The sequence below is a fragment of the Ctenocephalides felis genome, unplaced genomic scaffold, assembly GCF_003426905.1.
Source record: "Ctenocephalides felis isolate EL2017-DRISC unplaced genomic scaffold, ASM342690v1 CF-g0.4_SCAFFOLD_01886, whole genome shotgun sequence".
Lineage (NCBI taxonomy): Eukaryota > Metazoa > Arthropoda > Insecta > Siphonaptera > Pulicidae > Ctenocephalides > Ctenocephalides felis.
Genome location: NW_020538040.1, coordinates 16,060,655 through 16,132,743, shown reverse-complemented (window position 1 = coordinate 16,132,743; position 72,089 = coordinate 16,060,655).

Below are 72,089 nucleotides of genomic sequence, written 5' to 3'. Positions count from 1 at the left end.
TTTTTAAATTTCAATACTTCAAAGATCCTAAAGAAGGTTACATTCCATATTTCCGAAATAAAAATAGTTATAAATAAATAATAAATATTCCAGAAAAACTTGAACCATCAAAACTTCAAATCTAATATTGAAATTATCTTATAAATTATTGATAATAATTTGATAGAAAATTTTAGTTAATAATATTAAGACAACCTATGAAGAACGTATTTGATTATTTCATATATTTATTAATTTATTAATTAACATTATAAAAAAAAAGTGTGAAATACAATTTTGGCCATATTAGTTTATTATTTTATTTTTATTATTTATTTATGATAAACTGCAAAATATAAACCCTAAAATAATCGTCTTATTTTACAAAACATAAAAAATAAGTAGTCTTTTTATATCAAGGTACCTCCAACAAAGGTGTTTATTTTTTGCTATTTAACACAACATAATAATTCTTTTTCGTAATCTTACAAGGGTTAAGCTTGTCCGACATCGATGCAAGAGATAATATTCAACACTTGAACGTTTCTTGAAAACCAAGAACTCAGAATATTGTTAATTGTTTCTTTTATGAATTTTATGATATGTCACAATATCTCCGAAAGATAACAGATCTAATAAAACGAATGGTTTTGTGCTTCTGTTTTAACTTTTTAACTTTAACTGTTTGTTAGTGACCCAGTCAGTCAGTGGCTTCTGAAAAATATTTAGATACAGATCGTGACGGTCGTATTTTTTAACTATTTTTATTCGGAACTTGTTACGCTTTTTGATACAATGCGTGTGTTCTTTATTGCTTCATGTAGTTTCATAAGAATTGAAAATTATTTTAGATCAGACACTTACTTGGAATTGTTATAAGAACGTATTAAAATTATATTGTCTTGAGAAAATAGATTTTATGTCCATTTCTCTTTTTTTCAGTATAATTATTACAATGAGAACTGTGTTCAAAGAAAATAAGTAAACTGACTATGAAATAATTTTTAACTATTTAGAAAAATGGATCACATTGGCTGCCAAATAGCTTTAGTGATATATTTGTGATTAATATGCAACCCTGATCCTTTCCTTTATGATGTTTGATGATTCTTATTCTGGGTCGAATACAGATAAGAATAATAGCAGCAATGTTCCCGAAAGCTTATTTTTCTTATTATCTGTTTTAGATCTATAATTTCAGGTAAAAAATTGATGTAACTACTGCTTGATATCAAATTGGCCGAAATCAAGTTGGGTATCGAACTCAGTTGCTAAGATAGTTCTTACTTGATCAGTTCAATATATAATTAAATATTAAATTTGCAAGTTTTTTTTTAGAAAGTTCAATGTAAAAAACTTTATTCCACATAAAATTATCCATATTGATAAAATAATATTTTGAGCTTTTCTTTGCTTTTTATGCTCGTTTACAAATCAATATAATCAATATAATATAAATCAACCTGAAAGGTAGTTATAGTATATTTGAAAAAAAAAAACTATTTGTTTGTCAGAAGTTTCCTTAGTCTTGTATGTGGCTGTTATTCTTTAACTCAAAATTATTAGCAAGCAACCCAGAGGTTTTTTTATGTGATTACAAATTTTACAATATTTGGTGGCAGCGGTGGGATCAAATTTTGATTAATTATTAGTGATAGTGATATTTGCAGCGAAATCACTCATATTGTAGATGCAAATTTTCCAGTGACAACCGATTATACCAATGTCCGAGGTGATAATAAAACCTGGGACTTTGCTATCTATTTTCTATGTGATTAAAATTTGACAATACTTGGAGGTAGCGATGGAATGAAATTACAATTAATTAGGTAGTTCGAATAGTGATATTTGCAGCAAAATCATATTGTAGATCAATATTGTTCAGTGAAGACCGGTAATACTACTATTTGATATAAAGCTATCCATAGTGGTAATAGAAATTAAGGCTTTGTCTGGTATCTCTTTTCTATGTGATTACAAATTTTACAACATATGGTGGCAGCGGTGGGATGAGATTATAATTAATTAGGTAGTTCCAATAATGATATTCGCAGCAGAATTATAGTTTAGACAAATTTAGTCAAATTTAGTTTAGATAAATTTAGATCATCATCGACAATACTACTGTTTGATACTATGCTGACCGAGATGGGAATAGAACCGGGGACTTCTGTTATCCCTTTTATATGTGATTACAAAATTTAATACGTTTGGTGGCAGCGGTAAATTAGAACATATTTTATTTATTTATTTTATTATATTTTCCAATGACGACCAACGATGCAACTGTTTGGTATCATGCTGTCCGAGGTGGTAATAGATCCTGGGATTTTGTAGTTGCCAAGCGAATTAGCATTAAAATCAATTTGAATCACATTGCTCATAAATTTCATATAATTTTATCTGTGATATTAAACATTAAATATTTTCCTTTATCCTTCATTACGAAGGTTTTTCAATTGGATTATCTATATCTTTCGCATAAATTTATGAATAATTTGTTTTGCGACTGACTGTAAGTGTTTATTAAACGCGTGAAATTTAATAACTCCGAAGCCGCGCTGCTACCGAATACTACGAAACGGAAAAAAAGGTAAAAACAGTAAAAAACAAGACCCGTGACCGCTGAAAAAAAGTAAAAAAATAATAATTCTCGCGCAAGTATCACATAAAATTCATATTCTCACAATATTTCTCCGCCGAAGTTCTTCAAGTACGGCGAACGCCGCACACGTTGATTTTCAGTGACGAAATATAACGAAAGAATAACCGCGGGTCAAACCGCGGTCCAATAGTGGGGTGGCTGGTGGAAATTTTGGGAGAAAAGATTGCTTAACAATTTAAAGGGGTGTTCTGGTCTAGAAGCATAAACATTTTGCCCTTTCAGAAAGGCTGCAAAAGAGGTTAGACAATGTTTTACTAATATTTTTTACAAGTTAATATTAAGAATATATAAAAATATAAAAATGGTACAACGGGTATATGAAATATAAAAAATAGTACAACGGGTTTAATTCTAGGAAGTCTCAAAAAATTGGCACAGACCATACCCATGATTTTCAGCCCTGCAAATAATCCGAAAAAATTTGAAGAATAATGTATGTATGTGTAGATACAATTTTTTGTCGACGTTTTCGGAAGCCGATTGAATAATTCAGAAAACATTTGATTCCTACTTATAGTGTTGATTAGTTTATGGTAAATCTCGGTCCGGATACGAAGAAAAGAGTGTAGACAATGAAAATTAAGTTTCTGAGAGAACAGTGTATCCGATGTGAATGATTCAGAGAACATTCAATTCGTAATGATGAGTGGTGATTAGTTTTTGGCAAATACAGGTCCAGCTGTTACAGAGTTAATAAGCCAAAAGTGTAAAAAATTGCAGTTTTTAGGAGAACAAAGCATCCGATTCGAATGTATCAAAAAACATTAACTTGTAAAGATACCAGTAGTAAATTTTTTTTTTCAAGAATTTTTTTTGTTTATCGAAAATATTTCAGATTTTATTTTTAACTTTAACTATAGTTGTAATATACTTTAAACAAATAATTTCAACTTTGCAATTCAGTTTATAGATATTAGAGACATATTCAGTCTTACAAATATTAGACAATGTTGCAATATTTATTTTACTATATTGTCAAAAATTTATCTATAGAAAAATTGATGGCTTTGGAAATTTATTAGTAGTACACGTTTTAGTTGTAGTAGTATAAGTTAGTAGTAGTAGTAGTAGTGGTGGCGGTAAAAAAATGATGCACTGTCATTTTGCATTAAAATGAGCATATCTAGGTTTAGTTGTCTTGCAAATCGATTCAATACATTATATGAAAGTAACGCCAGTTTTTTTATTTATTTAACTAGCTCTCTTACTATGTGGCCTTTCGTCGTGTTGTTTCAATGTTTTACAAGCTTGGTTACGAGTTACTAATAGTTATTTGAGTTTTTATTGCTTCTAGACTTGTCATCGCATGCTGCGGCTGACTGAAAAATACTTTACGATTGTGCCGATGTGTTGACGTGTAATAGACAAAAAAAAAAACGGCGGTGGATGAAAATATAAATGATCCAATGGGATACAAGGAGGATATTATTCAGTACTACACTATTTAATGCCAAATCAAAATAAACAAAATAAATATAAATAAATTGCGAGCCGATCAATTTTGAGTCGCTCCGTACATTAGTGATTACTGCTACAAGAATTTAGTAAGAAGTTCCAAGTTTGATCCATGCCTCATCATGCAAAAATGTTGCAGTATTTTAGAAATTGTAAATAGAGATAGGCTAACCGTTTGGGTTGCCTTCTGAAAAACCAAATAACCACAAGAAGTAATTAATCCAAATCATCACAACTGCTAAAAATCCTTCAGTTTTGACCACTGTTCAAATGTTTTTTTAATTAAATATTATACAACAATCGGAATAGTAATAACATTCTATGAGCTCAACTGTTCAAATAAAATAGAAAAAAATTAGAAATATCATTTTGATACCGCAATTTAGAATTTGAATTGGTTTTGAAATTTTTGCAATAAAAATAGACGCTTCAGAAGAAACATTGGCTAATTGGTGTTGAGATACTCCCAAAACCAAATACTACTCCCAATTTTTATATCCAATACTTTTTTATATTAATATAATAAAAATTTAACTTATATTAAGAATTAGTTGCAATATCGCCTATCTGATTAAATTTTATTATAGATCGTTATGCAAAAAAACTTAGATTCCTAAAATATTAGGATAATTTTTAAATAATTAAATTATTTCAAATTTTGTCTAACGTAATTATGTGAACACTAAATTATCATAAATCAGTAATAATTTTAAATCAGAAATATTTTTAGATACAATAAATATTGATTGTTGTTCACACTTACATACATTTGGAATTATAATTTATTACATAGCTTAGATAGATAATATATTAAGATGATTTTGAGATAAATTATCTTAAATTTTGTCTAACAAAATAGTGTTGTAAAATAATTTCTTATTAATCAAAATGAATCTTGAATTCGATCAAATTTTAGATACCCCAAACACTGATGATTACGCACACTTATATACATTTTTAATTATAGAATATTATATAACAATGTTAGCTATATAATATACTAATATGATTTTTAGATAATTGAATCATCTTAAACTTTCTCTAACATAATAGTGTTGTGTAAAATAAAATCTTTAATTAAAATCGATTCTAAACTCAATACAAATTTTCAGCCCATAAAAATATTGCTTGATTATTATAGAAACTACATTTCTAACATAATTATTCCTCTGAATACTAATATTTTTATATTTTTATTTCAACAATTATATTAGAAGAATTTTATTGGCAAATGTTAGAAAATCAATGCACGAAGATGGAACAATTGGAATTTCAACTTAGTTTCTTCTATTTGTGAAGATAGGCCACTAATTCAACCTTATGGATCGTTCATTATAATATCTTTTTATTGAATTAAAATAAATACATAAATTGGCTTATTTGCCTCATTTCAAAGCTTTTCACTTTTTATTTGAAATGCTGCGATTATTTTATGCAAATTGCAAGTTTATAATTTATTTAAGTAAGAAGTCCAAAGCCTTCCAAGATGGTAAGTAATAACAACCTACCACAACAAAATGTTAACTATTTTTTAAATGTATTCACCAAAACTTGATCCTTATATGATAAATATATATCATTTATACATTTTTAAAAGTTATAGTAAAAATTTATGAAATATAAAAATTTCAAACTCTGGGATTGCCATGTATACACCATGCCAAAAAAATGTGTTGAACAACTTAAAGGACTAGTTAAGAACTAATTTGTTAATAGTAATAAAGTAAATTAAAAAAAAAAAACTCTTTAAAATATTATATTTCAATCTAAGTATTTATATTGCAGGTTGAGGAAATTGATATATAGATTTCTTATTGATTTTTTATTATTTTGTCAAATGCACACTTTAGATTGAATTTCAATGTTACTGAAAATGTGCTAATTTATTAGTAATGACTAGTTTGAAGTAGATTACATATATGTAAATTATTTTTATTGTTGAAAAACGTTTTACACTACTGAATTTACCATCTAAAATCGTCTAAGCTGACACCATCATTTGCATGACAAAAATGCTGACTTTTTGATAATCTTCTAAATCCTTTCACCACAATCCCCAGATGGTGAGAAATTGTGGACGTGTGAACTAAATTTTATTATTCACACATTTTCTAATATTTCAAATAATAATATCAAATAAAAATCCCTATGAAAACTTTATATTACCTGTGGAGGAAGAAAATTAACGCCTCGGCTATTGAAAAAATGCTTTGGTACCTAGAAGAAGGAGGTAATGAAATTTGATCGCGAGTGTAAATAATGTAGGTAAGCCCAACGTTCAAGAAACTGGAAGAAACATAAAATATTTAGTATTTACTCTTTGCGCATGGCATTTAAACAAACAGGTTTTTTTATTTTGTGTTTAATCATTCGAGGAACTTAAAAAGTGCCTAAGTATTTTATAAACTCAATTCGAAGAAAATGGATTGTGTGCGCCAGAGGTTGGTGGCTACTAGTCTTGTTATGAAATATGGCCATCTCGGTGAAGGAGTAGAAGACTTTGAAGTTTTATTGTTATCACTAAATATTTTACTTTTGCTCATTGTAATTGATTTTACACTATTGCAGTAATTGTAATAATAATAAATTCAACTCATAGTTTGTAACATATTAATCAAAACAGCTCAGCAACAGGGTTCTATACCCAGAAGTTCTTCAAAAAAAAAAAATATTTGGAAAATGCCAAAGCTAGGTACTATCTAAATAAAATGAATTATAAAATATTGTTTATTGATGAACGATTAATAAATAGAGATTTTGATCGATTATCCTAAAGAAGAATAGAGCAATATTGAACTGATTGAGAAGACGACAGTGCTTTCTGAAGATTGTGTTGAGGCAAGAAGTAACCATGGAAAAATCTATATTTCCAAAAATGTTATTATTGTCAATACTCTCAAAGAAAATATAAAAAAATGAAGATGTAAGTATTGAAATAAAGATGAATGCAAATAATTGATAGGCCGCGCCACAAAAGAAAACTATAAAAAATCTGTTCACATACACACACACACACACATACTTTTTCCAAATTTGGTCTCATTCGATTCAGATTGGCTTGAAACGTCGAGAAAATATAAAATTAGCGAATCGGATTTTTTGATGAAAACATAAACTTCTCCTTCGGGAAGTTAAAAAATAGTATTGGAGAAATCAATCAATACAAAACAAGGGAAAAAAATTATATGATACATACTTTTAGTATTTATATAAAGTAAATTGATTTTGTTTTAAAAATGAAATTAACTTCGTAAAAATGTCCGATAGTAAAGAATTGCAATGCATATTTAAAATTTCCAAATACTAAACATTTTTTAATAAATATGCATAATCAATTTCCAGAAAACACATAGCGATATTTAATAAGTTACAAAGTTTTCTAAATAATTTTATTTAATCAAATAAGTTTTAAACTATAAACAACAATATGATATTCGATATGCGCTCATCAATCAGTTTCTCAAATATCTAATGTTCTATTTTTAAATATATGAATTTTTTTTTATCAATTGTGTGCAGTACCCGTTTTGATAGTTTTGTTTTAAATATTTAAAAAAATTGTGAAAAATGTGATAATGAATGTACCACAAATTTGTCAATGGCTAGAATGCCTTAACTTTCAAATCCTTTCTTTTGAATTAATTATATAAAAATTGAATTTGATTGAAAAATATGAATCAATTCATTGTTAGCTGCCTACTTTCGACAAGTATGAAGAATTAGACAATCAAAACCCACAAAATTATATTCATTTATTACTTCAAAAATGCAGAAAATTAGAATTGGAATGTATCATTCATTAAGAAGGTGACTTTTTTATTTTGGAAAATACACAAGAAAAAACAAGAAAATCTTTACTCTTGTCATAAAAATCGATTTAGCGCCGGCGGTCTAACTAATTTCAACAAAACCAAAGATCTGTCACAACCAGAATCCAAATATTGCAATTTCGAAGTCGTACTATCAAATACTCTCCTTCATGCCAAAAATTAAGAACTAGAGAGTCTCCTCATTTTGCCAATATCCAGGAAGTTAAAAAATAATATCAATAAATGCGATTATAAAAAGATTCCAAGTTGATACCTACTCTAAATGTCACGTAAAAAATGAGACAAATTGAAAAACATTACACGTGCCATAAATTTAGTTCATGCAAATTTAATATTATTTTTCTGATTGCTAAAATAAAGTATACTATAAAAGAAAATCTCATCATAAAGATTCATTTATCGACCGCTGGACTAACTAATTTTAATAAAACCAAAGATCTGTCACGACCAAAATCCAAACTAGTGAATGTTTTTTGAATCATTCAAATCGGATGCTTTGTTCTCTCGAAAATCACAATTGTTGCACATTTAGCTCCATATCTCCAAAACGGCTAGACCTGACAAAAACTAATCATCACTTCTCTCCATCCAGTGTTTTTCGAATCATGGAAACCATGGTTTGGAATCATGAAACCATCAACTCGGATGGTTTGTTGTCTCAAAAACTTAATTTTTATTTTCTGCACTTTTTGCTCTGTGTTTTTGCTTGTCTTTGCTAACTAATCAGCACGTCTCCTTATCCATAGAAATCCAATGTTTATGAATTATTCAAATCGGTTCAGATCGGTGATTAAGTCCAAAATCGTGGGCGAAAAATTGTATCCAATAAACCCAACGAAACACACACACATACATCCATTTTGCCTAAGGTATTTCAAAATGTTCAGAAACCTCTAGAACGTAAAAAACCTCTAAAACGTAAAAAACCTCTAAAAATAATTTTTGGACGATTACTATAACTGACCCTACGCGAAGTTAATATTGCATTGTCGAAGTAGTGCCTTCTTAAATAATTTCCTTCGCAATATCCAAGAAGCTACAAAATAGCATCTATTACTTATCATCGATGGATGTCTATGTCTAATTTTCGAAAACCTAAAGGTGCTCGACCTCTAGCAGACCCTTCCCCATATAGTTCCGGACAGCCGTGTTGCGGTCACAGTACGAGTAATAGCGGACAAAAGTTCATCAAGACAGAAGTGATCTTCTCTCCTGGCGGTTTCATTTCTTCCGCGTCGATTTTTGTTTCATCACGTTTTGCGATGCGATAATATTTTGATGCGAACAGTCGTAAAATTTGCACGCACATACCGTATTACTCTGCCTGGATGACTCGCTGGCTGGTGGCTGGACTTTGGTTGCGGACTCTATATATCTCATAACGTTCAGTGACCATTTTCACACGAGGACGAGGGGAAATGTAATAGAAATAGAATCGATATATTTGTTTGTTATTAGGAAATTGATTTTCAGAAAATATCATTGGAACATCCAGAACCCAATGCTTTGCAACTACTGATATTTGAACAATTTTAGCTAGCTCAACAATTTTAGAACCTGGTCAGTTATTTACATACAACTAACCAGATTGATCAACCAATCCCAGTACAGACGTTTTGTGAATGCATCTTCTTTTACTTTTATGGAGTTAGTAACCAGAGTAACCCATACTATCCCAAATATACCTGAACGTCATTAAACCAATTTTTTTTTATTTTTTGAAATGTTTTCATGTTATCACCAATTAGTTTACATGCTATTTATTTGTACATTATTTTCTTCAATTTTTTTATCATATAAATAAAATAGAAGCCCCACAGTCCACTCTAGGTTTTTGTAAAACGTGAAACAACAACTTTAGAAGCCAGGGCAAATTTTTTGCTGCCATTTAACCACAGATATGAATATTAGGTTTATTCCAGCTTGGCAACATTTACTACTCAAAAAAATTCATCATATCCTTACTGTATCATAGATTGTCACAGATTTGATTTGCAGAATGGTCAACTCAAATTATAAATTCCTCGTTTATTGCTTGCTATCCAATTTACATGGGCTTTCAATAATTAAAAGAGCATTTAATGATATAAGTGATAAGATTGTGTATTTGTTTTGTGGCTCAGGTAAAGTTTTTAGGTGATAATTTTAATAAAATGTTTTCCAGGAGACTAAAGTCTTCTAACGCAGCAGTTCGTAATCGTCTATGACTAGTAATTTTTGTTGGTCAAATAGGATCAATACATATAATTCATACTGATTTATATACAAATGGAGTTGTTGGTAGGCACGTAAGCAGGTAGACAGGTAGACAGATAGACAAATAGGATAAAAAGGTAGATAAATAAGAAAATAGACGGATGAACAAGTAGCTACCCGGATCTCGTATGCAAGTAAACAACACGTTCTTTAAGGTACCTGGTATGCAAGTAAACAATAATATAGATGAGTAGATAAATAAAAGATAGATGGATCGATAAGTAGCTACCTGTATGTCCAATCACCGTATTGGCGTACTACCTAAAACGTACTACCTAAATTTAAATGATGTTCTGTCTGTATTAGATGCAGAATGAAAGTAGACAAGTAGCCAAGTTAAAAGGTAAATAAGCAGAAAAGTAAAACATATACAAATCAAATTATTAATGATCATTTAAGTATATTAGAAAGTTTATACAACTTTCCTTAAAGCAAGTTCATACAACTTGCCTTAAAGCAAACTCCAACTTGTAACTAGGTATTTATTTATTCATTGTACTACGATATAATTAATATTCTATTTTGATTTTCCTTTTAATAGTTATTTTAACATATCTAACAAGTCGATGGTTGGCTTCAATTAATGTCATCCACAAAGTGTTCCAACTTTGACACAAAAATTCAAGTATTTCCTTAAAATATTATGCAAACTGTCGATACGTATTTCTCATATTTATCAAATGTTTTTCAATTGAATTGATAAATATCATCATGCAGGTTAAAACAACACCATTTATTATGCAGTTATTTTGTGTCTCGTACATAGTTCTCACTGTCTTTCAAAAGATCATCCAGAACATGGTCCAAACTGACATAAAAATTGGAGTATTTCCTTTAAATATTTTGAAATTTGTCAACGCCTATTATTATGTATTTAATAGAAAAACATTATCATGCAGGTTAAAACAACACCGACTATCAATCAAGTTTCTGGCAATGGTTGGAGCAATTTAATGTCTTTTAAAAGATCTTCCAGAATAGGGTCCAACCATGACATAAAATTGAAGTAGACCAATACATATTAATCGCATATTTTTCAATTCAATAGGAAAATATCATCAAGCAGGTTACAAGAGTACCAACCAAAAACTTCTTCGAAGTATCAATTAGAGTTATTTGCACATCAGACTTGCTGTCAGCTCTGGATATACAAAATGTGATAAAGTAGCTGCAAAAAATCCAATTGAATCCTCTGTCTTTTATCAAATATCCTTTATATCCTTTTCCTGCACCATGTGTTCATAAAAACTGTCCGACCTGGCAAATGCGTGCAAAACGCCTTACCCGGCGTTACGTGGTAGCTCTTGAAGTCAATTCAACCCGTCAAATCGTCCTTCTGCACATTCAGCTCGGAGTGTTATTCTTTTGGCGTAAAACCGCGGTCGCTTTTATTACGACCGTTTTGCCGCGGGGGGACATCGTGCACGCGTTCACATTCAACATTTTCCTTCTTGAAAGGCAAAAAACAATGAACGGAGCAGCAAAGCGGCGTTATGACGATTCCGCATTTTGCCGCCGGATTTTTAAAGCAACGGACACCTTCTTCAGGTGTCGGGTTCAGGTGGGACGATGGAGCGCGATACTGGTAGAGGTGAAGTTGGAGATTATGTTGTGATGGATTGTGGACAGAAATTATATTTGAACTACCGGATAAAGTAGCATGCTTTCCCTGAAAAACATTTTATTTAACAAAATTCCGAACACCGAATATTTGGCATGATACAAAGACCTAATACCGAATATTTGGCATGCTACAAAGACCGAATACTAAATATTCGGCAACTATTCGGCAGGTTTTTGGTGCCTATGCTCTTTTGTATTAATGTAATTACTATCAGTAATTGTTATATTACTAATGCGCTACATGATTATTCAAGTTTTATGCCTAAACTTGCAACCACTAATCGGCTACTCTTCATTATTTGGAATATTTGGCACCATTTATACTATTCGGCCGAATACCGAATACTTGAATAACACATGTGATAGGTCAATAAATGATAAAATCATGAAAGAGCGATTTTTTACATATAAGTAATTGTGTTTATAATTATATCTTTCATAAACATTTAATATTTTCTTAACTCAATAAACTCAATATTATTTCTTATATATTAGGTATGCTAATCATAACAAAATAAAATATGATCAAAAATATTGTTTGTATATTTTGCGATAAAGAACCAATAGCAATTCTTTATCTTAAAATGCTTACATTGAAAATGATTAATGACTTTATTGTATTCATAGAATATTATTTCTCATATATTAGGAATGCTAATCATAACAAAATAAAAAATGATCAAAAATATTGTTTGTATATTTTGCGATAAAGAACTAATAATAATTTTTTATCTAGAAATGCTTACATTGAACATAATTTTTATTTATTGTATTTATACAATATTATTTCTCATATATTAAGAATGCTAATCATAACAAAATAAAAAATGATCAAACATATTGTTTGTATATTTTGCGACAAAGAACCAATAATAATTATTTATCTGGAAATGCTTTTATTGAATATAATTAATGACTATTGTATTTATAAAACACATGCGTGAAATCATTGAATGATTCATATTAAATAATATAAACATGTGACAATAAAGTAGCATGCGAATATTCAGAAAAAAGTTTTTTGCGTGTTCATTGATAATGTCAAAATTCGATAAAATTCAATTATATATACAATAACGAAATCATTTCTTCATATCATATTATGTAAACTAAACACTCCCAAATACAGATTCATCGCGAGCTCTTTATCGCATAAATGATTAAACATAAAGCTGTGGCTGAGCGGCGGCGGCGCCTTTTATTTTAACTATTCGGTATTCGGCCGAATATTAAAAAAGTTGCCGAATATACCGAATTCCGAATACCGAATAGTCACCGAATATTCAGTGCAAGCCTAAATTTACACCTCTTATCGATCGAAATTAAATTCCCTATTTTAACTTTATTTTAGAGAGTCGTTATTTATACAGATATATGAATTATTCGAAGATAGAGATAAATTGTCTGGATTATGTCCAATATCTTTCTTCTCAAAAAAACCTTTTTCCCAGCAAGGAAAACCTTTTTCTTTCCTAGCAGGCAAACCTTTTTTCCTTCTTAAACTGACAATTTTAGTTTTATATGGTGTTGCTGATTGTATTGCAGAATTGTTATCACATGTTACAATGTGATGATTTTTGAATATTGAATAGCTACTAAAATCAACTCAGTAAAAATTATGGTCAGTTTTTTATTGTTTTATATTCATAAGCACAAATGAATGCCACTGTTGCTGATAGATTAAGAAAATACTATCACATCACCAAATAGTGTTATAGAATTATGTTATCATATAATTACTTTTGATACATTTGGTGCTTTTTCTTCAGAAGCTCGGTAATTTATTCATTTCAACTTCATTTTTTATATTTCAATAATTTTTCTTTATTATTTTATATCAAAATTAGTACCTATACTCTTCTTAATTTAGCATATTGCTTTTGTTACATACAATTTCATTACCATTCAAACAATATCTTTATATTTCCTTGATGCATGATTCTATGTCAGAATCTAACTTGTCAGTTTAGGCGACTACTGTATGAATGCTTCCAATTATTTTCATATATTATTAAGCACTTTAATGTTTTACATATATGCTATACTATAAATTGTAAATGATATTTTATAGTATTTGATACCACATCAACCGGATCATTCTCGGAAGACAAAATACACCTCGGGATCTCGTTGTATTCTCCTGTTCCTTATTTACTGCGTCTTCTACTGAAAGGGTCACAGGTTCGTGTCCTATGGTAGACCTACCTAGTATACGTTCATCTTCTGGATATATATATATATATATATATATATATATATATGATGTGTGAGTGTGTAAGATGCAAGAGTTATATTTCTACCCGTTAGAAGATTTATGCATCTAAAGAAACGATCGGAAGCTTCGAGCGTGCTCACACGATTCCAAAGGACTTGTGAGTTACGTGTGGCCGATCATGGAAGAAGGACAACCAATTTGTCTTTTGTTGGATCTTCTCGTTTCTGTCTATTGTTTTATTGGAGAAATGATTTAAATAATTTTAAGCATTAATATTGGTACCAGTTTAAGTTACGCCTGAAACTAAATTTAACTAGTGGGGTGTATGACATCGTGCCTTATGAAGAATTGCTGCTGGTACCTCCCGCAGGGTAATGCAATATTCGAAAAAGTTTACCTATTTTAGGCATAGATAATTCTATATATTTAGAATAAAATTGAGATCTATTTTTTGAAATTCTGATTTTTTTTGCCTTTTAAAAAAACTAATCATTTTTACAATATCAACACAAGCAAAATGTTTTTTTGAATTAGATGATCTCTGCTCTTAGAAACAGCTACTTTTTTCTCTTCTCATCAGCACTTCTCCCTATTATCAGGAGTCGAATATTTTTTTAATCATTCGAAACGGTTGATCATCGCTTCCGAAAACTTAGACGAAAAATTGAATAGTACTCATACATACATTTCTGAAGTATTCCAAAATGTTCAGAAACTAAAAAAACGTAGATATATGCAAAAAAAATGAATTGTAGATAGTTGTGAATTGCGTGTGCAAGACAATGTATGTCGGGTAAGCTAGTATATATATACATTATGACGGTATATATATATATATATATATATATATATATATATATTTAATTTGAGTTTAATATTCGGGCGTAACATCAATAATTATATATATATAATATATATATATATATATATATATACCGTCACCAATAATCCTTAAAATATAATTTTCTTTTTTCATCCATCCTCGAATTCATTCTACGTCACCTGTATAAATTTATTTATTCATCGAGCAGATCGTATTTTCAAATTTCGGTTAGCCCATGATTTATCATATACCAAAGTTATAAAAATATCGAACAACATATTTACAAATTTTTCTCATACCTTTTGTTTCTTATATAAATTCTTTGAGAGATAATCTTGTTGTTAGAGTAAAAAATAACCGATAAACAGGTGATAGTGTTTTATTGGATTTTTGATGTTGTTTGTTCACGAACAATTAAAATTGTATTGCAAGCTTAATGTGTTTGTAATTGATGGCTTGTGTTATATATTGAGGACTTTGATGCAAAATGGGAAAAAACTTTGTTTTTGGTAGCAAAGGCGAAATTACGTGGAAAAATAATGAGGAAGTACCTAATACTAGATACTGTGGTTTACAACCTGAAATTATTGTTATAAAATTTTTATATTACTTGTCTGTTTTTCTTTGAATGATTGAGATCAGTTGATCTGTGTTCTCGACGTAATCGTCGACGAAAATTTGTATCTGAATACACATATCCATTTTTTGTAAGGTATTACAAACTGTTCAGATGACCTTAAAACGTAAAGGTATGCAAAAATTTTCATTTTCGATTTTTTGCGATTGCTGTAACTTATCCTTCAGAAAGTTAATAACGCTACTAATTTTTGGAATTTGGAACTACAAATTTGCAATCTAGTGGTTTTAAGGCCTACCTTTTATTTCTTTACATACAATGCATTTAAATAAAAGCCAACAGTGTGATCAATGATAGTTCTACTGGCTTTTAAATTTCTGATGAAACCAGAGTCCATAATACTACTTGACTTGCTCACTCTAAGGACATATCCAAATTTATAGAGAAAATGCAAAAATCGCATAAAAAACATCCAAAACCAATAAAAAATTTCTTTCCCATTTCTCCAGATGGAGGTTAACGTTCGAATTTCTTCTCATGAGATCTGTTACCTCGAAATATAGTTTTTATACAACTTTAGTACCATGTATCGACATTTCTCATTCTGTCTTATCGGAGTATCGAAATCTCTGTTCTACCTCTTGCTGCGGTCGCTTCCATCGGTAAACAGTATATCAAAACATCAGGGACAAAAAAAAACATGGACAAACACGAGACAAATTTTTTACACCCGGGATAGAAGAAGAAGATTCTTCTTATAGGTTCCGGAATTTTTAGCTAAAACACTTTTGATAGAATAAAAAAATATTGCAAATTATTAAGACTAGATAAATATTGTTGTAAAAAAATGATCTTTGCATAGAATTTCATTTTTTAGCTTTTGTTAACCTAATTGAACGAATTGGTCAATGAAGCAACTCTCACTAACATTTATTTTTATTAAATGACTTCTACTTTTAATTATATTGTTTCATTTATAATGATTGGAGAGACTGGGTACGGTTGTGCCAGGTTACAGTAGTGAAATTCGTTACAAAAGCTGAACTTTACTGGTTTTGAGATAGAGTCCAAAGCGAGAAAGATAAAGTATGTTTGTTCAAACAAGTTTCCATTTTTGCATTGAGTCAGCGCCCTACATTAACATGATCTGTAGACCGAGTTACTTTTAAAGGGCCGTTCAAGTGTTACGTAAGCACTAAAGGGGGGCGGGGGGGTAATTGATTTCTTGTTTTTGGTGACAGCTTTGCTTACTTTTGCTGACAAAGGGGGATGGGGGGTAAATAATTGTAGTAAATATGCTTACGTAATACTTGAACGATACCTAAAGAGCAAAATTAAGTTTTTTTTATCGATTTATATTACTTGTTACTTGTATACAGATAGATCATTTTTTTGCTATTTTTCTGTAGGTTAAACATTATTAATAAATTACCAGCAATGAGTTTTGCTTTGTGTGACATGTATATGTTGTGACATCTATTTTTTTATATTCGTCTTTTTTTGGATAAAGTTTAAACAAATACAGAAAAATCTAACTTAACTAAGACAAAATACAAAAGAAAAGAGAAAAATTGATATATAATGTTATTATATTCATTGGCTTTGTTTAAATGATTATGTTGTGTTGTGTTAAATATTTCTGATAATAAAAGTCGTTAGAAACCATTTCGGTATTTATAGCTATTATTTTTTATTTTTATGCCATTCAAGGACAGTATTTTAATATTTCCTCGTAGACAAATATTCACATTACGATTAAAATTACTTTTCTCCCAGCTAACTGATAAATTAACAAAATTATTGCTGATCAAAAAAAGTGGCACAACCGTACCCAATCTCCGTTTCTATATATTTGGTCATCGACAAGCACAGAATTAGAAGGATCAGAAAAAGGTGCTTTGTAAAGGCTTTGAGGATTTATTGAAATGAAAAACACATTTCCAAAATTTAGGATGATGAATAAGATAGATTCGGGGTTATTTGCGCCGATAAAAAATGTACTTGATGAAACAGATTTTTCAAACTCATGAAATTTAGGAAAATCTCATCGAGTTCTGAGTACTCTTCATATGTCTGGTTCTCTTTTCCATAATAATGAACATAAAATGTTATTTCTTAATTATCTAAAATATGCAGTAAACTAAAAAATCCAAAATTAGACGGCATTACAATTTTGTACAAAAAAATCAAGGAGTTACTGCTCAAGTTTATAGTCATGAAAAGCATAATTTGCGTTGCAATAATAATTTTTACTCCATTGCATATTGCCATTTATTGACCAATAATAGATTAAAATTCGATTTCATTTTAAATCATAGTTGTTACTCGGTGAATCTACTTGTAACTGTAAACTCAAAAAAATGAATAAATTTTCACAGTATTACATTCTTCATAAATGGTCAAACAAAAAAAAAACAATCATCATAGTTATTTTTTTGGAATGAGATCATCAATTATTTTGTCGCCAACATTTTCTATTTTACTCAATCACAAATCATTCATTATTATAAGTTCGTACGACTAATGATCATCTAAAATTTCATCTTTTTCTATGTATACGTCAACTTTAAAATTAAATTTACTTTTACAAAGTAGCAAACGTTTACTACATATAAAATAATTCAATTTTCAATTCAATAAAGTGTAAGTGTGTATTATAATATTTTCTCATACAACTCTGATCTAACAATTCCATGTGACACCTCCTGACTTTTTCACCAAAAGTCAATCACATTCATTTCTTTATTCGCCTTTTTTGCTCCAAAATTGGACAAAAACCATGTCGAATTGTGATCACCTGTTAGCACTTTCACACATAACATGCAGAGCATTCTGCCTTTAAGAAAATACAAAGAAAAAAACACATACAGATGAAATGCCCTATGTGGCGGTCAAAGTCGTAAAAACTCAGGTAGCCATACCTATAAAAATCGCTTTAATCTTAAATTACTAATGTTGGTATAAAAGCGTGTCTACTATGCGAGATTGTGAGAGCGAGATGACGATTTCGAGGAATTGCATTTTTTGGATGTTTATGGGAAATTGAGATGGTGATAATATAATATTGCTATTTTTGGTAATTGGGCAACAAATATATTATTAATATTAGTAATAATTATTTTATTAATAATATACAGCATTTTTTACTTCACTATTTCAGATGGAGAACTTTATATGTTTCCGCCAAAAGATCCGATTTGCTAATTTAACGTTTTCTCGACGTTGTAAAGCATTCTGAATAGTGTGAAGCAAAAATTGGAGAAATTATTTCTCTGTGTGTGGGTGATTCAAAATTTGAAAATTTTGAAATGTTTTGTCAAAAATAGCCTACCGATTTCAAAACTTTAAAAACCATTTGAAAAAAGTCTATAAGGGGGCGTCAATTAATCACGTGAGGTTTTTAGGGGTAGGAGGGGGTTTGACAAAAAATCACAAAATATCACGTGGGGAAAGGAGGGGTATAGTAAGATATACGTGTATTTATTTTTTAATTTTTTTCTGGAAAACTTCAAAAAATTTCAAAAAAAAAAATCAAATATGTGATGTTTGGTGGGGAGGGGGTGTTAATTTTGAATATTATCATGTATCACCAAAGAGGAGGGGAGGTCCAAAAAATTTTAAAAACTCGCTCACGTGATTAATGGACGCCCCTTAGAACATTTGACTAATCATTTTCCAAGACGATCGGCCGAGCCGATTTTGTAGTATTAGCCAAATTTACGTCAGAGCTTTCGGACTTTAGAACCTATTTTGGTTATTTAAAAACCATTTAAAATATATCACTTATTGTTGAATTTTTTGACGATTTGAATAAAACTTTGCATTGTGACAAAGCTCATGATCATAATGAACATTCTAAAATATTATAGATCTAGGAATAGTGATTTAGTTAGTGTAGTTTATGAAAATTTATCATCATTGAGAATAAAGTGATTTTTGACTTAGATGAAGTCAAATTTGATGACCAGATTTCTAAGACGATTGATGTTGAATTCTGCTGTATCAAACGCATTGTTCAGACTGCAATTTAATTTATATTGGTAAAATGTGAAATATTGGCGAAACTGGCAAAAACTTAATAAAACGACTTCAATAACATAAAAAGTACTAAAAAATCTTAAACTTTTTTATTGATGTTATGCTTATGTTATTACACGGTGTTATTACATCAACATCAAATGCAGAATTATGTAATATATATATATATATATATATATATATATATATATATGTATATATATAATTTTGTATCAACAATAATGAAGTATATTTGAAAACGAGACGAAAATTCAACAATAGTTTTACATTTATGATATTCTTTCGATCCAAAGGTGAGATAAATTTAACACCATGTCATCTTATAAATTTCGCTCGGCTGACACGCGTAACAGTTCCCAGTTCTGAAAATCGTATCTAAATAAATATTAAAACAAAACATCCACAATACAAGCAACATCATTAGAATTTATTTCTATATTACCGGTGGACGTGATTTTTATATTTTTATATCCATCGTGTTCCGAGAAGAGCGCTTTATTTTTCTTATTTATTTTCTCCTTTTTCGTTAAACAAAAAAAAACAGTGTTTATTACACATATCGCGATGGTTATCGTGCGAGATTTACTTTTGAATATAAATATAAATTTTTAAATATCGCTCCCGTGCAGAAGAAGAGCCGAGATGAAGTGACTCATTCTCGGTAACGACGTGACAAAGTCACAGAATAAGGCGGCGTTAATTATTAACTTTTGCTTCTGTATAAAAAGAATCTAAACGCAATCGTGAAATTGATGATTTATAAGAAGAAGGTTAAAGATCTAGTAAAGACATAAAAAAAAATTGCGAGTCGAAGTCAAAATCCAGTCAATGTATAAGCCAAATTTGCATCTAAATGGGATGAACTATTAAAAATTTGTAGAAAAAGATTAAGAATGAAGTGAAGTAAAATAATACGGAATTGATCACAATAAGACTGTGATTATAATGTGATCACTATGCTAACTTTTGTATGCAAATTACCTATTTTTTTTATTATTAACTTCCCGTAGGGTAAGTTATAGTAATCGCAAAAAAATCGAAAATGAAAATTTTTATATATCTTTACGTTTCAGAGGTTTCTGAATATTTTGGCATACCTTAGAAAAAATGGATGTATGTGTGTGTATGTGTGTGTGTGTGTGTGTGTGTGTGTGTGTGTGTGTGTGTGTGTGCGTGTGTGTATGTATGTGCGGATACAAATTTTCGTCGACGATTTCGGGAACACGGATCAACCGATTTGAATAATTCAAAAAACATTCGATTCCTATTGATAAGGAGACGTGCTGATTAGTTTTTGGCGAAGGCAGGTCTAGCCGTTTCGGAGATACGGGGCAAAAAGTGCCGAAAACGGTAACTCAGTTTTTAAGAGAACGGAGCGTCCGATTTTAATAATTCAGAAAGCATTTTACTTGTATTGATAAGATAAAGAATCGATCAAATTTTCATAAAGGCAGGTCTAGCCGTTTCGGAGATATAACGAAAAAAGTAAAAAAAAATGCCATTTGGCGGTCAAAAATGATCATTAGACATATGCACATCAAATTTTCAGATATTTTATAGAGATTTTAACAATAAGTATAAATTTTGTTTATTTTCCTATGGGTTCCGTATCAATGTTTACCCGTTAGACAGCGACGCCGCGCTTACGCGCTTTATATTTCGTCTCTATGCAGTTAAAGCAGTACGATTGCTCTGAAAAACAAGTTCAGATCTTCCAAAATATGTCAAAATAAAGAAAACATTTTAAAAAAAAAAAAAAAAATTAAAAAAAATTTTTTTTTCAAAAAAAAGTAATTTTTTGTCCAATTTATAGTTTCTCAAAAATCTTATTTTTTCGAAGTAAATTAATAATAATTTTTGGTACGGGAAGTTCCAGCAATTTGCCTTAAGGCACGATGCCCTAATTGCTTTAAGACAGAATTCCACTTACAACTAGTTTAATAGACAATCAGAATACATTGTTGCTATATGCCTTTGTGATGATGTACATGTCGTTTAGAGGTCTCCTCCATTGAAAAGATCCTCTGTTAGAATTTATAGCTGTCTGTATAGAATTTAATATTATAGGTCATTTGGCCTTATTGATTCTTCTTGTTTGTATCATAAATTACCTAATCTAAATAAAATTTGATGATTTTTTTTTTCTCCAATAAATTCTCCTTTCTCAACAAGTTCTCCAATAAATATAAACATATAACTCCAGTATTAATAAGGCTTAATGTATAAATTGTATCATATAAGTAATTACTTAAACATATTGTTGCTCTAAGATACGCAGGAATTCAATTTATTTTATTGTTTTTTAAGCAAATCTGAACTTAAGAGTCATATGAGTTATTGAGGTAATTTGATGGCAACCCAAATAGATGTCTCATCTCTGTGTAATAAATTTTATCATTACAATTTCTGTGATAGAACAAATATTTTATTGATGCAGCAATGCCGGACGATAGATATTTCTACTTGGAATTATATTGCTATCTATATTTTTGAGTTAAAACGGATGTCACTACTGCTTGACATCAGGCTCCTCGACCCACTTTGCCACGAGTTAGTTTATTTATAACGATTTTGGAGGTCGGAAAATAAACCATTTGAAATTTATTTTAAGAAAGAACATGTATTAGCTATAGATCCATGCTGGATCAGATCTCTTGAACTATTGGTTAGGACATTACTGGACATTTTTGTTAAGATTTAGGCAAAATACCAGGGACTTCAAAGATTTTTTTAATAAAATGAGTGGACTTGTTCTATTGGCTACAAGGCTCCAGTTTAGATTCTGACTTCAAACAACCTGATATCAAGCAGTGAATTTATCTATATTTTATTGACTAGCAAATATAGATCCATATATGATTAAGATTAGAAATATCTAATGATAAGCTCTCCACAAAAACCCTGGACAACATCTTGGTTGCCTTACTATAATGATAGGTTAAAAGGAATAACTTCACAGCAGCTTATAACCGCATAAAACCACATAAAATCACCTTTAAAGCTGGCCTTTAAAACTAGTAGTGTATGGCATCGTGCCTTGAGGCAAATTGCTGGAACTTCCCGTACCGTAACTAATCAGCATATCTGATCAAATCGGTTGATCTGTGCGCCCGAAAACGTGAACGAAAAATTGTATCTATACACACATACAAACACACACATCCACTTTTTTCCGAGGAACGCCAAAATGTTCAGAAACCTTCAAAACGTGAAGAAATGTAAAAAATTTCTTAAATTACAATAACTTACACTACGAGAAGTTAAAAAACAAAATTAATCTTGAAATAAAAAAATGGCCAGAAGCAATTGTTTCCTCAACAAAAGCATAGTTTTTAGTATCATTCAAATCGGATGCTTAGTTCTTTCAAAAACAGTCATGTTTTGCAAATTTGGCACCGTATCATCGAAACGGCTGGAACAAAACTAATTTGCCAAAAACTAATCACCACTTCTCTTCATCATTACAAATTGAATATTTGTAATGATTCCAATCGAATCATTACAAGCCCGGTTCTTGCAAAAACCGAGTTTCCACTTTCTGCACTCTTTGCATCGTATCTCAGAAACGGCTGGACCTACCTTTCCCAAAAACTAACAACCACTAATCCCCAATAGTCGGAAACGACTGCTTTTTCAATCATCCAAATCTGTTGAACGGTACTCTCAAAAATGCCGACAAAAATTGTATCCACACGTACACACATACACACACATCAATTTTTTCTGAGGTATGCCAAAACGTTCAGAAACCATTGAAACGTAAAAATATGCGAAAAATTTCATTTTCGAATTTTGGACCATTACTATAACTTACCCTAAGGAAAGTTAATAATTTTCCAAGTGTCCATTGATCTTTGGCCATGTATGTTCTCAATTTTCCATAGCCCTGCCACCGGCATGCACAACAATGGCGCATGTTACATATTTATCGTATATGCAGATCCGGCGAGTTCATCACAATATAGTCTTTCGTACATACGTACAATTTTTATTGCTCATTCAAGGTCTCTAGATAATTTAAGTAGATAAATCATTTGTGTACAATGTAAAAGAAGATACGGGCAGGTATATCATATCATATGCGCATATCGCTCCGCAATAAAGCACTCATATAAAATGCGTTCCTTCTTCCATGCCGGCAACGGAAAAAAAACTTTACTTCGAGCCGAGGAAAACGGGAAATTCGCTGAAATCGTGATGGAAAACAATCGGAGTAATAATAATCGCAATAATACAGATGGAGCTATATGGGGACAGATGATGTTGATGTAAGTTTAGAAAATAATTGTGGGTATACCTGATGTTGGTCCGAGGAATCAAAATGATTTTAATATTTTTTTAATAACTGCACAGCAAGAAAACAACTATTTTTATTAAGTGTTGGTAAGTGTTTTTTGTTAAGTGGTGGTAGGTAAGCGGTTAAGAGCGACGGGACTTGATTTAGAGGTGCCGGGTTCGATACCTACTTTGAGAAGCCTGTTCTCAGATAGCAATGACAACAATTTTTACTTGGAAATATAGATATCTATATGTTGCCAAGTGAAAACAGCCCTTGCCCGGCATTGCTGCATCAATAAAAAGTGAGCCTTATAAGATAAATTCTAATAATAAAATTAACAAATATGGATGGACTCACTTTTGAGTTACCATAAAAAAATACGCAGTAAAGAGAAGTTTCAGTATTAAGGATCACTGAGAACTCTAAAACCATTGTTTTCAGAAGAAAAACTAAGGAAAATGTATTTTGTTTTAGCAAACTCTGAGCAAAATTTTTAAAATTAGTTTTGTCCTACTGGGATTATGATTTAAAAAGGTATCAGAATAAAAATAGCAAGCTTCCATAAAATCGACATGTTATATGGGACTTTTTTTTAAGTTGATATAAATAAAATTTTAGTACCGGGTGTCATACAAAAATTTGAAGAAGTGCAACAATACAGAAAAACTCACAATTTTAACCTAAGAGGTACCAAAATAATGACATCACAGTTCCACATCTTCAATAAAACATTCGATTATATATGAATTGATATAATCTAGTTCTAATTCTAGTTGATAAATGAAATTTTTGTATCATATGGATATTCAAAAACCGTTAAAATAAAGGAAAAATGTCTGAATAAACCAAAATTTGAATAATCGATAAGTTCTACTAAAATTATGACCACAAAGTATCAAAATAAAAACAATAGTTTTATCAAAATTATATTGCATAATAAATAAATTTTTATAGAAGTTTTTGTTCACAATTGATTAAGCTAAATTCCTGTATCATCCAGAAAAAATGTCTCTGATGAATATCAAAATTAGTACACACGATTGATCCCACTAAAATTATGATCAATTAGGTATTACTATAAAAATACCACAGTTCCGTACCATCAATATTAAATCGCATTATATTATATATTCCCTACTAAAGTTATATTTTAAAACCTGTATTTCACTATCAAAGCCGGTCTATCTGTCTGATGATGTCTGTAGAAAAGTGTAGAAGATCCATATATACGATGGTTTTAGATTTTATCAGATCTTTGCAGACTTTATATTTGTTTTATATGCTAGAAAGACGCGGGTTGATAGGTCGAATCGCGGACTTGGCGCTCGGAATCGCTAACTAGCAGAAAAATTACAACTCAACTATATAAGTTGATTCGAATTAAATGAAAAATATATTGCTGGTAGTAGATGGAAGACTCTGATAGACAACTAGTAATGTCTGGGGATAAAATTAAAATTTGTATAACACCAAGTTTGTAATATAAATTATTAATTAATCAAGAAAGTAGAACAAATACTGATGAACAGTGTAGGTAAGGAGAAAAATATATTTATGAATGTATATGCAAAAACATAAACTAAGTTAGTGCCATTTTACCACTACACAGGTCGCATGAACTTCCCAATATATGTAAATAAACATCTAAAATGTCCACCATTAGGACAATTTAGGAATGTCCATTATTGGAACAATGTAAAGAAATTTTATAATTAAACCACTTTTCGTAGATCTATATATAATATAATATAATATTTCAGAATGTTTGCTAGGACCGTAAACTTTATCACAATTAAAAGTTTCATCAAAATATTCAAAACAAATATTTTCAAGATGCCATATGGAAATTCAAGAAGGACAAGTAACTTTTGCATGATTGACCAACAATCCATTGGTTCTACTGAATTTATGACCAGCAAGGTATCGGAATGAAAAAACAGGGTTCCGTACTATTATTTCCATAGACATAGACAACTAGTAATATCTAAAAATAAAATTATCAAATTAGAATCAAATTTAGCATTTTTCGCAAAAAATTCGCAAAAGCAATTATCTCCAAATTATGAAGAAACGGCTCAGCAGATCATTGAAAAGGTGTAGGAAAAGCGACAAAAGGTCAAACTTATTTTCACATACAAACAATCGTAGACATAAATAATACTTTCATCAATTTTATTGTCAAGTGATTCAGAATGATTTGAAAGCAAATTTTCTAGCAAAGACAAACATCAACTTCACAAAGTTAATAAAGCATGTATGGTTGCCTAAGTCGTACCATCCAAAGAAATAATGCTAAATTTTCTGTGCATTTAATTAAAAGACGATCTTCGTCGTTTATTGAATCATTATTGAGTTAGCTCATGATTAACAGTTATATATATATATTATATATATATATTAATTTAAAATAGGTTTTTTAACGTTTTTCGAAAAAGAGCTTTCAGAAGAATTAAGGCGCCTACTCGCCTTGGTCTTAGCTACTACTAAAAACTTTACAGAATTCAGTCCAATAGCAACTTTTTTTGGGTATTGGATACCAAGTCGATAATAATTATCAAAATAATACCTAAATTAAAAACAAATACTTCGAAAAGTAAGAAATGAATTATAAAATTATTGGAGTCTTTGGATGCTAAGAATGTGGATGAGACTGTTCATGAAGATTCTGCCATTATTATTTGGTTGGTTGCACCAACTTGGCGTTTTTCAATTTGAGCAAATATTGTGCTCATACTTTAATATTTTATATTCAAAAACTAGTACATCGGACTATTTTGAACAGGTACAAATGAAGTATGGACAAGTAAAGTTGTACTGTACTAGAATCTTGTAGAGAAGAGTATGTCATCACGATCAAAACCAACACAGCCCCTGATAAATAATGTATTTTCAAAACATTTAACCCTTTCCACTCGGATGCCGCAGCTTCCACAAAAAAATACGTACCAATTCCAGAAATAGCGAGTGGTAAGGATTAAAATTAAAATATATAAGAACGAATTCAAAATGTTGAAACAAGTTTGTTAAATCGAGTCCTTGATAATCTTAGTTGATGTATTGTCTATTAAAATCCTGGCTGGCACCACTTTAAGACGTTGTTTATGAATATATGGATCAAAAATACAGGTTTTTAAGTTAAAAAAAAACTGATGGAAGATTAAACTTAAAACTGATGATATAACCATAATAAAATCTACCCTTAAGTTATGCCTATAAAATTGGCAAATTAGTTATATAAATACACAGTTGCTATTCTTCATTTTTCTTCATAAATATGAATATAAAAGGTAGTTGAACTCCATAAACGCCATTCTTCCGTGTATTAAAACTTTGTTGTAAAAAAATTGTATTTTATTCTTTTATCGTCGAATGATTCCATATGTGCGATGTACCGGTTGCCTTTTAGCCTTTTAGCCTTTTTGCCTTTTTGCCGTCCAATCAACAAATCAAAAATGCAAGCCAGTTTGTGCGAACAAGACAATGCGTAATATAATTTTATATGTCTGCTTTTGATTCATATCTTTCATCAGAAGGAAAGACCGTAGGAATATATCTTCGTTTGGATTTATACGCACAAAATGGCCGTCACTTCATTTTCTGCCAACATATTCATATATTGCATAACTAAATATACAGTCATTTCGAATCTGAATGTGCATAATTTTTAATATTTATTAATATCTTGTTATTGAACTAAGTAAGGCATATGTAACATTTTGTAGCAGAGCGCCTCAAATCCTACATGCTTCGCGAAAATAAGAGTGATCTCCCTTTTTATTGATATTGTTTAAATAATTTCTGTTTTGTTACCTAAAATAAGTTATATAACTTCCTCCAGTTTTGGATATTTTTATTAATATCTTGTTATTGAAAAGAAATCCATAAAGTGACATTTTGTAGCAGAGTGCCGCGGTGGTAGGTACATCTTTTTTAAATTGTATTTAATAATAATTTTCTATTATGTTACCAGATATATGATAAATAACTTCCTCCAATATTAGAATTGTATTACAACATAAAAAAATATTTTGAAGTAAAACTTTTTTAGGCGGGACTAGAATGTAAATCTATATAAATGCAACGGAAGTGCGTTACGGCAGTTAAGATAACGTTAAGAGTCGAGTGCCAATGATTTGTCATTCGTTCTCTATGGTATCATTTTTATACGGGTCGGTCGTGATTATTCGCCGCGTATGTGAATAAAGTTCTGTCGTTTATGCGTACCGGCATTAACGTTGTATGCGTACTGATATCAACAAAAAAAATCGGCATAGATAAATACAAATTTTAAAGTTACATCGTAGTACAAATCTTGATTTAATGAAAAATGTCTGAATCAGAAGATTATTTTACCCTGTCCCCCGAAAATAATTATAATGAAAATAATAAAACAAATGCAGCATTTGCACCGTGTATAAAACATAAGTTTGTTGAAATAATTTCTATATTATTCGTAGTTTTTATGAATTTTTGAAGTTATTAAAATGGAAAATATTTTTTAGGCAAGAACCTTACGCGCACTCTTTTTTTAATTTTTGAATTACTATACATAGATTAAAACTGATGCAAAATAATTTTATAAATAGAAAAACAAAACTTGCAAATCAGTTTTCCTGCGGAAATCATAAACTTCTTCTACATATAGTTAGAAATGTTTTAAACTAATTTTTTTACTAACTGTAAAAAACGCCAAGAAAAAATAAAATAAAAACACATTAAAAATTATGAAAAAAGCAGTAAAACAGTTACGACGAAAAACTATATCATTAGTATCTAGAATTCAAAAAAAGACGTGTAGACTATTAAAGGCAATAAATAATACATCTAAAAATCTATTTATGTAAATATGTATCTATCGATGTAAAACAGAACGAAATATTAATTTCGTCTCATGTAGATTGATATCTAATTCAAAAATCTTCATCAAGGAATTCGAATTAAACCCGGGAGTATATTGTAGGTATTTTAAAAATATTAATGATCACCATTTATAGCTATTATATACGGTGTCTGTCAGTTTGATTCGATTTTGTCGTGGATTCGTTTTCTTCGACGACAACAGGTTTTTCGAACCAGAGTAGCGATTGTTGGGCAATATAAAAATATATAGTAGAGGATCCGATAGGAAATTTTGAAAAAAATCATTAATATGAAGATTAGTAGAAATTTAAGATATTATATACATACATTTGAGATTATGCACTCATACATAATATGAGGTAGGGCGAGGCACATAGGTCTAATTTGATATTTAGCAATTATTCTGTGAAAACCAAATTAACTACATCAAAACAAATAATAAATATCAAACAAACAACTATCTGACTATATGCAGTCAAACTTCTATTTTTGCTGGTTTTGAAAAACTTGTCACCTGCTCTTTTTTACCCCATAGCCGGGATGGCCAGGGGGCAAATAGGTCCAATGTTTTATTTTTAGTTTTAAATGGACTCTACAAAATAATAGCTGTATATAACTTTGATCTGGTATTTCGTGAGAAATATTCATCAGCATAGTTGAAATAACGATTTATTTAATTTATCTAGTGTGCTTTTTTTAACTTGATTTAGCTTTTTATTTACTATTTTATATTGTTTACACGTATATGTCATGGTAAAACTTTAGTTAGTCGTTTTTACCCCGCCCACGTGCAAACATTTATATAGGTTATTTATAAAAAAAAATTGAATCTAACTTAAAGTTAACAATTTAAAACAAACTATTATTTTCGTAAAAAACTAACAAACTTTTCTTATGGATTTTCAAACATTACAAGTTATTTCCTGATAGTTGTAAGAATTAAGGTGTTGGCTGCTCATACATCTTTTTCCCTCTACCTTTAAATATTGTTAATAAATAATTTTTAACTTTACTTGTTTTTGAGATATCTAGGGTAAACCACTTTTTCCGCGGACCTTTAAGTCCCGCTGTATCTTATTTACTTTTGAGGTTACTAATTTTTGTGAAAACAACAAATGACAGAAAATTACATTAAGTATGTATCGAATTCTCATTAAATGTAAATGAAAGTATGCATATGTGTATGTATTTTGATGTGTTTATTAATTTACATATACAAAAATTTAATTAGTGTAATTATTTTCTCATTATCTATCGAATATGTTTTTTTTTAATCACAAAGTTAGCTAAGAGTTACAAAGATTCAGCATTGTTATAAAAATAGAATGATAACATGTACAAATAATGAAGCAGAAAAGAACAAAATTAGAAAAAAATAAGAAAATAACGAGTTGGAATATGTGTACAGTTGTACGTATAAATGAGTAAATTTAGAGAAAAAATATCTGATAAAATAATTTGATATTTTACTACTTAGTTGAAAGTTACTACTATTATCATTATTTTTCAAATAAGACAAATATAAGTAAATATATTTATTTTTTATAAATTACAAAAAAGTAAGAAAATGAATGAGTAGCACGTTAAATTACGATTCGTTCTAATAGATGTTCTGATGTACAGATAAAAAGTTAAATTAAAAAAAAATTAAATTAACTTACAACAAGCACTACTTATGCCTAAAAATGCATTGAAAGGTAGGTATTGAAATCCTTAGAGCTCAGGGGTCTATGATAAATTGCATGGGGTCTAAAGTCAGAAAAAAAACGCAGGGTCCACAAAATAATAATGTAAAATTTAATGGTAAAACATTAAATACATCAGTTCATTGAAGATATTCACTCATTAACAAAATTCTATATTTTGAATAATTTGAGATTTAATAGTAGGAGTATATCTACATATCGACTCCAGAGCTCGATGAAGGCAAAATAAAAATTTAGAGTCCTTCAAAATATTAAAATAAAATTTAATAGTAAAACATTAGATTCATCATCACCATTAAAGATATTTTTAAATTTCTTACCTTAATTTGCTATTCTGAATTTAATTAATAAATGCGTAAATTTCACTAAGATTTTTATTAACTTTAAGTTCTTAATAATAGTATTCAGTACAGTTAAATTTTTTTTAAGGAAAATAGGCCGAAGGTATTCTAATTATAAAACGAAAAATATAGCAAGGACGCAAACGTTTGGGAACCTCTGGTATAAGGTGTATATATATTGAAAATCCAAAGAATTGTATATCTGATATTTAGGAAAGATTAATATGAATATTCCAATTTTCAAATGTCATCAAATACTAATTTTTTGGTAATTGTTCACCCAGCTCTCTCATTACCAACAAGATCGGTAATAAATATATTTTAAGCGATTCTTCGAAGTAAGAAAGAGTCCTTTATTAATGTCGTTACCGCATTTAATGCCCTATTAACTCTCTTTGTGTAAATAATTATCCTGTTGACTGGACTTTATTGATCTCTCGCCTTATTTATTTCGAATCTGTTTTGTATCATTGCATTTTTCGAGATAAAACGAATCGTTTCATTATCGAAAATATACGAAACATCGATACATAAAAATAAACGTTTATTCTGATCATTTATTTTATATCAGTGCGCTAAAAATGTAGTAAAAATTTATTTCCATCATCAGTTTTGTTGTTTTTTTTTTATTTTACAATCTGTTGCTTCCATGTGGTATATAAAGGTGAATCTCCGCCTTAAAGGAATCAATCAAAATCCCTTAAATTAAACCCAAAGTTTGCGCCCTTAAAATATTTTAATTGTCTTCATAGACGAAATGGAAAACATTTATTAATTGACAGTCATTAATAAAGTTCTTGCAAGAGAAGAAAAAAAAATTGATATAGAGAAATGATTTTTTATACGTCTGTGTATTGTAATATTATATAATTTTTCATATTTATATAGAACTAATATGAAGTCTCATTTTTGTTCGTCCTTTACAAACTTCGACATAATTGTCTAAATTATAAATATAAATGACTAATTGGGCTAATATTTTCGTCAGCAATGATATTAAGAAGATATTTATGTTGATGATATGAATGTTTCAAGGATCTATCAATAAAAAATAAAGATATAAAATAGGATTCTGGGCTACTGAAAGAGTCAAAATGGTCACAAATTTTAATAATTTTTAATGTTATTTTAAAATATGTAATAAAATTTAATACTTGCATTGTCCTTCACTACTTATTTGCTACTGTACAAGATTTTTAAGTGAAAATAAATACATCATATAACAATTTTGAATAATGTTTATTAGTAATATGGTAACACTCGTGATGCAGACATTTATTAGTGTCAAATATTATACACATTTATATAATGATAAATTATAAATTACATATTTGTAATTGCATTAAAAATATGTATAATATTTAAAAACAATAATGTAATTAAAGTCATGCTTCAAATATGACATGATCGGTTTGTCATTGTAATTAGCATTTAGAAATGAAGCTTTATTAGAGAAATGAAGTAATTGCTGATTAATAAATTCTATAATATTTGTTCACACAGTGAATTATGTTAAACAACGCTTAAACAAAAGTTTTCGCAACTTCAATCATCATGTAATTGTGTTGGAAGAACTTCATGTAATTAAAATTAACATACATTCATTTACTACTTTTTTACTTTTTAGCTGGCGATATAATCACATTCTTTGAACAGCTGTAATATATGTCTTGCCAAAAAATATTTTTTATTTTAAAAACTTTCAATATTTATTGAAACTACGCATAATATAGAAATAATTTTCGCATACAACGACAGATCTCTATTCACATACGCGACGACTAATCACAATCAATCCGTATAAAAATGATATCATCGAGAGCGAAAGACGATTCATTGGCACTTGACTCTTATCTTATCTGCCGTAACGCACTTCCGATACATTTGTACGGATTTATACCCTAGTCGCGCCTAAAGAAGTTTTACTTCAAAAAATTAAACATTTCAAAATTTAACGGTTCAGCAGATCTTTGCCGAAAACCAATCAAAAAGAGTCCCTACTAATATCTTTTGAACGGTTCTAAAGTTTTCAAAATCAGTACAGAATATTTTTGAAAATGAAAAAAAGTGGTCTTAAGATTATGTACTTTTCTGCCAATTTGAAAGAAACTGCTGGGCGAACCGTGAATCAAAACTAATTAAAGCGAGTTCTTATTGAGATCCAATGAATGGAAATAAAATCTTTGAATTCGGTGCAGCCGTTTTTAAGAAAGAGCTTAAGAGAGAGATGTTAAGAAAACATCAACGAAGGTCAAAAATCAGCGTACATACACATACACACACTTTTTCCAATTTTGGTCTCAAACGATTTAGAATGACTTGAAACGACAAGAAAAAAAAAACATAAAATTAGCAAGTCGAATTTTGTGGCAAAAACCCAAACTCCTCCATCGAGAAGTTATTACTAAGTTCACAATATCCGACCAACATGAACACAAGAAAACAGTAAGACTTTTTTTAAATTAGACACGTAAAAAATCACCTGATGATAATTTTTTATATCAAAATACACGTATATATAATTATAGAACAATCAACATTACTCGTATTAGAATGGATGTCCGTTAAGGCGATTAGTTAGTTTCCGTCGATGTATCGATTGGATCTCTATACGTTATCGATTAAAGAGCAAAAGTAGAGGGAACTTGGCCAACAGCTGTTTCCTGAAGACACATATCATCGACACTTGTCAAACACCTGTCTTAGACTTGGATATACAATGAGGGACAAGAACAGGTCCGGGGGATAATAGACTCAGAAGAATATTTTTTGGCTCAAACTCAGAAATTCAAATGACTAGTATTGATATTCCAACCAGAAGACTCCAAATATGACCAATTTTTCTTTACTTATTTAATTTACAACTGTATAAAAATAAGATATTAAGTAATTTTTTTATATTAGTATGAAGAAGTAAGAAGATATCTGGCCGCCCAGTGGTAGAAGTAATAATATTGTTAAGTATTAGATATTTTGAAAGGGGTTAAATTTAAATAGGATCATCCAAACAATCTTATAAACCAACCAAATTTAATTAATCACATTAAATTAAAAATAAAATAATCTAGTCTAAGCTAATAATAATCCTAGAACTATGTGTTACTTAACACGTTATTCTGCTAAGTAAGTTCTGTACTCTTGAGTCTGTATTCAAAAGTTGTGTCGTATCAAAGATGACCAAATGACTTAGTAATTTTTTTTTATCATTGTCATGAACTGCAGGAAATCCATTATCACCAAATTTACCAAAATACTTATTAGAATGATAAATCAATGTTTTTAACTGCAGGAAATCCATTATTCCCAAATTTACTGAATTTTTATAATTAAACTTTTCGTATGCCTATAATGTTAACGATATTAGCTTAGATCTTGAACTGTCACCATGCCAAATCCTTCTGAAATCGCTAAATCCAGAAATGCAAATAACTAGTAATCATATTCCAACAAGAAGACTCCAATGATGACCAAAAGACTTAATAAAATGATTTAATTATTGTGATCAACTGCAGGATATTCATCATTCCCAACGGTAAGGATTTTTCTAAAATTAAACCACTTTTCGTAAACTATAATATTTTACCTTATTTGTTAAGACCTTGAACTATCACCATGCAAAATTCTTCTGAAATCATATTATCCAGAAATGCGAATAACTAGTAATATCATTTCAACCAGAAGATTCCAAAAGTGACCAAAAGACTTAAAATAATTTAATTGTTATCAACAACTGCAGTGAAACCATTATTCCCAAATTTACAGAACTTATTTTTAAACCACTTTTCGTATGCCTATAATATTTTACGATATTAGAACTGTCAATATGCAAAACTTCTGAAATCGTCTAAAGTTTTTTCATCAACTAATTACCCAGATGACTTTTGGCAAAAACTAATCAGCACAATTCTCAACTAATATCTTTGGAACATTAATGAAATTTTCTATTTTTATTAAATTTTTGTTGCAAACCTTGAAGAATAATTTTGCATTTATCTGATATTTATGAAGAAACTGTACGTCTGATCGTTGTGCAAAATTAATCAGTTGATAGGTATATTGATTCACAAGCCCTTACAAAAGCTTATGTACTAATTTTGCTAAGTTTGTTTTGAATAGAATAGAATGAAAATGAAAAATTGTGTTAATTTATGAACAATATTTATCCCTTTAGATGCAGCGATTTGAACTAATTTCAATGTTTTTTGTTTTTGATAGAATTTTAATATTGATCTTCATTGTAAGAGTGATTTTAAGTTGATTCAGTTCTGGTAAAATTTGCGAACTTTACAACCATGCAAAAAATATAGGGGGAAGTCCCTTAACGCCGAACGACATCAAGCACCGGACACTTTATTTATACGCATTATTTAAGCGAGTATAAATCTTTTCATTTCAAAATACAAGTGAAAGTTTAAAATCATATTTTTTGTTTCCAAAGTTTGATTGATAGTATTAATTATTTTTTAGCAAAGATTGCGGTTTTGTTAATTTAGTTTGATTTGTAACTCTGCTATCTAACATAAATCATAATTTAATAAACATTTCGTAAAATATTTTTTGATTTAATTAGAAATAACTTTAGGTGTAAATATAATACAAAATATTGAACGAGTAAATCTCTAAGGCAATTTACAAACTGATAAATCCAGTAATGTTCAATTAAATACTTCATGCACTATTCCATATAAACAAATTGTGCAAACAACATAATTTTATATATTGGTTACACCAATCAGATATACGACAATATTATCTGATAAAACTAACTATTTCAAAATTCATTTTAAATATAAAAATAATTTATTGTTTTCACTTACAGATAGTCCAGGCTAGTGATAACTCCTTTGCCGATTTCATCTTTCGTTACTAACCTGAAACAAAACAGAAAATACTTTTAATAAGAAACATATGATCAAAACAACATATATTATCTAACTTCTTAAGATATATTAAAAATAAAATAATGTAATTGTCCAATAAAATTTAAAAGTGATATTTCATTTATAATTTTGCTACCACTGACTTCTGGGCGTCTTAAGCTCAGAGCAGAGGTCAACAGCCCAACCTTAAAGTATTTGTACCTCTTCAACATTGACTATGTCCCTTTTCTTAAAACTACAATTATTAACTAACCCTCGAAATATTGTACTAAGGTAAAAACAGGTGCCTAAATTATATTAATAATTCAAGACTTGATATATAAAACCCTATGAAAAAATTAAGATGAGTGTGTAATAATTGGTAGATCATAGATGTAAAATCTTTAAAAAATGAAAATCGATGATTGTTATAGAAATTTTATGCACTTAATTCTCAAAGTGCACTCTTGAATTTTTTTTAGATTCAGTCATGAAATGTATTAGAATCTATTTCTTTATTTATGCACCTAATTATTATAGATTCATTAGATTAAAATGATTACGCAAAAGCCAGTATCTGGTTCAGCAATTTTTTTTTTAAATTTAGTGTACACTGTTTCTTAATATTTAGTTTATATTTTGTAATACGTATTTTACATTTTTTCAATATTAATAATTTGTTATTGATTAGAATTCAATAATTTTTCAAATACCTGATTTCTTGAACTAATGTTAAAGTAAAAATTTTGTGTTTATATTTTTAGGATTTATATGATTAGCAAAACTTTCTATTCATAAATAATATCATAATATTTTAGTTCATACGATAGTTGAATTCTATTGAATATTATACACCTACTTGTGCGATTAAAGATTTATCAAAAAAGTATTTACTATTAATCAAGCTACATGAAATTTAAAATCAAAATATATTCTTTACAGTAAAAAATAGTCCAATTTTTAATATCTGCAAATTTTACAAAACGACGATTATAGTTCTGTACAGATTGAAGACATGGACTCTACGAAAAGCTGACCAAAACTACCTAAAGTGTTTTTTGTTATAGTGCTGAAGAAAATTGAATAAGATATAAAGATACTGAAGATGGACTAATGATTGGCAACTTTTAAAGGAATACTATAACACAAAGTGGAAAAAGAAAAACTTCTAATAAATATGATTGTGAAAAGGGAACTTTTAAAAATGTTGCTAATGAAAAAAAAGGAAAATGGCGTAAAAATCGCATATGTTGCACGACTTCTACAAATAAAAAATTTCAGGGAATTGAAAGCCGAGGTATATGGTACGAAAATGCATAAGTAAAAGATTCCGGGTCATTGCAGCAATATATCATATCACTATTTAAAGTAACTAATAATCTCATCACAAAAAGATAATGGCATCCACTGGGTTGCTTTCTAATAATTGTAAGTTCAGAAGAACAACTTTACATCAGCTCAAAGAGTACAAAATACTTATAATTGCTGTTCAATAATAACAAGAAAACTTGACTGTCTATTATATACATACTGTCTAAACATTATTATCATTTCATCATAGTCTTCAAAATAATTGATCATTCAACAAGATTTCAAGTTTGTGAAATACTATAAAATTATCAGTGTGATATATGGCTCAATAGTAAGAGGTTAAGTCTTGCAATTACAAGATACCAAATTAAATTTAGGTCTCGGGCAGCTTGATATCAAGCAGTAGTGATATCAGTTTTTAGTGATACTTGAAAATTGATCTAATAATAAGAGAAAACTGTCTTTCGGGGCATTGCTGTAATATAAATCATATATTAGATCTAATAATATTTTCATTACAAAAAGAGAAGATAACCACTGGTTATACGGAATTACATATGATTATACTTTTGATACTATTAACGGCTGAAAGATAACCTCCAAATGATCCAAATACCAAAATTACATTAGTTCAACTTTAGGCACATATTATTAATAAGTGCAACATTTCATCATCTATAATTTTGAACTACTTATTATTTTTTTTAGTGATATATTATTTAGCAGGTGACCAAAAATAGCAACTAAACTTATAATAACATTTTGAACAAAATTCTGGACTTTTAAGCAATATAAAGCTTGTTTTACTAACTGGTGTGTGCATTAGTACATATGACTTCATCACCTTGTCTTCTTCTCACCAAAAGGCGTACAAAAAACGTCGAAATATACCACAAAATAAACGGTATTGTAATAATTGGTTCAATATCTTGTAATTTCACTAACATTTTATTTAACTTACAAATTAACGGTCTTGTGGTACAATCCGCCCTAATTCCATCATTCGACATCACGTCTTGTGTATTTTTGAATAAAAACCCGTTTCGGTAACAAGTAACATATGCTGCCGTTTTACCCGAGTACCCCTTTTTAATGGCATGGGTAGTTTTCGTTTTCTTGAGTTAACTATTGAGTTTGTTTCCTTTAGCTATTGTTGAAGGCACCACTACACGAATTTGCCCTCATAACAACATATAATTTTCGATCGCCATCATATCATTTATTCATCAAAAAGCCAAGAAAAAAGATCGCAAGTAAAAACCAGTTATGCGCATATCCAATACTCGATAAATTGTTAATTATATTTTACAGAATTTGAAACACATGGAATGTAGAAGAAAGATGAATTATTTTGAAGAGTACATGGTGAACTCGTTCCTAAAAACTAAATAGCATGTTGTATTGTGCTATTTTTGACCAGCATAATTAGTATTCTATGAGCTTTTTTTGTGATGGGTTTATTATTAGATCCTTGTAATATATATTTTACAGCAATGCTTCAAAATGACATTTTCTCTCGTATTTATCAAGTAAAAACTGATCAATCATAAATATAAAAAATGTGTAATAATAAAAAAAAACAATATTTGCATTCTAAAGATTTCAGTATAATCTAATGGCTTACATTAAAAAACTAGTATCTAAATTAGCAAAAAAAAAAAAATGAACTTGCCGCAGATAAGTTTGTTTCTCTGTAAATTCTAATTTGCCAGAATCGCTAACTTTATGTTTTCTCGACGTTTGAAGCCATTCTGAATCATTTGATAGAAGAAAGTAACAAACGTAATTTTCTCTAAGAATTATATTGAATGAATAAATATTTTACATCAATAAACTATAATGAGTTCTATACAATATTAATTTATTGCAAACATAAATAATATATATTCATGCGACGACGTTTGAACAAATTCAATTTCTAGTTGAGAAATTGAAAAAATACAGCAGATTTATGATTTATTTAATCGAACAGGGTTGAATCAGTTAAATTTACATACAGGCTATTTTGATAAATCGCTAGAAAACTTATTTATACATTTTAACTGATTTTCATAAATAAGGCACTTGTCATAGAAATCAAATTTTATAAGAAGTTCGTTTTCACTATCATTCAAAATTCCTTAAAAATCCAAGGCTAGTAAACAAATTTATCTTCGAATGGAATAATTTTATTATAATATTTCTAACACAAATATTAATTTTTATTGATTTATTGTTACATAATACACATTGAGAAATATTTTAATTCTAATTGAAGTAAAAATAATTTTGTTTCTATATTAAACTCTACAAAACACCATACAAGTACTCTCTAAATTTTAAGTAGTTTTATATAATTAAACCACTTCTCATAGGCCTATAATATTTTCAGGGGTTAGTTTTTACTATCAAATATGTCAACATGCAAAGTTTCATAAAAATCCCAAACTAGTAAACTTGAAGCTACCCTTGTGACTATTGACATATTAATTAATATTTTTATTATTGGTGTTTCATGGACCTTTTACTTCGATACCATTAAAGGAAAAAAAATTAAACGCTGAGATGTAATTTTTTTTTCTGGACAACTGCTAACAGTTTTTCTTTTTAGCTATGTATAGATATTTTTAATTATATTCATTTATTCAAATTAAAAAATAAAAATTGGAAATGTTATATACGCTTAAGGTAGAAAACTATGCACATAATTATATATATATCATGTACCACATAATGCAATACTTGTACATTTTCCATGTGTACGTAATTTTTTCTGCAGTTTTTAGCACAATTCTGAAAAATGACTTCAATCATATTATCATCGAAGTTCCCAAGATTTATTTAATAATCTCGATACTTTATATAGACGGTACCATACAAAGAGACCAAAGAAATAATGCGTTGTAAATCACAGATCATTATTTTCCAAGGTAATTACTTAGCGACCAACTCAGCTATATAATCAATCAATTGACGCAATTCGAAAATCAATATAATCTAAATCAAGCGATATAAATTGGATATTAGTGTATTATTAATTTTTTTTATGAAGTACGAATCATTGAATAATACACTGTTCACAGTAGTAAGAACGATGCTAACGATTCTTTGGAAATTGAAATTTATTATGTATGATTCAGTTAGATCATATTGGAATTATTTTTTGAAGTGTACATCTTTGATACATAATAGGTAATGATGATTTAGAAAAAAAAAATGGACAGATCGGATTATCTATCTGATAATAAGAAGCATTATAATTTCCATGAGACGCAAGTCAAAAAAATATTTCTATCCAATAAAACTATTGAATGAATATTTATAATGGTACATGGTAAAAATGATACAATTATAATTAGTAATAATTTAAAAAATATAAAACAATTGTAACTTACAATTTGAATGCAAATATCAATTTTCAAATTAATACATGGTATGAAAATGTTTACTGAATGTTAGAATAAAAAAAGGTCCTTGTACTTTTCCTAAAAAACAAAAATAATTGAACTACAAAATCTTGGTGATCAATTTAAGCCAATTTTATGATTTATATAAATTCTAGAAAAACTAGTTGGTATTGGTATTTTGCCTTGAGGAAAGTTACATGAACTTCCGATATGTGTAAATAATCGACTTAATCAATGAAAAATAAATTAATTTATGAGTGATTGTAAGTATTCCGATTGGATTTATTACACATAATTTACCTCGGAGTATTTTCTAAAAGCAAATTATCAAAAATCGATAATTTTTATAATTGAACCAGTTTTCGTAGGACTTTAATGTTTCAGTAAGTTCATTAACACCAAGTACTCTATCGTTATACCAAGTAACTCGTCTAATTTTAATTTTAACAAACGTCAAAAAAACTACTCTTTTTCTCAAACTTTGATAAATTTTTAAAAATAAACTACTTGTCGTAAGGCCGTACTATTTCAGTAAGTTCTATGAGACTATAATATATATCGCCAAAAAAAGTTCCATAAAAATCGGCTCAAATTTGTTTTTCAACAGTTAGTTACAAGAAAACGGTAGATTTTTACCTATAATGAATCAGTATCATTCCCAACGAATATCTTTCGAACAGTTTTTGATTTTTTAAAATCGATTCCCTAGTATGAGCCTAAATGTAGACGAAAAGTGTAACACTTTTTTCCAAATTACAAAGAAACAGCTCGGCAGATCGTCGCACAAAACTGACAAACAATTGTTCTCATTGAGATACATCGAATGGCTTTTAATTTTCTGAAATGGGTTCAGACGTTTTTGAATAAACATCGATGAAAAGTCTAATTTTGACAAATGCCAAAAAAACGATAGTAATTTTTGCAAATTTTGATGAATTTTTAAAGCTAAACGAGTTGTAGTAGGGCCGTAATATTTTAGTATGATCTAGAAGACTATGGTGTCCACCGTCAAAAAAATAATAAAAATCTACTTTTTTTTTTTAAAAAAAAACTTGATTACAAGAAAACGGCTCGGTCGATTTTTACCAAAAACTAATCAGAACGATTCCCAACCAAAATTCGAGCAAATCTAGAATGTAAAAATCTGAAATATTGTATTACAATAAATGGTATATTAATTATCTATTACCCTTATTGGCGGAGAAAGAGAGGAGGCCCAGATAGCATCTGATCGTTATTAATTCAGAATTTTCGTTAATTTGTATCGGTTCCAGTACATTTGTTTTCCGTCGCAGAGGTATCGAATTGAATTTACCGTCTATAAAACAAGTCGATGGAAGGATCGTGGGGCGTTTGGTTATTTTTTTGGATTTTTAAACCCGATTCGATTCAGTTATCGATCACGCGGCCGGCTCGCGCAGTGGGATGCTTCGGGGCAGTGCTTGAGCGGACGAATCCTTCGGGAGAAAAGATCTAGGGATCTAGGGATCTAAGGATCTAGAGATCTAAGAATCTAGGGATCTAGAAAAGACATCGAGGAAAGAATTGGCCAAGACCAAGAGACTTAGGTATTTAGGTAAAAAATATTATTTTAGTTAAAATTTGGGTGAAAGTTGGTTAAAAACACATTTTTTTAGTTTATTTGAAATATAGTGTATATAAGATATATAATGTTTTGATAGTTCATTTATATTGTGCTTGTTGGTTTACCTATTAGTGAGTACCTTAGTTGATGTTAGGTTTAAGATGAAAGTTAAATAGTTTAAAAACTTGTTATTTTAAATTAATTAGAATGACATCATTCAAGGCGAATACTGTAAAGACAATTTCAAAGTCAATTGTATTAGCCCTTTCTACTCGTATGCCAATTTCATATAAATCTGGAAATACGCGAGTGGAAAGAGTTAATTCAATTATATTTTTTATTTAATTATTTATCAGTTTATAATATAAAATATTAAAATTAGAAAAATTCTATTGATAAAATTCATCAAATTAGATAGGCCCTTTGAAGTTGTCTAGAAATTTCATCGTCAACAGCTTATAGGATTTTTTAGTCCAGATTGTTGTTCAAATAAACCGATCAATTTTTTTTTGCATATATTTGTTGCCGATCACAATAATATAATTTTTTAAGACAATATGTTGGCTGTAGAAACATATCAAATGAGTTGATAATATTGAAATGTTAAATCTTCTAAAAAAACTTGTTTAATTTATAATGTTATAAATTTATAAAAAAGTTTAATTTATGATATTATTTTTCACTCTATAACAGAAGATAACAAGAAAAATGGTGAAAAAAACAGAACAAATAAGAAATTCCACTTAACTAAGTAAATTTACAATTACTTTAAATTCCCATCCAAAGCCACTTTCTATGATATTTTTTTGAAGTCTCAATTTTAAAATTGACAGGTTTTGTGTTAAGTTTTTAGGATACATTGTAAGTTATGATATATAATCAATCACGTAACTTATAATTAGTAATGAATTTGTTATTTAAAATAATCTTTATTATATACAGTAAACTCAACTCATAAGTCATTTTGCGAAAGAGATATTTAAAGAGGACAATTACAAAAAAATGCTATGAAACAGAATTCTGAAACTAAATTCAACAAAATCATTATAAATAATAAAATGACAAGCTTTTTTTAAGTATCCATTAACTGTAGCAATGAATTTATCAATTCTATTTACCTACATTGAAGTTTTTGGTATTTACTCTGCTGAATTCATATGAAAATTATGTTTCTTCTAATTATTGCGTTTCATAGCTTTGGCTATAGACGTTTTCTTTATTTTATTTTAATTTTTGAATGGCAATATTTGTATTTAGATTGATAACATTCTGTGAAGATTTTATTCTTTCCTTTATTCAAATACGCTTTTTTAGTTATTGTATCGTTATTATGCAATTACAACTTCAACAAAAAGATTTAGTACGTAATATATTAATAAGAAATAATTTAAAATATAACTTCACTTTTTACTTCAGCATCATATTTAATAAACGCACTTTAAGATGAAGATTCAAAAAACATTTTTTAAAGTAAATTTCAACTCAAAAATTCATATGAACGTTTTACATTATTCATTCAGCAAAATTGCATTTCAAAACTATTTTAAGTGAATAAGCTTCAGCTTTAATAAAAGTTCATGTTTCTTATGCCCAAATATTTTATTTATTGCTTTCTGAAGTAATGATTATGAGTTTGCTAATCAAATATCTCACTTTTCATTTATGATTTATTTTCATTCATATTATTACTTTTTATTTGACTGAGATTAAAAAATGAAAATGCTTCAAGTTATTAACGATATTCACCAATTTCTATCGACCCATAATTTCTCAACCAGGTCAGTTAGTTTTACAAAACTAGACAAATTATTATATTTTTAATATTTGCATGGTCAGAATCAATTTTTTTTAGATTCATCTGTAATTTATTGACCACATGTTCACGTCTTATAGATCTCTTACAGCAAGGCTTTTTTGTGCAAAAATGAAATAGATCCGAATAATTTTTGCATTCTCAAATTAAAACTGTCTGGTAGAAATTTTGCATACTAGATCTCACAAAAGCAGACAATTGCAGTTCATTTTGTTCGATCACAACATTTAAATTCTTTCTGACTTTAAGAACAATAAAAATGGTGGTTAGTTTTACTCCTTTTTAGTAAAACACTAATTAAAACCTACATTCAAGTGCACATGTCCATCATAGAAGCCTTTTGCTGCACCTAGTATAACGAGACATATTAGAGAATATGTAAATGCCAGTTAAATTTAAAAAGATACTTTCTGATAATCCCAAAATTATTTATAAAATAATTTATATATATATATATATATATATATATATATATAATATTTTGGTAAATTTATGATTTTGATTCCTTTCTTCCCTCTTCGAGCACTGGCTCTTCCTTCCCCGATCGGTGGTTCGAACGCGTTCCGGAGACCACAAGACATATTGCCTTAAATTCTGAACATAATTCACTGGCACGTATTTTTTCCACGATGGATAGCATTTTAATAACAATAATGATCGTAATATATACACAAAAAGGCACCCGAAATGATACACTTCAAATGATCCTGAAACGGAATTTGATTTCGAAAGTGAGGGAGACGACGGAACAAAGAAATATTAATCTATACGTGTTTTGTATATGCATTTCTTTTATACGAGTTTTTTTTTCTATTTTTTGGGTTTTTTAAATCTCGAAAAGTCGAAAAGTAGAAAAGATCGAGTATTGTTTTGTTTAAGAGAGTGACAATTGATATATTGGGAACATTTGTTGCTTTTGTGTGGCACTGATTAGTTGTGAATATTATTAAGTATTGTATTAGATGGATTCGGCTTCTTTATGAAATTCAACAAGTGGAGAGATGTTAGAAAAAAATCATATGTAAGATTTCAAGAACCGCCGAAGAAAATTAATTCATTTTATATTGATAATACTTTGTATTTTACTCTATGCAGATCTGATATATTGATTAGATGATCTATCAAAAAATATTAATAATACAACTGTATTGAACGTAATTGCAAATGGAGAAAATCTGAGGCTGAGTCATTTTAAATTTATAAGATTTATCAATATACAATGAACTGTCCCAAATAGTCTAAAAATATGCAGATTACAAATTTAAACAAAACCACAAGTTTCATAAATATTCAAGACACGAAAACAAAGAGAATTTTAGGTATTGACTTTAAAGTTTTTTATTTTGATTGAATTATTAATGTAAATTTGATTGTATTAATAAAATATAAATATATTTTATGATATATAAATCAATCAGATCCCAAATTACGTTATATGTTTTGATACTTTATGATCATAATTAATATACCAAACTTAATTTTACTATTTTTTCTGGTAGCAGTTAAATAAAAACAGTCAACTATGTAGGTATATGCCATACTGCTTAAAAAAAATACAAAAAAGATACAAAATACATCATCTCAACAGCTATAAATAAAAGTGTTGACAAATATAATAACAGATTTAGGTGCAATACCAAGAATTAACTTTCCATGCCATCGTAAATCCTAAAGATAACATTGAATGATAATCTTTAAATCAAACTTTTATAAAAATTACTTCATGAGTCATGATAAAAATCAATTTTCAAAACTAAATGTTTTTAGCGATTAACGAAAAGAAATATATATATATATATATATATATAAAGCATTTTATTTTACTTTTTTTGTTGGATCTTTGAAACAGCTAAACCTGCTTTTCCAATTTTATCAGTTCTTTATTTTGTTAATACAAATAACGGACGCTCTGTTCTCTCAAAAATTGAATTATTATTTTTGGCACTTTTTGTCCTATATTTTCCAAACTGCAGGACCTGCATTGTCCAAAAATTGATCAGCACGTTTCCTTATCAATAGGAATCGAATGTTTTTCTAATCATTTAAATTGATTGAATCGTGTTAGTGAAATCATCGACTAAAATTTGTATCCGACCACACACACATGCATCAATTTTTTCTAAGGTATGCCAAAATGTTCAAAAACCTTTGAAACGCAATGCAAAATTTTTTGATTTTTTGCGATTACTATAACTTACCCTACGGAAAGTTAAATATATCAAATATAATTATAACGACAATTTGTGTTACCTTCTAGAAAAGCCCACATTATTAAGTATCATGGCAAATGCTCATAGGTCTCTCTTAAGTTCTTTACTTTTCAGAAATCAAATATAAAAAGTAAGTAATATGAAGATTTTTTTATAACAAATAATTTCACGATTTCATTATCAACTGCCATAACAATACTTCCCAGAATCCGCATCTCGCGTTTATCTTCAACCACAATCTGTCATTTATAACCGTGCGTCCTAAGAATCTTACTAATTTTAATGGCTCATCAACTATTATAAATATTACTTTACGAGTTCGGATAAAAATCAATTTCTGAAAAATGTGTTTTGTTAGTGATTTACGCGGCTAAAATCACCATTTTTTCTTTCATTTCTCTCATTTCTTTCGTTTAGCTGCTGGTACAACAATATGGGTGATTTGTTGAGTGTCAAATTACGTCACGGAGATTGATATCAAGAGACGGAGGGAGTAGCTGGTGTAATATGTTTAACATTTTGTCAGGTTGGTGGTCCCCGAGTTAAAGGAGCTATAAATTAATTAATATGCGTATAAGTGCAGTATACTATAGGCTGATTTGTGAGATTAGGTTAGGTGCAAGCTTTGAAAAAAATCTGATTTTGGTAAGGAAAGTTTCAGCAATTTGCCTTAAGTCACGATGCTATAAACCACTAGTTTTATTATTAGATTTTCGATTACGCTAACATACTACGAGTATGTTAACCTATTGCTATAATTATCGGAAAAACAATTTTTACTAAAAATTATTTTTCAAATAAATTTTTAGTACAAATAGATTAGATAGAGCATTACTGTAAGATATTTATTTTGTTTGAATCTGGAAATTTGTGATCAGAAAGCCAGGCGCTTACAGCGCTACGAACATCCTCAGAATATTACTTACTTGCTACAAAATCAATTTGTTTTTATCTTGCAAATAAACCTTCCATTGAATAAATTGCAAGAGAAACAGCAATTTCGACTCAACTGCGTTTCAAAAAAAAAATATCACCAGTGTTTCTGGTCACCTTACGGATATCAAACTTCTATATATTTTTTTTATTTATGGTGGTGTTAAAAATATAAATAAGAATCTAAAAAATGCTCTTCAGTTACATCTAGTTATTAAGATAAAGTAGCGCACATATCTTTCGTAATTGATTTGTTGAATTGTATTAGATGTATCATCGAGTAAAATATCCCATTCAGAATCGCAATATATAAGCTGATAAGCATTAGTATTTTTTACTTTTAGTACTTTAAAAATCGAACAACATGCATTACAACACATATCAAATAGTTGAAACAGAAAAAAAACTACAAATTTGTCTCAAATCAGCATCGATTAGCAATAGATCAGTTTATATAACAACTGTAACATTCGCGTGGTTAATTATCATAAAGTTCATTAATCAATTAAAACAATATCAAATATCACTCACAAGAGAAATAAAATTCACCTTACATAAGGAGTCTCAATCACATTTATTTTTTATTCGAACATACGGTGGCTCTGCATTCTGTGAACCCATAAACAAATCGCTTGATCGAACTGTCAGATACAGCCGAAGATTCTTAGTCTTTTTTCGATTTTTTTTTCATTGTTTGGGTAGGTTCGTTAATATAAGGTAAATACAATGAGAATTTGATAAATTGTACTGCTGTTGTAAACAATACAATTTATTGGTAAAAAGATGTGAAATAAGAGACCAAGTCTTGGATAAAATAGCTGAAACATCATCAGTGAAGATATGCAAAAACTTAATTTCAATTTTTGAATGATTACAATAATTGCAATTGATCTTGTAGAGCAATTACAAGAAGTTAAAAATATGGGAAAGTCATAATTAATTAATAATTAGGTAAGTTTCATAATAATGTTTAGATATTGTTAGAAATAATATATTTCTTCTTCGGAAAGTTCAAAATTTACTACATGTAGACAAGTGTACATTTTAGTTAGGAACAAAGTTTGTTGTTTTGTATAAATATAACCACAAATACTAAAACAAATGTATCAAAGTAAAAAACAGGGCTCGCCCGTAGGTAAGCGGTTAAGAGCGACGGGACTTATTTCAGAGGTCCCGGGTTCGATACCCACTTCGAGCAGCCTGTTGTCAGGCAGCAGTGACAACGATTTTCACTTGGAAATGTAGGTAGCAATATGTTTCCAAGTGAAAATAGCCCTTGCCCGGCATTGCGGCACCAATAAAATGTCAGCCCTATTAGATTAATTCAAATAACAAAAAATCTTCAATTATGGATGGATTAACCATTGGGTCACCATCTAAAAAATACGAAGTAAAGAGAAGTTTCAGTCCAACAGCTCATAGGACGTAAGGTTCTGATTGCTGTTCAAAAATAATATTAAAGTAAAAAAAAGTGAAAAACCAAAGATACAGTATATATAATTTCGCCTTCCTGTCGATTTCATCAATTCCGTACGCGAAGCTACTGGTTTTTCTGACCAGATCTTCTGTGTAGATACACCAGCTCGATGTATATATACACATGTATGTTATCTATTATTAAAATTTCGTTTCGATATAATAGCATCTATAAAAAATAATCGAAGTGGCCTATATAATATGCGGATGAATGTGGTCAAACCAGTATGCGAGAGCGGACCTCACAACGGGCGAAGCGGCGACGCTTGCAGACTGCTCGTCGCCCATATATCTCGACAGTCGATACCAAAACAATAGATAGTGATTTTGATATTTGTTTTGTAAAGATAATTTGATTGAAAGCTGGTGGTGCATGGCATCGTGCCTTAAGGCAAATTGCTGGAAGTTCCCGTCGCAAAAATTAAGATTTTTGAAAAACCTTTAAAATTTTTTGAGAAATGACAAAATTATATTTTTGACAACTTAGAAATTTTTTAAAAATTTGACTTCCTTGAAAAATGTAAGTTTTATATATTTATATATATATATATATATTTTGAAGTAAAAGTTCTTTAGGTGCAACTAAGGTATAAATCCGTACAAATGCAACGGAAATAGCATTACGCCCGAACTGTACGTCATTCGCTCTCGATGAAATCATTTTAATAGGGTCGATTGTAATTAGTCGTCGTGTATGTGAATAGAGATCTGTCGTTGTATGCGTATCGGCATCAACGATGTATGCGTATCGATATGAACAAGCAAATCGGCATAAATAAATAAACATTTTAAAGTTACATCGTAGTACAAATCTTGATTTATTAAAAAATGCCCGAATCAAAAGAATATTATACCCTGTTTCTTGAAAGTAATAAAACAAATGATTAGCACATATCCTTATCAATACGAATCAAATGTTGTTTGAATTATTCAAATCGATTGATCTGTGTTGTTCATTCATTTATTTAGGTTATGAGAAATTGATTTTAAAAAATCCATAAACTGAATTGACAACTTCTGCAAGTATATATCTAAGATAAGAGCTCCAATGAATCTTTTTAAAAAATTTCAGTGGCCTCACTTTTTTCAATCTTTCAAAGTCTATGATGTACGACGATCTGCTACTATTCGATTATTGTGAATTTTAAAGTTTTGTTTATGTTTTTGTGCTGCTTTTTTATTACTTGTTCTGATTTAGTTTTTAGTTGTAGTGCACTCACACCACATATTGTATGATCATTAAGATAGTGGAATCTATCACGAAAGTTTCATTAAATTCGAAAAAAAACATTTCAAATTTTAATCAGCACAATTCCTGACTGATAACTTTTGAGTAATTTAAATGTTCAAAGTAGGTTCGGTATTTTGGCCGAAAGCGTGGGAACAAGTTTTCGCACTTTCCTGTTAATTTTCAAGAAAAAACGGTTTGGCCAATCATCGCGCAAAACTAATCAAGGCGAATTGTTATTGATTTCCTCAAACGGCTTTTTATGAAGATCAAATTTTGACTAAAATACACTTACTAATGTTTTTAATTTTGGTGTCAAATGATTGATAAGCTAGCTAAATTAATCCCAAAATTATTTTTATGCTTTAATATTAATAAGCGTTACCTTAATAACTTATTGAACGAATTGTGAAGTCTATCGAAATTCAAATGTATGAGCCGTACATTATGGCTGCAGTTTGTAGTATATTAATAAACGTTATTTCTAGATGTTACAATTTAATCTCCCATCATATATACTCGTATTTGATAATATCAATTCGATATCTGCAATTAATTTGATCAAAAGCCGAGAAATATCGGATCGTGCCTCGAGTCGAGACAGCCTAAGCGAAGACAAATGCCGCGTTCGATTTCAATTCGTTATTTCGTTCGGGTATGCAAAACCATCCAGGGACAGACAAAACAAACAAACCAACAACCACGATGGGAAAATATTAACGGATCGGAAATATTAATACAATAACAGTCAAACACTGGACGAACTCGTGCACTGAGGTAAAAGGACACATATTTTGTAAAATCCATTTTTAATAAGAAATAATATGTGTGGCAGTTTGTCTTAAGTCATATTGGAAAAGTTAGGTGATACTTAAAACTATTCAAAATTATCAACAAAAATTAATATCTCTTTAAATTTTAAATTTTTCTTACCAAAATTTAATTAAGATTTAATTTAGTACATCAATAAAAAATGAACTACAAGGTTTCTTTTAAAAAATTCTATGTTATTTGTCAAACTAATTACTCAATGTGTTACTATTTAGACAGATTGTAATTTATAAGAAAAAAAAAATGAATTTCTCTAATAGGGCTCGCTCGTAGGTTAATTGCTAGAGTGACTGGACCGGAATCAGAGATCCCGGGTTCGATCCTACTTCGAACAGCCTATTGTCAAGCAGTAGTGACAACGGTTTTCACCTGGAAATATAAATAGCAATATGTTTGCAAATAAAAATAGCCCCGTTTCGACATTGCTGAATCAATAATTATTGGCCATATGACAGAATTGTAATAAAAATTTGTCATACAATATAGAAAGCAACTGTTTGTATGGGCTAGCCCGTAAGCGGTTAAAGAGCGACGGGACCTGAATCAGAGGTTAGGTCAATTAGAACATGGTTAGGTCAATTTTAAAATCACTGACATTGGTCAAAAGATTTTGCATTTTTACAGTGATCTTTTTTTTCTTACAATTTTACCTGTTATCCAATCAGGACAGGTTCAAAAATTACTTATAATTACTTAAATATTATAAAAAAATACATATACCAGATTTATAAAAATTGACGCATTATCTACTATTATATAACGATCCACAACTTTAAAATGCAGATATTTATGCATCATTTAACTATGATATGAAACTATAAAATTATAATCATGTGAATATTAAATTAACTAGTTCACGGGCGTTTGACTAGTTTTTTCTTCTATTTATGCAATATATTATTTTATGACATTTAATTCGTCAAAACTTAACAATATTTTGATGTAACATATCCGCATAGCCGTGACATTTGACATATATTTTTCAAAATCTGAACAGTCATAATGTTTAGTCGAATTAAATTCGGATAATGACATTGTTTTGCTGCTTTATGAGTAATTAAACTATTTTAATTTTGCAATTTTATTGTTTTGACAAAATGATATATGATACTATTTTGGCAGTAAATCAGGTTGAAAATGTTAAAATATTTTTATATGTTTTTTACCTTTGATCTCGATTAGCATAAAAATGATTTGATTGTTTTGCGTCATTTGGTAGTTTGAATAACTTGTTTGTAATTGTTTATAATTGCAGTTGACATGAAACATCATATTTGTAGATATTTATATTGTCTGTGGTTTCAACAAGATTTTCATAAATGAAATAAAAATAATATTATTAAGGATTTTATATCATCCATGCCTCGTATTATGCATGACAAGCAAACACTCCTGAAAACGCATATCTAAAAAGGAGAACCCGCGCGTTGCTCGTCTCGGATTTTGATGAAACTTGGCACAATGGTAGATTTGATGCCCAAACTGACTGTGGTAAAATATTAGAGGCCTATGAAAAGCGGTTTAATTATAAAAATTAATTAAAGTTTGCATTGTAGCAGCGCGCGGCATGCATAGCTTGCGATGTTTTTCCTTATCAACAGCACATTGGCCAAGTGGCTATCGTCATGGAATTCTAATTTTTGCTCCGGGGTTCAATTCCCGATTCAGATATATTTTTTTTATTTGATATTTATAATTTCACGTGTAAATAATATCAAAATTTATTTGATTTTTCAATTAATTTTATATTTTTCGCTAAATATTGTATAATAAAGTCCTCCGTAATACCGGTAAATTTTTATTTTGATATTTTATGAAACTTGCGATCATATAAATGTTAAGTGATTCCTGAAACCTTATAATTTTGTATTAATATCAGCAATAATACGGAAAAAGAGATATAATTTATTTCCATGTAAAAACTATGTTCAAATTTACAATTGTGAGGATCGTGGAGATTGTGCTGCAGTGAATAAATTTTATTAATGTTTTCAAGTCATATGTCGAAAAGTATTTTTTATATTAATATTAGATTCTTGGGCTGGTCAAACGTACAAAGTATCATCCTCATAATAGTAAATTTGAACATAGTTTTTAATGCATGCCGCGCGCTGCTACAATGCAAACTTTAATTAATTTTTATAATTAAACCGCTTTTCATAGGCCTCTAATATTTTACCACAGTCAGTTTGGGCATCAAATCTACCATTGTGCCAAGTTTCATCAAAATCCGAGACGAGCAACGCGCGGGTTCTCCTTTTAAGTCAATATTTGCCATCGATGCTCCAGGATGCCATAGAATAGAAAGGATTTACCAAAGCTACCAAATAAGCAGGCATATATTTATTTGATTGGATTTGATAATAATAATAAGTAGTAGTAGTCTATCCGAAGGCAGGTCCATGGCATGAGAGCACCACAAATCAAAGATTTGTTTCCCTTCCTTGCTTTTTATTCCCATATTACTTTAAATACCCATAATCGTTGTTATGATTTTTTTTTTCAAACTTCTGCTTCAATGCTTCCTGGTCATGTGCTTCGACTTCCAGATCCCTGTATTTTCTCTTTTCGCGTAAGTAATCAACCATCTGCAATCTTCTTTTTAATCCTTATAGTCATAACTTACTTTCGACTACGTCGTGTAGGCATCCCTTTTTTGCAGAATGGATCCAACCCAGTTTCCTAAACTTTTCAGGATCGTGCTCAGAAGAGTTATTTCTTCTCCCGCTCTTCACAGGACTTCTTCATTTGTTACCTTATTTTAATTAGTATATAGAAACTTTTCGTATTCCTGTACTCAAAGAGCAGTTAAATCAGGTACAATTTTAGCCTCAAAAACAACATTTTTGATACCTACATTTACATTACTGGCATAAGTGTCTAGCTTTAATAAGAAAAGTCTCAATTCATTCGACAGGTACTTCATGACCAGTAAAAAGCAACAATATTTGTGTGATGATAGGTAATACCATAAAGAAATAATGGGTAGAACTGTCCTCGGGCAGGTCTGTGAGCTGAGTTTAATTCCAACTTGATTCAGAGAAAAATAGTATGAAGGATATCCTATTGCCGTTTCACATCGCAGTGCCCAAAATAGGCTATTGTTACTTGTAACAATCGAGCTACTGCAACATCCATATCACTATGCTCGATTAATCACTAATTGGAAATAAGACTATTTGTATTATTCAAAATTTTCACCACGTCCATCGCCTATAGGTGACGACGAGTGTTTCGGCTTTTACAAGTGCAATTTTTTATTTAAAAAAACAATTTTATTGATATTTTTTACTTGTTGTTTCTGCAGCAATGAGAACTATTTAATCTTACATGTCCTATAAACTTTTTGTTGAAGCCTTCTCAAAACGTTACATGAGAGGCACCTATCAGTTTACCATTTTGCTGGGGTTTATATTAGCATATATTGATAATGATTAAGAAATCCCTGGATCTTCTGTGTAATAAAGACTTGAACGGCTTGCTGGCTCGTATAGCGGTGGCACTGCTGCGAAAAACACCACCATAGCTAAAGAGTTAAGAGAATCTCAACACCAAGGCATTTGGCATTGTTGACCCCTGGATCCAAAAACTTATGTATTTAGTATGTGATGCAATGGTGTGAAATAAATTTACCAATTCCCAGTTCGTCTCTGTAGGATTTATAATGCGACAGAATCGATTAATCAGGCGATCAGATGCAATTTGTATTTTCATATCGTCCTATAGCGCAGCACACATAAGAAGAGTTCCCTCCGAGCCTCGTGCCTTGTGCTCGCCATCGGAATTCCTTGTATAACAACTTGCGGCCCACACGTGATAAATCCGATAACTGATATATCTGCATGTTCAGATGCGATAGGGACAAGATATTTGTGTATATCTATACCTACATACATACATCCACCATGTATACATTTATACAAGTTTTACATATAATTCAGCAACGTGTCAGTCGCCGATAGTTTATTCAGTGCTTGCGTAATACTGCACTGGTGTAATTATTGTAATAGAAATTGAGGGTCCTATGAACTACTGTGATGATTTATCTTAACTACGTCAGTTTTTACAGATGGCAACCTGAAAACAGTTGTCCTATACCTATGTAATGAAGTTTATTTACAATTTATATAATACTGATATTTTTTTTATTTTATGAATAGACGTCGGCCAAGGCCTGTTTTCATTTGGAATTGTATTGTTATCGATATTTCCTAGTAAAATACCGACGTCACTACTGCTTGACACCAGGCTGCCTAAGACGCTTATCGAACCTGGAAACTCTGACTATAGCCCTAATGCTCTAACTACTAATCCATATAAGAGCCTACTGCTGTAAATGAGTTTTTAAATTATTCCATGAACACCAATCAAACATTTTTTTAACCCTTTCCACTAGCGAATTCCGGAATCCACATGTATTTTGCCGCCAGAGCGGCGGCATCCGAGTCGAAAGGGTTAAGTTTTCCTTTTCCTGTAACTTATTGATAGTTCTTTAGAAGATAACCTTGTGTTTGTCTTTTCGATTATGACGATTTATTTACTCACTTATGTTTGTGATGCTTTCGATTTATGATTGATGTTTTCACAAACAATTAGTCGTGTTTTAGATCCATATTTTTAAGTAATCAAAGATTTCACTACTGCTTGATATCAGGTTGTTTGAGTTGGGTATTGAAAAGCATATATCACTTACTATGAATAGGCTCAATGACAATGCTGAATTGCAGTTTTTGAGAGAAATAAGCATCTGATTGGAATGATTCAGAAACCTTTCAGCTTGCATTGACGGAACGATTGCTTTTGAGAAAAAAAATTTTTTTTGAATATTGAAAATAAATCGAATTTTAATTTTTTTCTAGCCAAAGTTGTAAAGTAAAGCTCACAATATACTTAAAATAAATAATTGTAACTTTGCAATTCAGTTTATATAATTCTCATAAATATTAGACAATGTCCTTCATTCTAAATTCGATTGATAAAGTTTTGTTTATTTAGTTTTCTGTAAACATATCGTTAGGCACAACAATATATAAGTATTTAATAATCCTTGAATATTTCATTATGGTACGGGAAGATCCAGCAATTTGCTTTAAGGCACGATGTTAACAACCACTAGTCAAATTTAAATGCCATTTGATGAAACTAGATTAGGACTATCATTTCTTCAAAATTAGCAGAGAAGCGCTTGGCGTTTCGTGCAAGTTCTCGTAAAAAACTCAAAAACTAGATTATAGATCATTCATAATTTATATATCAAATTAATCATGCCTTTTGCGATGTTATTAACTTCCCGTAGGGTAAGTTATAGTAATCGCAAAAATATCGAAAATGAAAATTTTTATATATTTTTACGTTTCAGAGGTTTCTGAATATTTTGGCATACCTTAGAAAAAATGGATGTATGTGTGTGTGTGCGTGTATGTATGTGTGTGCGGATACAAATTTTCGTCGACGATTTCGGGAACACGGATGAAGCAATTTGAATAATTTAAAAAACATTCGATCCGTATTGATAAGTAGACGTGCTGATTAGTTTTTGGAGGAGGTAGGTCTAGCCGTTCCGAAGATATGGGGCAAAAAGTGCCAAAAACGGTACCTCAGTTTTTAAGAGAACGGAGCGTCCGATTTTAATAAATCAAAAAACATTTTACTTGCATTAACAAGATGAAAATTTGATCAAATTTTCATAAGGGCAGGTCTAGCGGTTTCGGAGATCTAACGAAAAAAGTAAAAAAAATGCCATTTGGCGATCAAAAATGATCATTAGACATATGCACATCAAATTATCAGATATTTTATAGAGATTTTAACAATAAGCATACATTTTGTTTACATTCCTATAGGTTCCGTACCAATGTTTACGCGCCAGACGGCGACGCGGCACTTACGCGCTTCGATATTTCGTCTCTACGCAGTTAAAGCAGTACGATTGCTTTGAAAAAAAGTTCAGAATTTCCAAGATATTTCAAAATAAATTTTGCTTCAAAAAGTTCTTTTTGTCAAAAAATAAGTAAATTTTTGTCAAAAATTTATAGTTTCTTAAAAATCTAATTTTTTTCAGAGCAAAATTCTTTTAAAAAATGTTGATCTTTAAAAAAAAATAGTTTTTGGTACGGGAAGTTTCAGCAATTTGCCCTAAGGCACGATGCCATGCGCCCCACTAGTTTATACTAATTCTGAGTTTTTTTACAGTCCCTACAACGCCATAGCCATGTTCCACAAAAACGCACTACGAGTTCAGGTGGATGGTACGTCAAACATTAGTTTCTTCTTTCTTATATCACGATTTACGTATTACACGGTAAACACTCACCGCGTTGTAGAAGGGTCGACTGTACATCAACAATTAATTAATAAGTTACATCTATCTACTTACCACTTTATTTCATATTAAATATTTCTGGTAAAATCACACAAAACACACGCGGCGACCATCACTCGATCAAAATGGCACTCGGGAGAATCATTATCGACCGACAAAGAGATCTTATCACTTCGAGTGCTTATCGATGACTGAAATTGCATTATTTTTGCACTTCAAATGACCTTGTCTAGGTATTACCTTATTTGGCCAAAATCCGAAGTGTGACGTCACCGCCCGAAGGTGCTACTTGTAGACCGAATGCGAAATATTGTGCACCTGCAGCAAGAATCAAACAGATGAAATAAATAGAATTTTGATATAATATTATATAAAACTAGTAAAACTAGGTGTAGTGGCATTTTGTCATGTTGGTCGAGAATCATTATCGACCGACAAAGAGATCTTATCACTTCGAGTGCTTATCGATGACTGAAATTGCATTATTTTTGCACTTCAAATGACCTTGTCTAGGTATTACCTTATTTGGCCAAAATCCGAAGTGTGACGTCACCGCCCGAAGGTGCTACTTGTAGACCGAATGCGAAATATTGTGCACCTGCAGCAAGAATCAAACAGATGAAATAAATAGAATTTTGATATAATATTATATAAAACTAGTAAACTAGGTGTAAGTGGCATTTTGTCATGTTAGTCAATAACATAATAAATAAATATAAATTAATTAACTGAAGCATGTTGGATGAATAAAAGATTATTTTCTTACACAATAACAACGAATTCAATAATGAAAGCATGTACGACAAACGAAAGATTATTTTCTAATTTTTAGCCTAAATCAACAATAACAATTTTTCGTTAATTTTATGTATGTTATATAAAACAATTTTTCGTTAATTTTTTGTATGTGTTTTATTTATAAAATCATTTGTAAATCATAGTAAATATTCTGTATCTTATTTTAATCTTTTAATTATTATTTTTATTTCTTATTATTTTTATTAATACCAACTATTATGTATGTTAAGTATATATAGTGATTTTATATTATATTTTGTAAATTTTTAAAATGTATATAATTTTTAACATTTGTTATTTCGTATAATGTCCTAATATTTTAAAATTTATTTCATAAATTATAAATATGTACAATATGATTTCTTAACTTCCCTAAGAAAAGAAGTTTATGGTTTCACCACAAAATCCAATTTGCTAATTTTATGTTATGTCGACGTTCCAACTCATTCTGAATCGAATGAGACAAAGTTTGGAATAAGTATGTATGTGTGTATGTGTATGACTGTGATTGTTTGAGAGAGAGCAGATTCAGAGATTTTGTTTTCGATGTTTAAAAAGAAAACGGCTGAAACGATTTCAGAATTTATAAGTCATTCGATGAATTTAGATAGCGACTAGCTGATTATTGATTAGTTGTGCGAAGTGGTCAGCCAAACCGTTTCTTTTCAATTAACAGAAAAGTGCAAAATATTTTGTCACCTTTTTGTAAAAACATATGAACCAGTTTTGAAAATTATAAAACCCTTCAAAAGTTATCAGTTGGGAATCGTGTTGATTAGTTTTCGGAAAATATCGGCCGAGCCGTTTCTTCGTAATTGATTGTTACGAAGAAAAAATTGTTAGCAACCAAATATCCTAAAATATTATAGTCCAACGAAAAGAGGTTGAATTACAAAAAATTATTAAATCTTGGAATAATGGATTGCAATATTAGATCATACAAGCTCGTGTTTGTGCAGTATAATTAATTCAATCACTGATATTGTATCTACATCCATTAAAAATTTTAGTACATTTTAGACAGCAAAAACATTATTTTCAGTATAAACACTTTCTAGTAAAATAGCTAAATTTCATGAATCGATTAACTCGATTATTTACACATGCCCAAAATGCCACTTACACCCTAGCTTTATAAAATAATGCCTTATTTTGTGTGAATTAATGAATCAAAATAATATTTATATACGTTTTTTGCGTATTAATTTATGTATCTCATTCAAAATATTATTAATGAATTTATTTTTTTCTAGTATAATAGATCAAATTTCTTCTTTCACACATATAATTCATAATATTTATAATATGATATAAAAAATTATGTATTACATAATGCACAAATAAGTTTTTACAATCATTGAGAGACAAAACAAATTAGTTTAATTTTTTTTAAAATTAGGTACTGTTTATTCGTTTTTACTAACATGATTTTTTTAAAGCATTTTTTTTATTTAAAGTAATTTTTGTGTTTTTCCAATAAATTTGTGTAATTTATCCACTGAGGAAGAGTCAAATTGGGACCCGAAACATATGGAAATCAATGTAAAATAATATTTTAGCAACATAATTTAGTTTTCTTTTCATTTTTATTATATTATATGGATGAATGCCAGGTTAAAAAATTCATTGTTTTCCGTGTCGAACGTATAAATAAATTTTTTTTTATTTTGATGATTGGCTGCAAATTAACACTCAAGAATATGTCTCAAGGTCGAACAAAATATACATATATACATATATATATAACCAATATCCCTACTACCCATCATCAAATCCTTTTCCAATAACAAAATTTTCCCAAATCAGTACAATACCAAATGACAACCAATTAGCCAGCAACCACCTACATCGAGGATTACCATCATCATCCATTCATCCAGGTCATGCCCCGAGTTGATCCTAACCAGGAACACATGGAAACTAGTGGGGTGGATGGCATCGTGCCTTAAGGCAAATTGCTGGAACTTCCCGTACCGTAACGAAATGTTCGAGGAATATTGAATGTTTTCAAATAGATTATTATAATATTGTAACATTGTCTAATATTTATAAGAATTATATAATCTGAATTGCAGAGTTGAAATTTTTGTTTAAAGTATATTAGAACTATAGTCAGAATTAAAATAAAATCTGAATTATTTTCGATATACAAAAAATTTAAAAAAATAAAAAAAAAAAAAAAAAAAAAAAAAAAATTGGTACAAATTTTTTTTTTTTCCAAAATCAATTATTTTGTTAAGAAAATCAATTATTTTGTTAAGACAACAGAAAGTTCTTTGAATCAATTGATCGGACGTAATTCTCTCAAAAACTGCCATTTTTTGGTACATTTATCTCTGTATCTCCGAATGGCTGGGCCTGCCTTTGCGAAAAACTAATAACCCCTTCTCCCAATCATTACTAATTGAATGTTTTTTAGATCATTCAAATCGGATCTCCGTTCTCTCAAAACTCGATTTCTATTTTCTGCACTCTACTCCTTATCTCCGTAACTGCTGGACCTGCCTTTGCCAAAAACTAATCAGCTCTTCTCCTTATCAATAGGAATCGAATGTTTTTTAAATTATTCAAATCGGTTAATCCGTACGCCCGAAAACGTGGGCGAAAATTTGTATCCATACATACATACACACACACACACACACACACACACACACACATCCATTTTTTCTGAGGTATGCCAAAACGTTCAGAAACCTTCAAAACGTCGAGAAATATAAAAATTTTCAATTCCGATTTTCGGCCCATTACATAACTTACCCTACGGGAAGTTAACAAGTGAGCGGCTCTTTATGATTAATGATTGGAGTCGAAGGTAGAAATAACGTTGCTCTCAATACTGGTAGCGCAAAAATGACAAACGAATCAAAAAACATCCTGGCTAATGATAAAAATGAGATGAATGATCGAAATGTAAAGCCAAAGATGAAATCGTTTCGAATGGAGGCCTCAGAGATGCCACAACAGTGAGCAGGAAGGAAAGCTGATCCTGCTGTTAGATGAAGAGTTCTCAAATGAAGAGGTTGATGGATGATTTAGATTACAACATTTATTCAATGGAATAAATGAACTCAAATGTTAAAAATACTTGATTTTCATAGACATGTTCTCGTACAATAAATACAACCTACACCGACATTTATACTCATTAAATAAAACTTTAAGCCACCTCCATTAATTAATATCGTAATATGGTTTTTGAGATTTTTTTACATAATTTATTCAATTTGAATTATCAATATATTTCAAATGATTATTTAATAATCTAATCATGAAATAAATATACAAAATCCTAATTACTCACATTTTCTTTATGTAATATATTATTGAATAAATGATTTTCATTCTATATCTTACCCGTACATGGGCTGTCTTACTTTAACTCTTCATCAAAATTTTTATCATTTATGATTTTTTTTTAAATTTCTAAGCTGTTGCTTCTATATTATTTTTTTTTATAGTACACCAATAATTCTGTTAAATTTTAATATATATTGAAAAGAATTGATGGTCAAGTAAACCACTTTAAAAATGTATTTGGCTTCATTTTTTTGAATAAATTGTTTTAATTTTATTTAAAATAACAATACAGATTAACCATTTAATTTAAGTTAAATAACCCATTAAGTTAGTTAACCCTTTTGCTATGAATGTCGTCTATAGACGACATCCGCTCGACGACCTGTATGTACGAGTTTCGCCGAAATTTTGCTTCAGTTTTTTATTTCTAAGTTGAAATATTGTGAATTCTAATTTGTTCTTGTGATTTTTACTTTTTTGAAGAGTAATTTTTAACTTCACTCAAGAAAAGTTATAGTAATCGTCCAAAAATCAAAAATGAAAATTTTTGTATATCTTCACATTTCGAAGATTCCTGAACATTTTGGCATACCTTAGAAAAAATGGATGTGTGTGTATTGTTTGTATGTAGTACGTATGATTTGAATTATTCAAAAAGCATTCGATTTCTATTGATAAGGAAACATGTTTATTAGGGTTTGGCAAAGCTACGTTCAACCGATTAGGAGATACAAGACAAAGAGTGCAGAAAATAGAAATCGAGTTTTTGAGAGAGCGGATCATCCGATTTGAATGATTCAAAAAGCATTTAATTTTTAATTATGGGGAAAAGCGGTTGGCGAAGGCAGGTCCAGCCGTTTTAGAGAAATAGAGCTAAATGTATGAAAAAACCTGTGTATTTTTGGAGAAAACAAAAAAAAAATTTTTTTCATTTCGAGAAAAAATATTTTCTTTGAATATCAAGAAAAATTTGGATTTTAACCCTTTCCACACGGATTCTCCAAATCTCTAAATTTGCTATTGGAAAGGGTCGATTTAATTTTAGCTATAATTTTGAAGCTCAATTATATTCTTGAAATAGCACTTATGATAGTATATTTGAAAACTTTTAATGTTGTTTGAATATTGTATTACGATACGGGTTCCATCAATTTGCCTCAAGGCACAATGCCATACACCAAGAGTTTAAAATCATTTGTACTGTATATTTTTACAGGTTGTTCTTAGGGTTAGGTCTAAGGCTTTAAGATAAACCTTTTTATATTGGGGAAAGTAATGCTAAAATATACTAATGAGTTGTCATTGCACCCCAAAAATGGAGCCTTTAAACCTTTTTTGACACAGTATCATAAAAAACGGTATGTTATATGGAACATGTGGAAGAAATGTAAAGGTGTGACAATTCTGTGAAAAAATTAATAACAATAATGAGCAAATTGAATGAAGTTTCAATTACAGCTATGGGTCGATCGGGGTATAGTTGGGCATGGCGTGTGAATGTTTCATAAATTAGCAAATACAAATAGTCAACATGCAGCACATCAACAAAATATGACTTAACCATAAGTTGTTTAACGTTTAAATGAATAAAGTTCCAATTACAGCTATGGGTCGATCAGGATATAGTTTGGCATGGCGTGTGAATGTCCCATAAACTAGCAAATACAAATAGTCAACATGCAGCACATGCAAAAAATAAGATTTAACCATAAGTTGTTTTATCATTTTCACTTTAAATTTTACATTCAGAAATGTTTTAGAGCCTGTTTTCATAAAAAATACGCATATGAATTTATGTATCCACATATATAGACGGATTGGATTGATGGATATTCATGAATATGAATACGTTTGGCGTATTGTTGGCGTTGATGTTCGAGAGCTACCACGCACGCGGAATCATTTATCAAATTTTAATATCATTTCGGTATTTATCAAATGTATTGTGGCACTGTGGAAAAATATGAGGTCTATATGTAATTGGAAGAATTTGACATATGTCGAAACGAAATAATAATATTATTTACAGGGGCAGTATTAGCAAATACTGGTAAAACAGTTCCAACAATCATACGCAAAGTAGGTGGCTACATAAAATTATTATTGTTTGGATTGAAATCAAATACATTTCCAGAATTTTATTAGCTGTTCTGATATATTGTCTTCTACCTGTTAAACGCTGACATTAATAGATCCTAATTCTGGTGTATTTACATGTGCAGTAAAAATAATGTCACTACTGCTTGATTTCAAGTTGTCCGACACCAGTAGCAATTAAAGCTCGATCTTTGTGGTTGCAAAACCAAAAGCTCCTTTCACAAGAACCAGCAACTAGAGCAGTTCTAAAATCTTAAGCGATGTTTTTAAAAATATTTAGGAAACTGAAATAACACTATTGAACGGATATTGTAAGTTGATGAACATATTTCTTCAAGGCTTCCTGGTCACTTTAAGAAAGTGTGTATTGTGATATTTTTCGACAAAAATTTAGAAGAAATTACTGAAAATCTTCATTTTTCCGTGCCTCTGAGTACAACTAACCTCTTAAATCAAATCAGCGTAACAGCTTAAAAAACTTTTAAGTTCTGACTTATATTCAAAATTAAAAAACTGTTCAAAATATTTTTTTAAATTCAGTAAATTAATAGGTTGGAGAAAAATAAATCCATTATTTTTTTGGTAGATGTCTGTATTGATATATTTCTCATAAAATATTGATCAAACAATTTCAGATTTATATGCTTGTTGAAAAGGTGGCATTTTGCAGTAATTTTTTTTAACTTTCCGTAAAGTAAGTTATAGTAATAGCAAAACAATCGAAAGAAAATTTTTATATATCTTTACGTTTCAAAGATTTTTAAAAATATTGGTCTACTTTAGAAAAAAATGGGTGTATGTGTGTGTGTGTGTGTGCACGAATTTTTGTCGATTTCGGGAACACGGTTCAACCGATTTAAATGATTCAAAAAATATTCGAATCATATTGATAAGGAGACGTGCAGATTAGTTTTTTGCAAAGACAAGCATAGCCGTTTCGGCTTGAATAATTCAAAAACATTTCATTTGTAATGACTAAACGAAGAATTGTTTAGATTTTTGGAAAGGCAGGTCCAGCGGTTACGGAGATTCAATTAAACAGTAAAAAAATACCATTTGGTGCTTTAAAATGATCATTAGACATATGCACATCAAATAATCATGTGTTTTATAGATATTTTAATAATAAGAACCAATTTTGTTTACATTTCCGTACCAATATTTATACGTTAGTCTGCTACGCGGCGCTCACGCGCTTCGATATTTCGTAGATAACGTATCGCAATTTCTTTCAGAAAATGTTCAAAATTTCCAAAATATTTCAAAGTATTAAAAAATTCAAATTTTTCTTAAAAGCAAATTTTTCTCAAATAATTTAAAATTCTCAATTTTTTTTCTAAGTTCTAAAAAATTCTGAATCTTTTTTAAAATATAAATTTTTGGTACGGGAAGTTTCAGCAATTTGCCTTGTGAGTAACAGGGTGTTCAAAATCGAAGTGAACAAAGAAAATTCGGTTAATTTTACAGTTTTTCTTTGACAAAGTCGAAAATGCAAGCCGGGCGGCTAAAATTGTGAATAGTGTTTATGATTCAGATTCTGTAATAGCCAATTATGTGCAATTTACGTAGATTCAGGAATTTTTGAATTTAAAGATGCACCTCGCACAGTAAAAGGTCGGTCGTCGAAAATGTTGATAAAATTGGAGAAATGATCGAAGTTGACCTTCATGGAGCAATCGTAACAATATCGCCTAGAAGCTAAAATCGATAATAAAACAGTTTATACCAATAAACCAAAATTTTAAACCAGAAATAATGGATTTTTTCCCTCAACCAAACATTATATAATTTGGACAATACTTATTCATTGCCTTTTGCATGAGTAAACACATTGAATATCAATGTTTCGAGTATTTATAATAATTATTATTACCAATAAATCAATAAACGATCCTCTCTCTCGGCTCTGTACCGTGCGCGTGCGGTCAATAAATAACAAAAATTTCAAAAATAACCACACACAGTACAAATAAGTGGCATACAAACACGGAATCAAAGACTCCCGCTGTTTTCTCGCCACGTCGTGCGTATTACCTACCCATATAATATCGAAAAGTCAGAGAACGTAAAAGAATGAAAAAATAAATAAAATGAATAAAACGAAAAAAATGAAAAAGATCGAACGTCCAATGAAAGTAAAAAAAATGAACAATACGATATAACACCGACACAACGATATTTGAAATTGATAGACGCGTTCCGTGCCGGAGAAATTAAATTGGTTGATTTTGACAGCAGCCGTGTATATAGGTGGGTGCATCAGTGGTAAACGATTTTGGGAATCAGACACGATGGGCTAATTTTTCTGTAAAATAAACCAATGTTGTGACATAGCTATGTTACGTAGTTTTCATATAGAGTGGTACTAAAAACTGTCAAAATGCTATATGGTTGCTCTGTGCAGAGGCAGGCGTTCAGATAAAAAATCTAACCAAAAAAACACAGAAATGTCAGCAGAAACGATGTCATCCTAACTGGATCTTTCTGGTGTGACATAATAAAATATGAGTAAAGTTACATTTTATGTGTAAAATGTCTTAGTGCACAGCAAATGCATATCATTTTGAAGTTTTCAGTACCATTTTATATGAAAAACCGCCATGTATAGCAATTATAATAAGCATTGGTATTGCAATCAGTTTAAAGACCAATGTTACGGCAGAGCTATGTCACGTAGCGATTTTTATATAAAGTGGTACTAAAAACTGCCAAAATGCTATATGGTTGCTTTGTGCAGGCAGGCGTTCAGATAAAAAATCTAACCAAAAAACACAGAAATGTCAGCAAAACGATGTCATCCTAACTGGATCTTTCTGGTGTGGCATAATAACATATGAGTGAAGTTACATTTTATGTGTAAAATGCCTAACTTGTAAGTACATAACAAATACATATCATTTTCACAGTTTTGCAATCAGTTTAAAGACCTATGTCTTTAGCTAAGTCTTTAGCTATGGCAAAGCTATGTCACGTAGCGATTATCATATAAAATGGTACTAAAAACTGTCAAATTGCTATGTGGTTGCTGTGCAGATGGGCGTTTTAGAAAACCTAACATAGAAACCGCACAAATGTCAGAAAAACTATGTCATCCTAACTGCATCTTTCTGGTGTGGCATTATAACATATGAGTGATGTTACATTTTATGTGTAGAACACCTAAGTGCTCAATAACAAATACATATCATTTTGACAGTTTTTCGTGCTATTTCATATGAATAGCCGTAACATAGCCTTGCCATAACATTTTTCCAATTCACGGCAGAATCGGCTTCTTAATTTATTTATTTATGGTTAATTCATTTTGTAATGACATCATTGTACCCGAATGGAAACCTTAGCAGGTACCTATGCCATGTGGTTAATTAGCACTATAAAATTTTTATTTGTCTAAAAACTAGTTTGGCTTAGAACGAAAGAAGAAGTTTATTAGAAACGCAATTTTAAATATTTAAACATATTGTTATTGATAATGATAGAAGTATCATATCTAGTCCGTTATATTAACCCTTTTATTACGAATGTCCTCCATGGATGCCATCCACATGACGGACTGTGAGTACGGGTGTCGTCCATAGACGACACGTTCTGTGTCGGTCTTCGCTTTAGCACTAATAAGTTTTAAGAATTAATCTAGCAAAAGGATTAATTTCAGTTATAATATAAATAAATAATTTCACAAAAAAATTTAATGCTTCTAAGTAGATGTTGATGTAGACTCATACCATATCGGTGATTTGCATTATTGAAAAATTAAATAAAGTCTAAATTATAGTAATTAATTTTATCTTACGAATACTTCATTCTGAGTTAATATATAAGCAAATATTTTTACTGATAATTTGTTAATTATATGTATATTTAATGACAATTTTTATAAAATATATTGATTTTCAGAATGCTGTCTGTAAATGAATGATGGAATGGAAAGGAATGATTAAAGTTGTTACACGTGGCATTTTGATTTGTGGAAAGTTGCATGAACTTCCCGATTTGTGTAAATAACTCTAATAATTAGCAAATTAAGAAATAAATCTGATGGTCTGGTAAGAGGATAAACAAATTAACTAATAGTTATGCAACTAATTTTAAATAGACTTGAGAAGTTAAATGTATTTTAACACAAAAAACTAACTAACGTAGACCGCGATAAATTTCTTTCATCTTGTCCACCAATGCTTTTTTTTTACAAACCCTCATATAAAAACTCCACATATACAAAAGAGAATATCAATATTGAAGTATTTTTAAATCGAATCAAACGTGTGGCGGGTATTCATGTAATTCTTTGACTTTTGACATCTACCCTTGCGTGTATGTCATTTATCGATGATGTATAAGTTTCTAAAAATTAAAACGAAAGCTACGTGTAAAAAATCTGGTTTTGAATTAATCAGAATATTTTTTATATAATAGTATCATTTTTTTTTAATTGGATGTATAGCAAGTGAAAATAGATTCATAAAAAGAAATGTTGTATTTTGTGGGAGCAGTAAGGATATTTGAAGATTAAGAAAACTAGGCATTTAGAGAGAAAAACATATGCGGTAATTTTCTTCAGTATATAAATTAATGAAATTATTTAAAAAATACAAAAAAAAAAACAAAAACCAGATTAAGGTTATACACCCATGTATAACGGGTTAATATTCAATGTACTATGGGTCAATATTTAATGTACCCATGAAATTTATATTTTACATTGGTTGAATAATGTAACTATTATTTCGTAAAATGTTTTTAAAATTAGAAATAAAACATTGGATGTGTTTGTCCCCCTAGCCGTCCCATGGGGTAAAAAGGAAAAAGTGATTTTTAAAAAAAAACAACAAAAAACATTTGTGCGACGAAGAATTGACTGGGAGTTTTACTGAACATAGTCAGATAGTTGTTTGTTTGGATAAAAAGGAAAAGGTAATAAATTTTTGAAGAAACATCAAGTCATTTCTACGATGATGAAACTAGTTGGAAGTTTTACTGAACATAGTCAGATAGTTGTTCGTTTGATATGTCTTATTTGTTGTGATAATTTTTTACAATATAATTGTTAAAAATCAAATTGGACCTTTGTGCCCCTACCTGCCCTATATATATATATATATATATATATATATATATATATATATATCAGCAGGTCTATCCACGATCCAGTAACACCTCATCGTGACGTTACGATTTGACCAACAAAAGAAACTTTTATACTGCATCATTATCACATTATATGAAAGAGTTTTATGGAAAGTTTATAGAATAATATTTTATCCAAACAGCGGCTTCTGATAACATATTAATATATCACAAGAAAGTCGGTGTTTGCTTTTTCTAAATCATCGACTTTATTTATATTTTAACACATCTCTAAGTTCAAATAATTACAATTGATAGTATAAATATAAAAATTATTATTAATATGAATAATGTCATGGGAATAAATTTTATAAAACGCTCATGGCGATGAATAGAAAAAGTAATTCAGGTTAGTCCGATGATATTTATTTAGGTAGACATATGTCTGCATGTATGTCTAAAAAAGTCGGTTTAAGATTAAATAAGATTGTGTTAAATCGTATTCTTAGAAATAGTAAGAGAACTATGTGTAAGAGGCATTTTGCCTTAAGGCAGTTGCAGACACTTCTTAATATATGTGAATGTCAATTATCGACTTAATCAAGAAGAATTCAGATTAAACTATATAGATAAAATTTTCAACGTTTATTTTTGAAATATATGTATTTTATACAATATTATAATATTGCTCATAGTATTATTATAATGTACTTACATGAGCTTTTACGTCCTAAAAGCGCGGCCTAAACTTTACCGAATTCTTATTATTAAACCTCTTTTTGTAGGCTTATAATATTTGAAGATGTTTGCTTAGACATAAACTTCCTATGCATAGTTTCATCAAAACTGAAAACAAGGAAACGGCCTTTAATTTCCAAAATCTATTCAATATTTTTAAATAAGAAAGTTTATGGAAAATTTCCCACTTATATGCTAGTTAGAAAGAAACAGCTTAACCGATCGTTTCGCAGAACTAACCCTTGCAAGTCTTTACCAAAAACTATTCAGCACGATTCATAACAGATATCTTTCGAAAAATTTTGAATTTTCAAAATCGATTCAAAATTTTTGATGAAAACGTCTTTATCAAGTTTCATCTTGTTGTTTACAAATTTTTGTAATCGATGCAGCCGTTTTTTTAGAAAATTTTGATGATAGTGGCTTGCATATACAATCACACACTTTTTAAATTTTGAATTCATACGGTTCAGAATGACCTAAAACGTCGAGAATTAGCTAATGAGGTTTTTAGAAAGTTAGTAATATATATTTCATAATGTATTAAATTCTGCAATCCTATTACAGAGATTGTAATAAAAATTTATCATACAGAGATGTGACAACTGTTTGGGTTGCCATCTGTAACAAAACAAACGTAGTTTGTAAGATATTAATCACAACAGCTCATAGAACCCATAAGTTCTGATCGCTGTTCAAATAAAATTATAAAAAAAAAATCTGCAATAGGAAGTTAATAATATATCTCATCACTGCTACTCAAGAATTTGATGACATAATTTTATTTTAGGTTAAAATAAGAGATTATTCGTTTTCGAGACTAGACCAATAAATCTAGATTACATCTAAGTAGGCATCAAATTTTCTAAAGCAATATAAATAACATTATAAAAAATGGTTTATACTATCAAAAAAATAATTTCTTTCTTTTACTCGTAAGACAAATATTTAATTGCAAAATCATCGTTTATATGTCCGTTTGTGTGAAATTGGCCACACATGTCGAAGAGTAGGTAGTTCTTCTGGTTCTTCACTTCATCAGCCGCTGAAGAGCATTCACGGTTATTTTGTTTTATTGAAGGCGGCAATCTCTCACCGTTTCATTAATATTGACAAAGATTTTGAACCTCTATTTCAAAAGCATATAAAATAAATGAAAATTTCCATTTCAACTCGAACAGGGGAGGGAAACGATTGTAAGCAGGAAAATAAAAACACTCTAGTGTTTTATAACAATTATAGCAATTTCAATTACTGTCTCCTTATAAGGAGAATGAAGAGTATTTGGATATCAAATCTGTTAAAAATATTAAGCTTGCTAAAACCTAACATTTTGACTAAATCTTTATTTTGTCAAAATATCTATATTATTATCATAAGTGCACAGGTGCAAGGACATGTAGTAGTAATTTTATCTTTTTGAAACTATTTCTCAAGTTTCTATTTTCCCTGTTTTTTGGGTTTTGGCCTTCAATTTCCTGTACTTTTTTTCTTAAGCAATTCCTAATTTTTTCACAATTCTATTGACATTTTGCAGCAGAGTTTTTTTTTTCAATATTAGTTCTGTACTTATGTTACGTAGTTATAAAATTTATGTAAACTCTCCTTCGATAATTCAGCTTCTTTGGTTATAATTTAACCCTTGTAGCTGTGGACTGTATTAAACACTGATTTGTTTGTATATTATGTATTTGTTGCAGTTCTAATTACAATCACTAATTTGCCACTAAGTTATAATGAAAGAAGATATATTTATTTATTATTTACTATGCATGATGTTTTGCGGACTTTACTTTTAAAAGAACAATTAGTTCAATTAAAACACTTCGCTACCCCCTCTACCAGGGGTAGCAACCATTCCGTGTAAAGCTTAATGCCATGAAGGTTGTCACCTTCATGGCCAATATAATAAAATACGTCGAACAAGTTCAAAGCAATTTCTCTTAAATTCATAATTGTGTATACAAGTACTTATTTTTCTATATTTCATACTTTCCATTATACTCAAATTTGGAAACTCTTCCAGTAGTTTATGACCTTCATCCTTAGATTTCGTGCCTTTGATTCATACAGACCCATGCTCAAAATGTAGAATTACCTTTCCTTTTTTTGCATGTGGACAATGGCAATAGGGTAAACTTTTCCTGTTTTCTTATTTTCAGAAAGAGCATTTAAAATAAGTGTTCTGATTTAAAAATCATATTTTTATGTTGATCCAAACGTTTCAAAATCTTTTACATGTTAATTTTATATTTTCTTTTGTTAGTGCAGTAAATAAATATAAAATTAGGTCTTTATTCACTCTTCTTAGTATAGAATTTTGAAAAAAAAACCTTATACTTGGCCCATGACCAATAAAAACCTTATGTTATTGTTCAATAATTGGTAATTAAAATTTCCTATTGCAATTCTTATTACTACTAACTAATCCTAAATATATTTAAAAAACATTAGGAGTTAATTGTGTAATTTAATAATTTGTCTAAAAATTAGTAAAAAAATTTCTGTAGGAATTAATTTAGCATAAATCGAAAAAAATTCAGCCAGACCGAACCTTGTTAAAGATTCAAATTTTAAACTTTTTAAAACTTTGTAAATAGACTTCAGAAATTCTAACTAAATTCATTTGAAATATATCAATAAACCGTTCCTTCTAATTAGCATGTTGATTGGTAGTAACTGCTAGATCTAGATCTATTATTAACAACATTAGTTAAAAGTGCTGAAAAAAATAATAAAAAAATTTTCTTAGCAGTTTTGTAAAGTCAAAAACTATTCGATTAAATCATTGTCAGATCTAATTATTACTGATAAAATCAATTATGTTCTAAATAAAACAGCTCATCATTTAAAGCAATATCTCTATTTTACCTATTATTGTTTAACACGTTAATTGCCATGTCAGTCTTATAAGTCTAACGCTTAAGAAGTTCTACATGAATCATGTGTCTCGTATACACGATTTAGAAGGAGAAAAAGTTTTAATATAGAGCCAAGTCGGTCCAGGAAATTTGTCACAAAAATTATTTTTGATCATCAAGTTTTCTTGATTCATTTTTAACTAAATTATCTAAAAAAAGTTGCCCATGGTCCATGTGAATTTTTTTCTGATACCATCATTGCAATTAACATGTTAAAAAATATTTTTAAAATTACACTAAAACTTACTCTTTCAAATTAAATTATATCAATTGTTTACATAAAATAAATTAATAAATAATCAATATCTTTCAGCTTCTTCACAAAGTTAATACGTGACAAGAAAACCAGGCATGACGATGACAATACGAATAATAACAAGAAACCTATTCCTAAAAAGATTAATGGTAAGCATCCAATTATACGTGTAATACGATTACCACATGATTTTTTATACAAAAAATTCTATAGAAATAAACTGAGAACCGAGTTTGATAAATTCAAATATGTAAATAGATACAAATTATTATAAAACCGGCTGCACTGCATGCTGTGCGATTAATAATAAT